The following is a 72089-nucleotide window of genomic DNA, read 5'->3' as shown; positions in this document are numbered from 1 at the left end:
TTTGCCTAATGATTAGGATGGCATGATCTAAATGAATCAAATGCTCCTAACTAGACATGTGTGAATGGTGTTTGCATGATGTAAAATTTTATTTTTTTCCGAGAATGATCCCGCTTAGGTTGTCATTACTCGAAGTTTATTAAGGCTTTGTGACTAACGTGCTACGACGCCCTTTTGCTTTGACTGGCTTTTCTGAAGAAACATTTAGCCAGGTTGCCCCTACTGTGAACCTTGAAGTTAATCTGGGTGCTAAATGTACATCATTCCCACTGTACCAAGGTGAAATATGTGGCTTTTCTCAATCTTCTCTATCACTATTCGAGGATACATGACCTGAATCGTTCTAGCTCCCACCATTCTCAGTGTGTACTCATGTGCAATGAAGGATCTCTTCTCCGAGGTAACCTCTTCCTATTGCCTGATAATCATTGCTTGCTTATTTATTTAGCTTTGTCATTACATAACATCTTGTCATTTTTTCAATCAATGCATTTGACGACAAAATCCAAAGAGAGCCCAAACTTGGACCCTTCCTTCTCAAATTTCCAACCTTTAAAATTGGCGTGTTCTAAACAATAGTCCTGTTTCAGGTTCCTATATTATTTAGAACTTTTCAGAGTAATATGCAAAACTTCCTTTGTGAACGTTTTATTAGTCCATTAATCATTATTCCAATGCAACATGTTTGCAAAAAGGTCATAACAATGGATAAGAATAAAGTCGGTTCTGATCATAACTCAATAAAACATCAAAGATGGCGAAGAAAGGCAACAAAGAAGTGGATTGAGAATGTGTGTTTTCACAAAAAGAAAGGAAGAAAGAAAGAAAATAAAAGAATGTATTTTCAAGAATACACATAAGAACTAGGTGCCCCAGTTATCGAGCTTGAGTTCTCTGTACAAACTTTCGAAGACCCTTCTGAGTTTGACAAGTGTTCAGGAGATCTGCAATACTCTGTCAATGTTCAAGACGTTGCATATCCTTTCTTGTGGTTCAAGTAAAGCAAGATCGTCATATCCCCCGATCAAAATTTGATCCGCTCAATCCTGATGTTCCAATCCTGCCCAATACTGAGTCGCCCTTTTCGGGTTTCGACTTAAACCTTCTTTGGTCTCAAAGTGCCCTTTACGGGTTTTCACCTTAGCCTCTCCAAAGTTTTTTTTATTTTTTTGTTTTTTTGTTTTTTTTTTGTTTTTTTTTTTTAGGAAGCAAAGCGCCTTCACGGGTTTTCACTTAGTTCCCTTTTTCAAGTGAAGTACTTCTTGACGGAGTCTGCATTTACAGGATTTGGTAAACTTTTGCCATCCATCTCGCATAGGATCAAAGCTCCACCAGAAAAGGCCTTCTTTACAACATAAGGGCCTTCCCAATTTGACATCCATTTTCCTCTAAAATCTATTTGCATAGGAAGAATCTTTTTTAGTACCAAGTCTCCTTCACGAAATTCTCGGGGCGAACCTTTTTATTATAGGCTCGCATCATTCGTTTCTGGTACATTTGCCATGGTGAATAGCTCTTAGCCTCTTTTCCTCTATTAGGTTCAACTGATCGTACCGAGATTGGATCCAATCGGCTTTATCCAACTGTAGCTCAGATAACACCCGTAGAGAAGGGATTTCAACTTCAATGGGTAATACTGCCTCCATTCCATAAACCAGAGAAAAAGGCGTTGTCCCAGTAGAAGTTCTAACAGATGTTCGATAGGCAAGGAGAGCAATGATAATTTCTCATGCCAATCCCTGTAGGTCTCAGTCATTTTCCCCACAATTCTTTTAATGTTTTTATTGGCCGCCTCCACTGCACCATTCATTTTTGAACGATACGGCGATGAGTTATGATGCTTAATTTTAAATTTGCAACAAACTTCAGCTATTGTGCTATTATTCAAGTTCATCGCATTGTAGGATATGATCCTCTCAGGCATTCCATATCGACAAATGATCTCCTTCTTCAAGAATTTGCTGACTACTGCTTTCGTGACATTTGCATATGAAGCAGCCTCCACCCACTTGGTAAAGTAATCAATTACTACGAAGATGAAGCGATGCCCATTAGAAGCCTTTGGTGATATTGGCCCAATAACATCCATACCCCACATGGAAAACGGCCAAGGAGAGGTCATGACGTGAAGAGGTGAAGGAGGTGCGTGTATTTTGTCTCCGTAAATTTGGCATTTGTGGCACTTCCTGGCATGATCAATACAATTCCTTCCATGGTGGGCCAATAGTACCCAAATCTCATGATCTGTCTGGCCATCGTGAAACCACTGGCGTGCGTCCCACAAATACCCTCATGGACTTCTTCCAAATTTCTTGGCTTCACAGCGTCACACATCTCAACAGTACTTGATCCTTCCTTCTTTTATATAACACTTCTCCATCTAAGACATATTCAATGGCTATCTTTCTCAGAGTTCTTTTGTCATTCTCTGTCCTTGATCAGGGTATTCCGATTCTTCACATATTGTAGGATACTCTGATACAAGGACAATCATCTTTTCCCTCCTCCTCAATATTGCAGCAATTAGCCGGGGTCTCAGAGATACTCATCTGAACAGGCCTCATTGCCTCAAGTCTATTCACCTGAATCATCGAAGCTAGAGTAGCTAAGCATCAGCCATTTGGTTTTCCTCCCGTGGGAGGTAATAGAAGGTGATATCGTCAAACTCCTCAGCCAATTCAAGAACTAGTTTTCTATAACCGATTAGCTTAGGATCTCTAGTCTCCCACTCCCCTTTGAGTTGGTATATCACCAACGCTGAATCCCCGTATACTCTCAGTACTTTGATGTTTCGTTCAATGGCTGCACGAATGCCATAATACATGCTTCATATTCGCCATGTTATTTGTACAATCGAAGTCCAACTTGCTAGCAACAGGATAATGATCTCCACTTGGGGATACCAAAACTGCCCCAACTCCATTACCGTAGCGTTTGAAGCTCCATCAAAATTTAACTTCCATACGCGATCCATTGAGGATTTTCTTCAGTATTCGCCACATACATCAAGTCCTCGTTGGAAAATCGAAATTCAAAGATTCATAGTCCTCCAAGGCTCTACTAGCTAGGAAATCGGCTATTGCACTTCCCTTTATGGCCTTCTGACTGACATATACTATATCAAATTCTGAGAGCAAGATCTGCCATCTAGCCATTCTCCCGTTCAAAGCAGTCGATTCCATCATATACTTTAAAGGATCTAACTTTGAAATCAGCCAAGTCGTGTGATACAACATATACTGCCTCAGTCTTCGGGTTGCCCAGATTAGAGCACAACACAACTTCTCAATTGATGAGTACCTAATTTCGCAATCGGTAAATTTCTTACTGAGGTAGTATATTGCCCTTTCTTTCTTTCCTGTCTCATCATGTTGGCCCAATACGCATCCCATGGAATTCTCCAACACTGTTAGATACAATATCAATGGCCTATCTGGACTTGGAGGTGATAAGACTGGGTATTAGCCAAGTACTGCTTTATCTTATCGAAAGCCCTCTGACACTCTTCATCCCATTCACCCAGATTATGTTTCTTTAAGAGCCGGAATACTGGATCACATTTCTCTGTCAGTTGTGAGATGAACCGAGCAATGTAATTCAGCCTCCCTAGGAAACCTCGAACCTCCTTCTGAGTGCGCGGGGGAGGTAAATCTCGTATTGCCTTTACTTTGTCTGGGTCAACCTCGATCCCCTTTTTGCTAACTATGAAGCCTAATAACTTCCCTGATCTGGCTCTAACGTGCATTTGGCCGGGTTAAGCTTGAGCTGAAATTTCTTTAATCTCAAAAATAACCTTTTCAAGACTCGAACATGCTCTTCTTCCGTTCTAGACTTCGCGATCATATCGTCAACATAGACTTCGATCTCCTTGTGCATCATGTCGTGAAACAAAGTCACCATAGCTCTTTGATATGTTACTCCCGCATTCTTCAATCCGAAGGGCATTACCTTGTAACAGAATGTTCCCCATAAGGTAATAAATGTAGTTTTCCTCATGTCTCCAGGATGCATCTTTATTTGATTGTATCCAGAGAAACCATCCATGAAAGAAACAATGAATAGCCCGCCGTGTTATCTACCAAAGTATCAATGTGAGGCAATGGAAAGTTGTCCTTTGGGCTAGCCTTGTTCAAATCCCTATAATCCACACACATTCGTACCTTTCCATCTTTTTTGGGAACAGGGACAATGTTGGCTACCCAATCCGAATACTTGACCTCTTGTAAGAATCCAGCGTCGAATTGTCTTTTGACTTCTTCTCTTATTTTCAACACAATGTCAGGTCTCATTCTCCTGAGCTTCTGTTGAACGGGTTTACAATCCTCCTTTATGGGCAGACGATGCACCACAATGTTAGTACTTAGCCCAGGCATATCTTGGTACGACCACGCGAAAACATCTTTGAACTCTCTGAGCAAATTAATGAGGTCTTGCCTTGTCTTTGCGGTGATTTCAGTTCCAATTTTCACCTCCTTTCTATCCTCTAGGCTCACTATTTCTAATGATTCCCTATGAGGTAGGATATGCTTATCCTCTTGTTCCACCATTCTTAACAAGTCCGGAGATGCATCATAATCTTCGTCATTTTCAAAGTCGCAGGATCCCTCTAAACACACTTCTTGCTCAAAATAGGCTCCGCATTTGAGGCAGCGTCACTCATGTCATTGATATCTGAAGACCTATGAGGGCACATCAAAGAATATACCAAGAATATATAAATTTATGAATATGTTTGTGCAAAAGAATTACAAATGAAAGAATTATTTGTAAGACAATCAACCAAATGAAAATATAAAAGGAAAAAAAAGTGACTGATCGAGATGAACGTAGACACGTATTTCATTAAAATAATGATACTTAGGCCCAATGCCTATTTCACAAAAGATTTCATATCGTTTCTAGGCCAACAAACAACAGGAATGTTTTGAGCATTACTCTGAATAAGCCCTAAAGACTACAGGGATTTCTTCAGCAGTCCAATTGTTTAGCTCGCTTCCAGGCTCATAAGGGCAGATCTCCAACAAGGCCCTCCTTTCCGTTGCTTCTATGGCGTTGGTATAAACGTTTTCCAACATTCCTCCCATGCCGCTACCGGACACTCCACATTCAGAATGAATAAATCCTCCCGACACAAAAGATGTAGATATGTGGGGAAAGGTTAAAGGCTCACACTTAGCTTCATGTCCATTCAAACGCGCCCTTCTTCTCTCTTGTCTCTTCTCTACTTCTTTCTTCTTCTGCTTCATGTCTGGCTGGTACCCTAAACCAAATCTATCAAACTTTTCCTTCGGCATTGGTGCCTCAATCCTTCCCTGAAGATATTTTCCCAATCCTTTCCCGGGTAAGGCTCCTCTTCCTACCATCAACCGCAATCCCATCTCAGTGGTCCTGGATATTTTCGGTACTGGAATTCTATTTCCCTCCGCAATAAACATCGCGTTCACAAATTCTAACGACCGAAAAGAACATTCTAGTGCCTCATCGTTGATGTCCACATAAGGTGCGTCGCTGGTCATCATTGCGATAATATCCTCCTCTGCATCTATTGTTACCAACCGATCCTCCGATACCAACTTCACCTTCTGATGTAACGATGAAGGTACTGCCCCTGCTGAGTGTATCCACGGTCTCCCCAATAGACAGTTGTAGGAGGGTTTAATATCCATTACCAAGAAATCCACCTCATAAGTGACTGGGCCAATCCTTAATGGTACCTCAATTCTCCCCATAACCTCCTTTTTTGTTCCATCAAATGCCCTTACTATGCTCTGGCATGCTTTCATGTGCGAACTGTCTATTGGTAATCGACTAAGAGTGGACAAAGGCAATACATTTAGTGCAGATCCATTATCAACCAAGGCCCCCGAGAGTGTGTACCCTTTGCATCGGACAGTAACATGCAGGGCTTTAGTAGAACCTCTTCCTCCGGATGGTATTTCATCATCATTGAAGAAGATAAAATTGTCAGCACCAATATTGTTGATCAACCGATCCAGCTTGTTTACTGAAATATCGTCAGCCACATATGTTTCGTTTAGCACCTTTAAAAGTGCATTCCGATGTACTTCTGAGTTTAAGAGTAAAGCTAGTACAGAAATGCGGGCTGGCTGTTTGTGCAGTTGCTCCACAACACTGTATTCACTGTGTTTCAAAAACTTCAAAAACTCATTTGCCTCCTCTTCTTTTATTGGTTCATTTACCAATGGCTCAACTTCTACTGCTTTCCCTTTCCTCTGTTCTTTCTTCCAATTCTCTTCCCTGGACGACTCTGCTTGAGCGTCATATCTTTTTCCATTGCGCATGTAAGAACCTATTTCCTGATTCCTTTCTGCTTCTTTTCCCAAAATGGTCACATTACACCCGTAATTCCACGGCACCATTTTGTTATCCTTATAAGAGAAACTTGATGGTTTTTGGATTACAATTTTCGGTGTTACCTGAGCCCTAACCTCATTACCCTTAGGGCGTGAGATAATGACCACAGGATGATTTATTTTTGGAGCCTTTGTTCCCAACTCTGTCGCGCATATGCTCCTCATTTCTTTCGCATCTTCATAAAACCTCATCTCCTTGTTATCCATCATGCTTTGAACCAAAGCCTTGAATCCTTCACATTCTTGGATTTCATGCCCTGTTTTATGGTGAAATTCACAATAATTTCCCATCTCATGCCCTTCCTCAAAATCTGAAGTAACCAACCCTCTTTTCGCCATTTCTTTCCAGACCCGTTTCAATGGAGTTTTTACTTCAGCAATGTCAGTCTTGACTTCTTCTCCCGTACCTTCGCTAACCATATTCACCCCCTCATCTGCGTGATTAGGTAACGGATTCTTTGCGTTAGGTGAGTCGTCAAGTTTGACAACACCTAAATTGATAAGTCCTTCTACTACCTTCTTGAAGGCAGTACAATTTTCTATCGAGTGCCCAGAAATTCCCGCATGATAATCACATTGCGCGTTCGTATCATACCATTTTGGATACGGGGGTTGTAGAGGACTCAAGTAACGAGGAGCAACAACATGTGCATCGAATAAAGTCTGATACAACTCCTTGTATGACATCGAGATTGGCGTGAATTGGGGCTTTTCAGTAGTTTGCCTAGCTCCCGACTCTTGCCTTGATGATCCCTGTTGATTAGCAACCACTTTCTTTGGTTGATTCACGGTAATTGACCTACCATAAGTATTCACATTATTTACTTCATTTTCTCTTTTCCTCGGGGGTGCCCTCCTATTATTTTCTCCTCCATCTATTTTTCCACTTTTAATGGCATGCTCAATCATTTCACCATTCATGATCATATCCGAGAAATTTTTTGAAGCGCTTCCCAACATGTGAGTGATGAACGGGGCTTTCAAAGTATTAATAAAAAGCGTCGTCATCTCTTTTTCCAAAAGCGGTGGTTACACCTGAACCGCCACCTCTTGCCACCTCTGCGCATATTGTCTGAAGCTTTCGTTCGATTTCTTCTCTAAATTTTGCAGAGTTATCCTGTCAGGCATCATTTCTGAGACATGATTGTATTGTCTCAGGAAAGCCTGTGCTAAATCCCTCCAAGTAGCAATTTTAGCTCGGCTCAACTGATTGTACCACTTTGCCGCCGCTCCCGTAAGACTTTCCTGAAAGCAATGTATTAATAATTGATCATTATTAATATGCCCCGTCATTCTTCTACAAAACATAGTAATATGGGATCCTGGGCAACTAGTCCCGTTGTATTTCTCGAATTCCGGCATCTTAAATTTGTAAGGGAGCACCAAGTCCGGAACCAAGCTCAGATCCTTTGCATCTATTCCATAGCTTTCGATGCTTTCTATTGCCCTAAACTTCTCTTCTATCCATTTCCATTTCTCCTCAAATTGTTTTGGAAATTCCTCCTTCGCCTTGTCCTTTTCAACCATCTCGTCAAGATCTGGGACAGCAATATTATTCGGGCTATCACCGGGATTAAGGCCCGCTCCGGGTTGAAAATTCATTGGGATTGAAGCATCGCCTTGGAACTGCTGGGGCCTAACTGACACAGAGGGTCTCCGCGGATGCAGCTCAGTCTGTACTTGCGCATGCAGAGGCGTGAAACCTGGAGGATAAAGTGGTTCACCATTGTTTTCTTCTTCACTAACAATCACAAGACCTTTACCCTTATCTACTCCCTTCAATAATTGCGTCATCTTAGCCACCAGATCATTTTGGGACTCCTCCATCTTTTGCACCATGTCACGCTGAATCTTTTCTATTTGCTCTTTCATTTGCGCCTGCAACTGGTCTTGCATTCTCTTTGAAGTCGCTCTAGCTTCTCCAACCTTTGGTCCATAATTTTTGCCTTAGCTCGGGTGCCGTAACTTTGTTGGTTTTCCAGGTTAACTGAAATGATTTTATTCGATTAGGTTTTTTTAATGCATATGATGTGATGCAATGCATGAAAAGAATGCAAAGAAAAAGAGGCACTGATTCTAATTCAACTTCATTAGAAAACTTTACTAGATAAAGAGTTTCTTTACATAAAATAGACTACATATATGGCTTTGCCCTCACACTCAAAGCCTTAACCTTTCTAAGAAGCCAAGCTAATTCTCGGCCTTTGTCCGACTCTGACTCATACTTCAAACTTAATAGATCAGCCTGAACCGCTAGAGTCTGCAGATGATCAGCTACTTCGCGCACTTGAGTCACCGCCTCTCCCATAATATAATCTCTTTCTCCAATCTGCTCTTGAGACCGACGGAATTGTCTTTGCCACTGCTCATTACTTTCTTCCAGAAGCTCTATCCGGATTTCACTATTTTGCAATGCATTCTCTAGCCCTCCTATTTGTCCTTTTAATTCTTCAATTTTGTCTAAGCTCGCCCTTAATTCAACCGTAGCATTATGATTACAGTACTGGTGAAGCGATCTTTCTAGTTCAGTTATCCGGACCTTCAACTCCGTCTTCTCGTCTTGGCAAACTAGTAGACTCTCTCCCAAGGCGACTTCTCGAGCCCGAGTATCCTGAAATTTCTTTTCCCATTGATTAGCTTTCATCTTTTCCTCCTGAATTTCTTGTCGCCATTGTTCTGGCGTTTTACCCAAGCCAGCAGCTCTTACCGACCTACGCAACTTTTTGTAATCTGTCTTCAGGCTGTCCAAATCTTCTTCTGCTTTGTTCTTTCCTTTTTTTCAATTTATCGGCCTCTAATCTTTGAATGTCCACATCCAGTCCTAACTGCATTTTTTCTTCCTCTAGTTGTTCTATCTTCTTCCCCAATTCTAAACTCCTTTTTTCAAATTCTTGTTTGATGATTTCTATCTCAGAAGGCAAAACTTGTAAGTGTTCCTCTAAAGATCGAGCAGTTTCTGAATTTGACGCCGGGATGTTGTCGTTGATTCGTTGATCACGCCACCGACTATACTCGGGGGTAATTTTCGGACCCACGGCTAAGATCTTCATTCGACGAGTTTGGTTCCAGGCACTAGATATTTCTCGAACCTTCTTCTTGTAATTGTCCTCCCTATAGGAAAAATCATAATAAGCCAACCCCTGCGTTGCTGGTATGAATTGTCGTGATCTGTACTGTCTTGATACGAGTAGAGGAGCATATCCGATAGCTCCCCATATCCCGAGCAGCGGAACCCAGTCAAAATCTCCACATCGGTACAATATCTCATCAGGAATTAACCAATGAGCCCTCCATTCAATATCTTCATCCTGGAGATTCTGGAGTATCTCTATCCATTTTCCTTCTGAAATATCATCCCGTCTTGGCGTGGCCACCAATTCTCCTAGAGGGGAGTAGCTATCAGAGAATACTCGATAAGAGACCTTTTCGACTTTCCAGAAGTGGCTATGGAACCATGCCAATAAGAGCTGCGCGCATCCAATAAACCTTCACTCCCCTGCTTTTCGACACGCATTCAAGGATCTAAAAGTTTCAGCTAGTATTGCCGGAACCGGTGTAACCCCTTTACTAAGCCGATCAAACAAATCAGATACAGCCTCGTCTATGTGTCCTAAAGCTTTGGGGAAAACCACTAGTCCATAGATACCTAAAGCGAAGACATCGACCCTTTTCTTTAAGTCAGGATGTACAAGCACCAAGTCTCGCAAACTTTTCCAAGGAACACATTTACTGTCGCCCTTCTGTTGGATCCGGGCAGCGACCCACTGCTCGCTCATCCCAGTGATGTTCATTAATTTCTTTAACAACGGAGGGACACAGGCAGCTTTGGAATAAGCCTTGTCGACTTGAATCTTTGGGCACCGAAGCAAGGTCGTATACTCCTCCACAGTAGGCGTCAAATCTACTTTCCCAAAAGTGAAACAACTGTAGGCAGGATTCCAAAACTGAGCGAGGGCTCGGAATAAATACTTGTCCACTTTGACACTAAGCAGATAAGGTAAGTCACCGTAGTTACAATAGAACAGCTGCTTGGCCTTGACATCCCATTGATCCCAGACTTCTTTCATTTCTCGAAGGTCATTCTGGATTACACTGATACGGGTAAAATCCCATAATTCTGACACGTACCCTTCGGTAAGACTATCGTCTTTCTCTCGTTGTGTCGTTTCAGCCCATATTCGCACAGCCGCATTATCCTCTACTTTATCAACAAACCCCTTTTCCATGATAAGCTTTCTACCAAGAAACTGAACGTAAATCGACACCTCTTTTAGAATGAAGATGCCATGCAATCACAAACAAAGTAAATTAGCATTAAACACAGAATAAGATTTAAAATAAGCGACAATAAATACAACATTCATTTAGGTAAGCACTAAAATTTGGAGTAGCTCTATCTAGGTCAGTTCCTATGGCTCATTACATGTGGTTTGGTTCTAAAGTAGGGTACCTGAACCAGCAGATTCCTCGATCCTCACCCATTATAGGCTCATACGGACCGAGTTCGATTCAGGGGGATACATTTCCCTATGGCCATGCGGAGATGAAAATCTCACGAAGACATAGGTACGGATATATCCCGAAAGCGATTCACTATCCCATGCGGAGGTGAAAACCTCAAGAAGGCGTAGCTTCTCACTCCCACTTAAAAAGGTGTGACCAACGGTCATGCAATGCAATGCGGAAAGATACCAAAATTTAAACAAACAGAGCAATTATAAACCCCACTGATGATGATTATGATAAAGACAGATAAAATGCGATGAAAGGATCGTAATTTTAAACCGAATTTTCAATTTTTGACAAAAGACAAAAAGTAATCACCACGTGGCTTGACCCTCTTATCGGTCTCCCCAGTGGAGTCGCCAAGCTGTTGACACCTTTTTTTTTATGGAAAACGGGGTCGACCTGGTTTTTGAAAATGAAAAAGGGAGTCGCCACCAATCCTTTTTGAGGTGTGATTGAGTCACCTGGGAAAAGGGTTGTTTTTAATAAATAATTTGATTTTATTAAAACAACGGTTTTGGTCTACGAAATTTAGAAAATGGGTTCGGGAGTCGGTTACGTACGAGGAAGGATTAGCACCCTCGTAACGCCCAGAAATTGGTACCTAGTTGATTATCTAATGTCTTGATGTCGAAAATTGGGAACTTGAAAGAACTAAAAATACGATCCTTGTATTAAAATGAAAATTTTTGGAAAAAGGAATATATTTCACGTTAATCGAGAAAGAGAATCATATCCAGTAAGTTAGTATACGATATCTCAAATTCTCGATACGCGAATGAAAAATGCTTATTTAAAAGATATTTTAGCCATCTCGGATTTAAAATGAGATCACGACCAGTAAGTTAGGACGTGATTTTTTAATCCCGAGGTCGTCTAAAATTTGAGTTTAGAAAGATTCGTACATTTAGATTTATCGAGAGAATCGAAACCCAGTAAGTTAGGGCACGATTTTCTCGAATCCAAACACGAAATGCCATTTTAAAAAATAAATTTTGTTCTATCGAGTAAAAATAAAGCACAAAATTATAGTGAAAGCAAATTACATTATTTATGCATGGCAAAAATCATAATGAACATGAAAATATAAAAACGGTGCAAGCTATAGCAATCAACATGAACAATCAAACTTTCAACATACAAAATAACAAAATAAAAAAACGAATAAAGTTAAATCATTCATTCAAAATAATAACAAAATAAAGTTAAATCATTCATTCAAAATAATAACAAAATGAAATAAATAAATAGCAAATACAATTAAGTGTGAAAAGATATATATAGGCATGAACTAAAATATGTGTATACATGAATTAACAAAATATATAAAGTATATTTTATATAATATAAATAAATATACGTATATATAAAAATATGTACATATAGGTGTATAAAACTATGGAATACGAAGATAAAAGAATACATATAAAAAGTAAGTGTATATATATTGGAAAATAAAAGAAAAAGTATACATGTACAAACTAAAGTTTAAAACTAATGAAAATATACATATGTATACGAATAAATACGTTAATTTATATACATACTAAAAGTATATTGAAAATGTGTCTGTATATGCGGATTAAAAAATATATATAAAAAGGGTGTATTTTAGACTATAAAGATTATATATAAATATATATGTATTTATGAAAATGAAAATATGTATATAGATATATATATATATAGGTACATAAGTTGTAAAATATATAAATATATATATGTACCGGAAGTTTAAATAAAATCAATATAAATAAATAGGTAATAATAATAGTAATAATAATAATAGGACTAATTCAAAACGGGAACGAAACCTCAGGGCTGAAATCAAAAATAAAACAGAATAAAGGATCAAAATGTAATATGCGCGAAAAAGGGGGGACCAAAATGGTAAATACCCCGAAGCCCCAAAACGCAGTACAGCAGAGGGTCAAAATTGAAACAGAAATAAAAGCTTGTGGTTAAATTAAAAAACAGAAAAGAACGAAACAAGGGTCAAATTGCAACGCGTTGCAAAGTCTGAGGGACTGCGCGTGCAATTATACCATTTAAAGAAAACACGCGGATCCTTCCCCCGGGTCGGGTCACCGCGCGGGTCAAGAGGGCCTCAAAACGGCGCCGTTTTATGACTTGTATAAATATAAAACAAATGCCCAAAAATATCATTTTCATCTGTTTTCTAAAAAAAACAGATAGCTTTCTCTCTCAAGCCCCCAAGGCCGGCCAAGATCCGGCCGCTTCCGATCATCGGGCCACCCTCCGTCGACCACCGTGCACGGTGGTCGGAGGCACAAAATCGGATCTTTTTGGTCCCCCTCGAAGCCGATTGCCTCTAGACCACAGATCCATGGTGAAATGTCGAGAAAGACGAGCCCAAGACCCGAAAACGAGGAGAGACCGTTCGTCTCCTCCTCCACCGGCGACGACGAAGACGGGCTCCGACGCTGGCCTTCGAAAACAAATAGGTCCTTTTCTTTCCCCTTTTCTTTTGTTTTTTAAAGAGTAGTGTAACAAACAAAAATAAATAAAGAAAAAAAAAGATAGGAAACGCCAGAACAGAAAAGAAAGGAAATCTACCTTCTCAATTTTTTCTTCTTTTTATTAAGTTGTTTTTTGTTCAATCTCCAGAAAAAAGACCCCTGTTACATTTTCTTTGTCTCTTTATATAGCCGATTACAATACATTTTTATCTATTTCTATTATTTTGCACTGTTTTTGCCTCTGCTTTGCGTGCTGTCCTTGCAGGTAATTGATGGGAGTAGCTGGTGGCGTCGGTGGCAGAAACTAGAGCGGCGGTAGACATTAGGAGCCCCCAGGGACGTGCGGCGCCTTAGCTAGGGTTTCAGAAAAGCTGAAACCCTATGTTGACTTTTGTTGGGCCTTGCTGTAATGGGCTTGTTTGGATTTGGGCTTGTAATGGGGCTGTTTGGGTAGATTTGATCCTTGGGTCTCTACTTGTTGGGCCCGGGCATAAATTAGGCTGTACAGCTAGTTACAACCAAAACATGTCATCAATTTTGCCTAACTTAGCCTATACATGGTATACATGCCATTATACCAAAATAAGTTTGCTATTTGTACCAAAATGAGCTGAATGATAGTGTGATGATGCTCCGACCGATTTCCAACCTTTATGAGCTCCCGAGCACTATAAAACAGAAGAAAATAAATAGAGTAAGCATATAATGCTTAGTAAGTTCGTATAACAGGAAATTTACTTACCAATCATATTCATTTAAAAGAAGCACTCATAGTACATCCAAACTAATAAAATCAATAGCCTAAACACATACAAATCTTCATCAAGCATGTTAGTCATGAATTCCAAGTACTTTCATGTAACAAAGATGAGCTCATCATATAAAAATTTTATATACATATGTTTTCCTCATCATATATTCATATAACTTTTACATTTAGAATAATTCATCTCAAATTAATATTATCTCATATCGAAACTTTACCCGTTGAATTTATTTGAAATTTCAATGGATACACCGGTAGTACACTTGAAGTGTACGAAACTGTAATCCGTCAATTCATATTTGGGAGTGCTCAATAGAGCACATAATCGGGAAGCACACTCGAGCCATATAACGGGAAACTCATGTGAGCCATGTAACATGAAGCTTATCCAGGCCATATAACAGGAAGCTCATACGAGCCTTTAACGGGTAGCTCCAAAGAGCCATCACTCGGGAAGCTCTGGATAGCCATATATCGGGAAGTTCAAGCGAGCCCTATCGAGAAGCTCACAAAGAGCCAATAAACAGGAAGTTTCAAATAACTACATATATCGGGACGCTCATAAGAGCTAAGGTCTGTCCACAACACATGTAGGATCACAACTTAACAGGATGCTCTGAAAAGCTATAACGGGAAGCTCGCAAGAACCATATAATGGGAAGCTCGAAAGGGTTAATAACGGGATGCTCTTTTGAGTTATGGTGTGTCTGCAACATATGCTAGATCACAACCAATCAGGAAACTGGTATCCATCAAATTTCATTTATTCAAACAGGACTTAACGTTTCTCGAACATGTCAGATATATAATTATTTTCACATACATAACAAGTTCATAATTCACATATACAACATTCAATTCAAACATGAAAATATACACAATTTAGTTACACGAACTTACCTCGATACTTGTTCGTATTCAAGAATATACTAATCCGATACTTTTTATTTTCCTCGATCCAATTCTGTATTTGGTCTTTTCAGATCTATATAAATGAATTTAATCATAAATTTATTACATTCCACATTCAAATCAACCTAATCCACATCTTAGGCAAAAGTACCACTTTGCCCCTATACTTTTAATTAATTCCAATTTCGTCCCTAGGCACGAAAAATGAAATTCATGCAATTCAATCCTTATTCCAAGCCTAGCTGAATTTTTCATATAACATTTACAGCTCATGTATTTCACAAAAATCAGAAATTTTCCATGAATTTTACATCTTTACAATTTAATCCCTAAATCATAATTTCCTCAAAATTCACTTTACAAAAGTTGTTTATCTATCAACAACCTTTCATTTCTACCATAAATTTCAAATTTTCAGCATATTCATCCGTGGAAAAATTTTGATGCTTTGATAACTTTGCAAATTAATCCCCAAAATAGATAGATTAGGTTATTACGATCTCGAAAATATAAAAATTACTAAAAACGGGACTTGAATACTCACCTAATTTGGCCCAATAAGTTTTCTCTTTCTTCAAGCTCTCAAACTAGGGTTTCCATGGCTTTTTAATTGGGAAAGATGATATAAAATGATGATATTAGATATTTATTTTATTTATCATCTTTTATTTATTTCAAGTTCCAATTTAGTCCTTTTCTTTTTCTAATTTTCCATGGATGAATCATCAAAAAAACATCTAGTAACTTCTCTTAATGGTCTAATTGCCATATAAGGACCTCAAATTTTGAATTCTATAGCTATTTGCTACCTATAGCTACTAGAATTCAACTTTTGCATTTTATGCAATTTGGTCCTTTCCTCCTAATTAAATTTAAAATCGGTAAAATTCTCTTATCAAAATTTTCATACGTCTTTCTTATCATAATGCAAATTATGCAATATTATTAAAATAAATTTTCTTTCTGACTCGGATTTGTGGTCCCGAAACCACTATTCCGATTTCACTGAAAACGGGCTGTTACAATATTTGTTGGGCTATTCCCTCCTTAACATTTAAAAAATATTCCTTATCATCATCTGTTGGTCTCTAATCGAGTTCTTTATCATCTGAATCTGAATATGTATTATTAAGATTATCTACATATCTTTCTTCTAACTCTTCAAAATATGAATACTCCTAATTCCACCTATGAATGAAGTTATGAAGTATAATTGATACTAGTACTATCTAACTTTTTTTATACTAAACCAAGGTGATGCTATTAGTATGAGAAATATTTTTTAGAGCAACAAATGCGCTCTTAAACACGTTTTGAAGCTTTGAATGTACCGAATTAAAGAGGTCACAAGTTGCCTTTGTTGTTTGTGTCTATCTCTATTCTCTCAAATGGTATCAAACCCACGATATAGTGCAAGAAAACATTTTCTACTTGCATAACAAGCATCTAGAACATAATCTTGGGTTCACAACGCAAACAATTGATAGCTTTGATTATAAAAACTTATATAAACTTAATGTGGAGAAAGACTTATACTAGGTTATAACCTTTTTATAATATCTAAATTAGCTAAAAGATAATATAAAATTTATAATATATAACATTTACAAAAATGTTTTATGAAGCGTCTAATAACCTTCATAACACTCCTTGTAAATAATACAATTTTTACCATAATTTTATAAAGTTATTTTTTATAAATAAGTTATGGAAAAAATTATAAAACTTTTTTTTATAAATAAGTATATTAATTTTTATAATATATACCATGGACACGTAAATAAGTTATGTTCTTACTTTTTGGCCATAACTTTTTATAAATAAGTAAATTATAACAATTTTATAACACGTAAACTAATTTTTATAATATACTTTTTGACATAATTTTAGAATTTTTAGGATTTAAATAATATTCTTTTATAACTTTATAAAATATACATAATTTTTATAATATAATTTTGTAGGATTTATAATATAATCTTAAAAAAATTTAGCTATAACCATCTCAAGCATTTATACATGTTCATGCTAACAATATAATTTTTATAACTTAAACTTGTATAAAATTAATGATTTTTTAAAGTTTAATCATGTATAAGTGTTTGGAAAGCTATAGGGTAATTGGATTTAAGTGTAATTATCCACTAATTACTCCAATTCTCACCCTCCCCCTGAAAATTGAAAAGTGTAAATGGGGAGCTCCATTTACACCTAATTCAATGGGATCCACCAATTACAACAGTTACCCAAACATGCCATCCATGTGTAATTACAAGCAATTGCACTCAAATTCAATTATTATGTAGCTTTTCATACACGGCCTTAAAGAGATTGTATTTGATAAATCAATGGTGAATTTCTAATTTATGGTTAAGATTAAAAATCTCACATGCATTTTCTTAGTCGATCTTAAAGTTGATTGTATTAGTAGATTGAGTCTCATATTAGTTGACATCGTTGCTATTCCGCCCCAAAACTTGCTCAAGCCACTGGTTTAGCGGCCCTCTACACCCTTCACGGTGTTAACCACCCTCACTTTAGCAACTTTCCCACACCCTATATGGTGTGAACCGGTACTAGTCAAGCACCTTTTGTAAAAACTACTACTACTAATTTGTCGTGAGAGTCAAATAGAAGTTATAGACTGAAAATGCTAAACAGAAAAGAAAAAGCTACCAGCAAATGAATTTTTTTCTTCAAACATTTGGATCTAATTCAAAATTTGAAATCATATAAAACACATGATAATACCTATTATTAAAATAGAAGTAAATTTATAGATTATAAAATGTTATTGTCACATTATTTTTTTGAGCCAACATTTTGTTATATTTTAAGCAACATGGGAAGTGGGTTGCATGAAAGAAAAAGTAGTAAAATCATGTGTGGTGTTCTTTGCAAGTCCCATGATTTCTGGATCCATTTCTTCCATATTTTAGGTCAGATTTGGACCCTACTTAGTGAACGTGGGATACTTCACATCTCTATATTATATATTAAGTATTCAATTAAGTTGGTATAATATGTTAATCAGTTGAGTAATAATTGAAATATATTTATTTTAGAAAGTAAATTATATTATTTCGAGGATATTTTTATTATTTTATATTTTTTATATAAAAAAATATAGACATAATAATATTTAAAGCCAAGTCTTTTCCATTTTCAATCGGTTCAATTAAAATTTTATTTATTATTTATATCCATTTTTATAAATGTATTTTTTGCATAGTTCTATTTTTCACCTATGTGGTGAGTATATTATAGTTTAATATATTTGGCTTAATTCAAAAATTACTTCTTAAACTATACTCGTTTTCCCTAATAAATACTTAAAACTTATTTTTGGTCAATTTGAGTACCTAAACTATTTTTTCACAAATTAATATCTCCGTTGTCAGCCGTTAGTCAATTTTGGTTAACGATGGTGTGATTCAATCACCAACTGACACGTGGCAAAGAAAACCACAAAAGCAATACATCGTAAAATAACTTCAAAAAATAAAAAGAAAATTAAATTATGTTTCCAATTTTCTAATTTTATATTAATATTAATTTAAATTATTTTACCATTTTTTAGAAATAATAAGGTGATTTGTTTATGTGATTTCTTTGCCACGTGTTAATTGATGATTGAGTCACGTCATCATTGATCATGGTTGACTATCATGGATACTTATCTGAGAAAACGAGTATAATTTAAGAGGTATTTTTGAATTAGGGTAATATATTTGATAGTAATATTTGAAAATAAAAGAAATCATTTAAATCAAGTAGGCAAACCCAGATTTAGAATGTGGAGATGTGAAAAGAGAGAGGGATGGGGAACCTCTCCCTCCATAAACCAACTCTTTTCTGAGTTTTGTCATCTCTCAATTATTTCCAATTTCATCCATTACCATCCAAAGTTTTGTTTATTTTATATAATTTGCAGGTTAGAACAGACGCATGTCATGTTCACGTGTCGTATCTTTACAACCCCAAAACCATTCCCTTTACCAAAAACAGGTTTATCTTGATTAATGGAATTTATGCCTTTTATATTTGGAATTATCCCCTCCCATTCTCATTTTCCTTTTTCATATATATCCAGGGGTTCCAATCTTTATGTTTTCATACACACATCAATTACATATAGCATTGTTACGAGTTAACATTTTAATTTGACAAATCGCGTGAGTTAGATAATTTCTTTATTTTAAATCTGTTTAAATTAGACTATGGAAATTCTTTATGACAACGAAGAATATAACGGAGGTGAAGTTGAAAGGAAAGAGTAATGAGAGAATTGAAATGCCATAAGAAAATAATGCATTTACCTGATAATTCTAGTTATAGTTGAGCTTCTACAATTTCAACGGTACAATTTGAATTACATTGATAGTCAATATTAGAGTCTATCTATAATTGAAAGTCCTAAAGGACTTAAACCCTATTTAATCCACAAATTGAACCAATTCAAATGAATCAAATGAGCTCTATTTAGTAAGTTAACATCTATGATTCATTCTATGCTTAATGGTTACGGGCTTTAATCTGCCAGCCGTGACACTAGGTTGTCATTGAATTAATCAACATGCAATTGCCTTTTGCTTTTTCTCATGGTCCTTCCCTACCAAAGAGTTGCAATCTTACAAGTAAGCAAATCAGGATAGAATGTAATTTTGTCTACATTTCCACAACTCCACTTGTATTTTCTTTCTCAAACCCATGGCCGGTGCTATGTTAATCCCAACCTTCATTTTTTTTTTTTTTTGCTCCAAATGTTTGGATATGGTTATTAGGATACCACAACTTTAAAAACCTTTCATATACATGAAAAAATATAGAAAATCAAGTCTCCCTCAGTGTGGTTGATTTGGAGATATTTGAGGGTAAAATTAGCTTTCAATGGGCAATGTCATTCATAGGTTGGTTGTGGCTCAATTAGAATTCTCTCACTGAAATTGCAACAACAATCAAAGGCCTCCTTTTTTTTTTTTTTTGTAGTTAACATTTATCTTTCATCCTAGGTTATACATGCTTCTTAACTTAGCACATTACAGAAAGAGAGAAAACTTGCAATAAATGATGAAATATCCAATTCAAATGACTCAAGCACACCCTTCACCACTACACCATGAGATCCTATGTGAGATTCGTATCACCCCTAAGGAGAAATTATCCTTAAGGACATGTTCGAATCGATTCATTCAATTTTTTCAACAATGGTAACCAAAGTTATTAGTTGAGTCCAAAGGCATTCAAGTTCAACACGCTTGATATGAAAATGAGATTATGATCTTTTAAATATATAGAGTACATCTTGCCAAAGTTACTAGTTGAGTCCAAAGGCATTCAAGTTCAACACACTTGATATGAAAATGAGATTATGATCTTTTAAATATATAGAGTACATCCGCAATGGATATATACACAGATCTGACACTTATCCCAAGTTCAGATAAGTGGCTTCTAGCAAGCTGTATAGCTTTTCAGCAAAAATCTTACTTTGAAGAAAGTTGCACATTTTATAACTGTGCTGCAAATACACTCTTTGTTTTTGTTGCAACTTTAAATTACAGAGTAAAAATATCCATCACTACTAATCTACTCATGTCATAATCCAGGGAGATCCAAAACTAGATTACACGAAAAGACTCGGATATCCTCTTTAAATCCTGGTAATGCCTCTTCCATTGAAGACCTGTCGAAAACAGCAAAAATAATTAAAACTTGAAGTAATATAGGTAAATGCATGTTGAACAAGCCTTCAAAGATTACAGATTTGGAAAAAAACAGTACTAAGGAGTAAGATACAAGTACATACCACTTCCGGTTACGCTGAATAGGTAAAGGCGATTACCGGCTGCAGTTGCGGTAATCAATACATGGGGTGGCTCCAATTCATATTGGTAATACATTCTGCCATCGTGCTCCACTGTGTTCATGCTTAGAACCTTGCCTTCTATGTTTTCACCGATCACTTCTGGTCCAAATGCACTGATCACCTTCTCCGGAGGTCCGATCTTTTGAATCGTCGCATCGTCACCAAGATCTATATACAATCACAAGACAGACAAGTTTCATATGTTTTTAAGTAGGAATGGAAGTGAAAAGAGAGAAGCACTCTTTAAGTGTTTGGGAAATCTTACTGTCAGCAAATCTAAGAACAGGTGCAACAATGACAAACAATCGTCCTTCTTTCGAGCTAGCAAACCTCAAGTCAATCTCTGTACCGCCTAAATCTGCTATAGATACAGGAACCTGTTGCAGGGATATATATAATGAAAGTAAGTCTCAGAGTCAAGAGATTGAAATGGGGGAATGTGTTAATGGAATTGAATTGAGTACCTCTTCAAAATCTTGAGGCACTGAAAAGGAATAAGGGATGATAGGACTCCATCCAACACCATGCCCTCCTGACTTGTCATCTGGCCTTCGATAAGTCCTCCAACCTGTCTGAGCACATTGTTTGCTGGTGAAGATGATGTTTCACTATAACCACAAATACAGAATATGCCCTGCTTCTATCTCCCTACTAGCCTAGGTCTTTAACATCCATCTATTCACTTTTTTTTTGGTTCAGTGTAAGCAAAGTCTACTTACCTTTTTCACAAATTTACGATGCCTCATCTTTTATTAGTTTCTATTTGGCTATGTTACTTAAGTACATAGCATGTGCTTGAAATGGGTGTGTGGTTGGAATCATATCCGACACCCATCTCTGGAAATATGTCAAATATATGGTGTTGATACGTGAAGGAATTTATGGTGATTCAAGACGGTTCAACCGGAGGGGCAAAGAGTCAGTAGGACAGATGGAGGCACTGATTTTGAGATCGGAGGTTGTTGAGTATTTACAGGAAAGTGCTTGGTATAGAGTTTGTTTGCCTCTCTCATTGGGCCCTTAGTTTATATATGCAAGCTTCTCTTATTACTACGATTAAGGCTTAGATATGCTAATAGTCCATATCATCAGGTGTAGGTAAAAGGGCAATTTTAGAAATTTTTTAGAAGGGATAAAATTGAATTATAAATTTTTGAGAGCTCAAAATATAATTTATTATATATTAATTTATGATTTCACTATTTTTTAAAGAGACTTATTATATTTTTTTTTATCTTTGGGAATTTTTCTAATTACTGGGACGCCAAGGCCCTACGTGCACCTTCCTGTGTAGGTAGAGTGACGCTACAACATGTGCAAAATTTCTTGAATTGGATCAAATTGTCCATATTTGAAGCCTACCTGAGGTGAAAATGATTCTATTAGGATTTTGTCAGACCAAGTGTTTCAAGTTTTATGCCAAATGTCTTAAGAAGAGGTCGAACATGCACCTAGTGAAGAGAGTTTCCTACGAAATTTCTGGGTGATGAGGTCTAACTATTGTCTCAGGTGAAGGATAAAACATAGAATGCCCTCCTGGAGATAAGGTGAGCTCACTTACCTAAGAATATTGTACAAGTACATAACTTCAAATACCACTAAATCAAATATGGAACACTATCGATAGAATTATGAGACAAAACCGTCCAGATTTGTTAAGGGAACATGTCAACCTATGATAAACAATATTTCGCAGATTTCCCACCAAGCAATATAGGGGTTCTTCAAGAAAGCCCATTTTTAAGCTCATTCATCGAGGAACTGAGAAATCTCTAATAGATTGATTTATAGAGGAACCCACAGAGATTGAAGAAAAGATATTAAAATGATTTTTTCTCATCATCCTCACAAATATAGGAAGTAGTTGCAAGAAATAGTAATTCTCCTTTTAATTTCTTCACAAATTTAGATGCTGGGACTGGGGAATGTAATGATATCATATGCATGATGTATTGAAACTGTTTTACTAACCTTGTTCATCGGGCTCAGACAAGCCAGGTATCCTTCCTGCTAGAAGACCTTGTTTGACGACTGCCATTCCCTCACCTGGAAATCCTAATACAGACGATGACGCTACTGATATCCCAGTGATCAAAAGGGATCGTCTACTCGAAATCCCCAATGAATTGTCCTTTTCCTTATCAACCAACCCATTTCCTCTTGAAGTGGGAACAGCTTTTGGCCTTGAAATCCCATTTTCTGATGAAGAAGAGTGAGCGAAACTGCAAGAAAGAGATAGTTGCAGCCATGAAAAGCTACGACAGCCGGAAAACAATGTGGTGCCCATATTTTTTTATAGAGCTGAGCTTCAACCAGTAAAGAGAAAATGGAAGTCCTTTCTTCCTACACTCGGAATCTAGAAATCAATAAGAAGAAGGTTGTAGAGAAGTTGTGATTTGAAGTGTAGAAGAAGTCAAATTGGTATATTTGTGAAGGAGGTGGCATCTCAGTTCATTTTTGGGATTCTTCCCGATAATATATCATTATTTTTAGCCTTACACCTGGATTATCTTATTTACTTTTTCTCTCTATAATTTTTCCCGCACACAAATTTTCTTTTTTATATTTTAACTTTTAATTATCTGTATCTTTGGTGGTTAATTACACATCACTATTTATTTTATGAAAATTTTTGGTACAGTAAAATTAGCGGTGAATTGAAGGCAATTTATCAAAAAAAAAACATTTTTTTTAAAAAATTTATCGAAATGGACTCAGTATTTTATTATTTACCGGAATAGGCCCTTTTTCCCGAAATCGCGTTCACGTCAGCGCGATGTCAGGGGACGTTTCAGGAAATCGCGGCCACGTCAGCGCGCTTTGCTGACGTGGCAACAAATCACGTCCTCTGGAGCGCGATTTGTGTCCACGTCAGCAAAGCGCGCTGACGTAGCCGCGATCTGACCCGCGCGTGAACAGTGCAACGGTCAAATTTTTGACCGTTGCCCCCTCCCAACGGTAAAAAAAAACTATAAATACCCCCACCCTTTTGTTTTTTCACAAACTAATCCTCTCTCAAATTTCCTCTCAATTTCCTCTCAATTTGCTATCAAATTCCTTCAAATTTTCTCTCAAATCCATATTTAATTTCAATTTGCTCTCAAGTTCTTCTTAAATTTCTCTTAAATCCCTATTTTTAAATAATTTTAAAAAAATTGTTTTTTTTAAATTTTTTTATACCGTAAAATTTTGTACGATTTCAGCAATGGCCGGAGAATTGACTTGTCTTGATAATCATCACATATCGGTGGAACAAATGAAAATGGTAAGCGTTAAATATAATTTTTAAATATTATTTAAGAATTTTTTATTTATGCATTTTTAGATAATTATTAATTTATTATTTGTTATAAAAGTTTGTAGATCGGGTATTGAAATGCAATATCTGGAATATGCATGCTCCTCCATCACCGTTGGTAGAGAACTACCTGCGGGAAGCGGGTTTTTGGCACGTGGCGACGGTAGGCCGGGGATGCAAGGTGGACCCGAAACTAATCAGTGCGTTGATCGAAAGGTAGAGACCCGAGACGCACACATTCCATCTTCCATGTGGAGAGTACGCTGTCACTTTGGAAGACGTCAGCCTGCAATTGGGATTACCGGTGGACGGGTACCCAGTCACGGGGTCTGCCCAATCAAGCGATTGGTCAGCGGTGTGCTACAAGCTTCTGGGCGTTATTCTAGAGAAAATGGACGAAGATAAGATCAAGATGGGCTGGTTGCGAGACACATTCCCGGATCCGGATGAAGATTCAATTTAAATAGAAAGAATCCGATATGCTCGGGCATACATTCTTCAATTAATTGGAGGTTATTTGATGCCGGACTTGTTACGGAGCCGCGTACATCTAAGATGGCTGCTGAAACTCGTTGATTTTAGAGCAGCCGGTGAATTGAGTTGGGGGTCTGTCGTCTTGGCCACATTATATCAGGAGATGTGCGGGGCGACACGACCGAGGAGAGTAAAAATCGGAGGCTGTCTGTCACTACTGCAGTCATGGGCACGGTTTCGCTTTCCATTTCTTCGTCCTCGAGTGGACCACCCATATACATTCCCACTCATAACAAGGTAAATTTTATATTAGAGTTTACAATTATTATGTAGATATTTAAAAATAAAAGTATGCTAAAAGTTTATTTAATTAGGTGGAACCATCCAGCAAGTCATGCTCAATTACCTACGGAACTTGAAGATATACGACTTCTATTAGACCAACAGTCGGAAGCACATGTAAGTATTAAATAAAATTGATATTTCCATCATTTGCTAGTCGATTGGTAATTAGTATTTAGTATTATGTATATAACTAATATTTCTATAATGTTCATATAGTTTCAATGGACACCATACGAGGATCCGGCAATTCGGGCAGTAATTCCGGATGAGTTCTTACAAAATCCACTAGCTTGACACATGAAAGTCGTGTTGATCAACTACGCAACTGTGGAGCTGCACCAGTCAGATAGAGTGCTACGACAGTTTGGATGTAGACAATCGATTATCGTGGATCCTGAGATGTTTGACGATCAACACAAAGTCAACCTTCGGTAATTGAATACGGATTGGCTGAGATACTGGTCTGAATACATGGAAATGTGGAAAGATCGGTATGAATATATGCCTACTCGGGAACCAATTATCGTTCTGAAGTTAGCGTGTGTTCCGAAATACATGCCATGGTTTAGGATCCATGGCAAGCCGTATTTACTGACGCCAGAGGAGAGGTAGTGGCAAATACGTGTCCAAAGGGAAAGGCGCGAGCCTCTAAATTCAAGACGACAATACGACGAAGGCAGCCCCTCAACGAGGCCCAGTCATTCACTTGGCTCATCATCAGCAGCCATGCAATCACCAGGCCCAACGAGAGCACCAACACAGTCACCCGACGCAGCAGTTCAACCGATGATACCCATGCAACCGCCTTTTCAGATGATGCTAGGTGCATTTCCTAACCCTTATATGTATCCTTTTCCGAGTCCTATGGCAGGTTGGAGTCAAATGCCCGGTTCAGCTTTATTTATTGTTATGCCGAGTGGACCACCGATGTCTAGGCCAGCGGAGCACAAGGGATCGCAAGAGGGGCTGTCGGGGAGCTCTCCTTTTTACCAATCCCCACCAACGTATGGGTTTCAAACACCGTCACTGTTCGTGATACAAACACCACCACATACACTATTCTTTGAAGGTGGATCATCGTCCCAAGTCCGACAACCAGATGTCGCACCAAAAGAACCAGAATCCCCGACGGAAGAACAACAACCACCACCGGAATCTAGACAAAAGAGGAATCTAGCGTATAACCGTCGACGGTCGCCATGTGGCACTGAATCCCCCGGGCATAGACATTGATTGCCGTATTTAAATTTATTTGTAAAAATATTTTGAATATTTTGATATTATTTTATGTAATAAAATAGAATTTGTTTTGAGTTATTTCGATATTATTTGATATAATAAAATAGAAATTTTTTTGAGTTATTTTGAAATTATTTGATGTAATAACATGAGCTTAATTAATTTGTACAAATATTTTGAATATTTTGATATTATTTGAGAATTCTACTAACCATTAATATAATTATCAGTTAATATTTTTACATTCACATAATGTTAGATTTGAAAAAATGTTTTGACTGTTACTAACAATTAATACAATTATCAATAAATAATTAAAAAAATATAATTTATTTACAATTACATTCAACTATTTCGATTAGGGCATGATCGGCTTGTATGGCCTGGATTCCTACACCATCCGCACAACTTCTGTTGACTGGTTGTTTCTCAAATATCCATATTGTTACGTATTCTAGTCGAGCAAGGTCGACCCTTTGGTTTACGACGTAATTCTCTATCCGGTAACAGCTTAAAAAGAGCAAGAGATACGGGTGGCCACTTACGTTCATCTGGGACCGGTGGGAAAACGTGTCTCCGGACGTTGTACATGTTTTCTAATTTGTACATTTCATCCACATAGCTCATCGGATCCAGACGGAAATTCTGACAAGCTGCAATAACATGAGCGCATGGATAACGAAGTGCATCAAACATCCCACAGTCACAAGTCATATTTCGCAAGTGTACGTGATATTGCTCGCCAACAACACCTTGGTGCGGTCTGTCAAACTCTGCCACGCGAAACCATAAATTGTCTCGATCGTGACATACTGTGTGCATGGTGTTTGCCCTCGCCTTGGCCTTGTTAATTTCTTGAACTACCTTACTGCACCATACATGGCTTCCCTTCATCTGGCCTGCATAACTTGCTGCTCGCTTTAGAAATAGCGCTGCCAAATGAAAATATGTCTCTGCACAACCAATGTTATCGGTAGATGGCGCGTTCCTTTAAGAATAGAATTTATGCATTCAGCCAGGTTCGACGTCATATGGCCATATCGTAGGCCACCGTTGTATGCTTGTGCCCACTGTTCGAAACGTATGTTACAAAGGTAGTCCGCCCCTTCTCCGTTAATTGAACGTAAAATTGTCAACATCTCGTGAAAACGGTCTTTATTTATTTTATACCCTGCTAATATAAGATCATAGCGAATAATTTATACCACTTCTACTAATAAAACTAATTCAAATTGACAAACAAAATAACACAGATATAGACTAAATACCCATGTTGGTCATTTACCGTCATTTGCTCTTAGATGGATATTACCTGTAGTAGTTCAAAGCTACGTGTCTTAGGCAATATCTATGGTGTGTACGCTGCCATAAGCTTCCTTGTGGATCAAATACAGCTAGTATACCGGCGCCCCGATCTGAAATAACACTGATATCAGGTTAGAGGCATACATGCCCCCTTAACCTAGAGAAAGAAATCTCAGTCATCAGACGACTCCCCCGGTGTTATTGCAAATGTAATTGGAAGAATTATCTCATTGTCATCCTGTGCCACTACAAGCAATAGTCGATGAGTATACCTACCGAACATAAAGGTACCGTCAATTTCTACCAACGGCTTGCAGTATGGAAATGCGTCTCGGCATTGCTTAAAGGTCCAAAATAGGCGTTTGAACACTTGGCATCCACGTAGCAATCGGCCGTTGTAGTACGCATGTTCCTTTTCAAAGTCTGTGATGGCACCTGGGACGTATCTCTCTAGCACCTGACACCACTGCCATATTTCATTATATGAGGCGTCCCACCCACTATGCATCTTCTCCAACGCCTTTTGCTTAGCTATCCAAAGCCTTACGATAAGAGGGCGTGTACCCCATTTGGCTATGAATATTGGCAATTAACACCAGCACTGAAGTCTTGGGATCTGCTTTAACCGTGGGCAGTATCAAACTAGCTAACATAGCTGAATCCATCTTGGGATGATCTTGTGAAACACCTATAAACCGAGTACATTAAAAAATGCAACATTGCATAATAAAAGTATTATTTAGAAACCGTCAATATTGTATCTGCAGCACATGTATGTGGACCTTTGTACTTTTTAATCTCCCACAACCCTGTCCTTTTCCTTAACGAGGCGTAGATTTTCTATGAACATATACCGTCTTGGACCGCACACTTCGCCTCAAACTTATCAGATTTGGATTTAACGACGTGGTAGTTAACGTCGTTTTTGATGCTATGTTGTTTCAAAGCACCAATAAAACTATCCTTGTTGGTAAACTGATTACCAACTTCAAATTCACCGGAATCTACCCCCGAACTTGTACGATCACGCAACCGGTGTGGTAGATTTGGAAACTCTAAAGCATCATCTGCAGATAAATCGACATTATGCATGTGGGCTGGAGGTGAGTATGCTCTGTTAAAAACCAGTCGCACCATATTCTCCAACAAAAAAACAACACCATTCTCGGTGTGGCAAACCTCACCATCGTAGTAAATAACAGCACTAATACGTTCACTCATATTTGAAACTCTAACCTTCTTAGCCCCTCTAAATTGTTTATGCTGTGACTTATGCATTCTGAGAACATTTTTTTGCCTCATTTATAGCCTCAGCCAAAACATGTTACTATAGCAAAAGCGCGTCCACGTGGGCGCGATTTCACAAATTCTTCTCATAAAGCATCCTAGTAGAAGCGATTTTATACTATTTGTTCAGAAACATCAACTCGAAATTATTTCTTCCAGGACCAACTGTAGCAAAAGCGCGTCCACGAGGGCGCGATTTCAGAAATGCTTCTTAAATAGCATCCTGCTTGAAGCGTTTTTATACTATTTGCTCAGAAACGTAAACTCAAAATAATTTTTTCATGACCTACTGTAGCAAAAGCGAGTCCACGTGGGTGCGATTTAACAAATTCTTCTCATAAAGCATCCTAGTAGAAGCGATTTTATACTATTTGCTCAAAAACGTCAACTCGAAATTATTTCTTTCAGGACCAACTGTAGCAAAAACGCGTCCAGGAGGGCACGATTTCACAAATTCTTTGTGTCCACGTAATTTAATTTTAATTAATTAATTAATTTCTCTCTGAAGCCCTAAAAATCTGAAAAACCCTAAAAAACCTAACGTAGGAAACACCGCGAAATCGTGTCCACGTCAGCACACTTTGTTGACGTGGACGCGATTTGCTGACATATCCTCTGACATCGCGTTAACGTGGGCACGATTTAGGGAAAAAGGGCCAATTTCGGTAAATAATAAAATACTGGGCACATTTCGGTAAATTTTAAAAAAATTTGGCTTTTTTTGGTATTTTGGCCGTGAATTAATTCTAACCATTATTTTTTTATTTTTTTCTAAATGTAAGGTATAAAAGGTCCTCAATTTTTTAAAAAATTTTAATTATTTTTTTTATTTTTACTCAATTGGGTACTTAAACTTTCAAAATGCATCAAAAATGTCTTCAAACTTTTTCAAAAAAAAAGTAATTAAGCCCTTTTTTTTTCTTTCAGTTAGGTAATTGAACTTTTAAAATGTATAAAAAAAGGCCCTCAAAATTTTTCAAAAAAAAAATTAAGCCCCTACATTTTTTTCACAATTGCGTACTTGAACTGTTAAATTTATCAAAAAGGCCATTTGATCGTTAATTTTAATAGTTTCTAATTTTTTTCAGTTGAATCCACTCCGTACCACAACCACGACATGACATGTGGCAATAAAAGTTATAAAAACTATTAAATTTAATGTAAAATATAAAAATATTTAAAATTAGAATATTAGTAAAAAATATTTTAAAATTTTAATTTTTTTTAAAAATCATAAAAAATTATAAATGTATCAAAAAGATTTTTTAACCATTAACTCAACCGTTGACTGTTAAGTTAACGACCCCTAATTTTTTTCAGTTAAAGTCATCAAGTGTCGCAACACAGCGTAACATGTGGCAAAAATGATAAAAAATAAAAATCAATAAGTTATAGAAAAATTATAAAATGCTTCTTTTAGTACTATAATTTTTATAATTTGTTTTATGAAATTTATATTTCTTTACAATTTTTATAACTTTTTTATAATTTTATAATTTTTTTCTACATTTCTATACATTTTATATATATTTTTTAATTTTTAATAAATTTTAAATATTTTTTTATAAATTTAATAAATTTTATCATTTTTATCATGATATAAGGTGACTTTAAATGAAAAATTAGTGATGTTAAAATTCTTAGTTACTTTTTTTAAAGACCGCTTGTTTGTTTTTTAGAGCTATTTCCAGTCTAACTAATTCAACACAAAGTGCCATCTTATATAAATCTAATAAACTTATAACCGGATGATCAAACTATAGGTTATTTATGCATCTTTAATCTAAACTGCTAATTCAATGAATTTACAAAGATGACTAGCAAAAAAGGTAACTTCGAAAGGCAAATCACATACCCAAAATCTACAAAAAGAAAAATAACATTCAGATAAAAAATTTTAAACCACCAAACTTCTCATCATTAAGAAAAAGACAATCTACCATTTTTTTTCAAAAAAATGTATGAAGCCTTATTTTTTAAATGTAAAATTCACATTGCTTTTTTTTCGTAACAAATTCTAGTAAATCTAGAAAGAGATTGAATTAAATTGTAACAATCAGCTAAATCATCATTATCAACTTTCATCACCGTATAATGTACAAAATAATTTCGTGACATTTTTACAACATCTAGAATTGCAATACTTTGTTTTAAAGTTGCCAACAATAAGGTGAAAAATGAAGTGCTCTACAACCTATAGAAGAAATAGTGAATCCCAACAGCCTTTCAGGATTGTGACAGCACTGTGCCAACCAGAACCAGGCAGCCAGTTTTCAAGGCAGAGGCATAGGAGGTTTCCACTTTGCAAATTCAACAAGATTCCTATTCACTACGGATCCATTACGCAGCCAAAATGTTTCAGCTGATTGGTGAAATTGCCTCACTTTCCTCTGAAGCTCCCACATTAGCGCTCGTATTGTAGAACATGGCTCCGAGTCTGGAGCATAAACCCACAAACATCTTACTTGCCTGCCACGACCTATTATCTGCTCTATGACCTCATCTGAAACACAAATGCGAAGTTCGGCCGTTTCATGATACTAAAGAGCTCAATAAGTAGAGTAAGAAGCAAAAAATAGAATATCTGACCTGGTATCGAAGCCAGGTAATCCAGAAGCTCAGGCCCTATTGATGTGGATGGCCATTTGATTGATATCTCTGTGTAGTCAATTACATTTTGAAAAGGTAATTCTACTTGATCTGATAAGATGACTGGAACACATTCCTGTTCATGAAAAAATAAAAGCAAATTACTATACTTCCATCAGCCTCACAATGCTTGTGTGCACATGTTTGAGAACGAGAGAGAGACCACAAAAAACGACTCATAAAAACGGAGGGTCCAAGATGACTCTCCACGTGGTGCGAGGCAAAATTTGGAATTGCCCAGGTGCTGAAAATATTCCACTCTTCCCAATTTGTTAGGACCACTGAACTGTAACTCTGGACATTCCAACTGCATATATTTTCCACGAGATAAATGAGAAAATTCTAGTAAAAATCAATCCATTTAGTATTTAAAAGAAAGCCTGCTAACAGAGTTATGAGATTTCATACTTCACATCAATCATCCAGATGCAGATAGAATTAAGAAGCTTCACCTTAACTCACATTCACACACACTTAACCACAGTAAGCACCTACACACTTTTCCTGTAATGCAATAGTTATAAAAAAAACGGCCTACCTAACCTAACTTCTGTTTTATTTCATCCATTTTTCACATTTTTCTTAGATATACCTTTACTTTAAAGAAAGGGATAGTATCAAACTCTATACTTCCCAATATTCAAGGATTCAACCATAAGGAAGTCGTGCATATTGACCAATAGAAAAATTGCATGCAATAAAAGGGGGAAAAAACTCATAATATACATATTATGCTTTATTCCACTCAGGCTAGTGCTTTTTTTTTTAAAACTTAAACTGACAAAGAAGGGAAACATACCTTATCTGGATATTGCTTTGCAAGCTCAATCAGCTTAAGACGACCAACCTTTTTTTGCGCCCGGCCTAAATAGTTTGCCAAATACTTTCTCTTAGATAGAGGCAACGGCTGGAAAACAGTAGCCCCTGTTTTCGTCATCCCATCATCAACATTTCCAGGAATGATGATATCTTTCCATGTATTAAAAGCACTAGAGTCTTTCTTATCTGTACGGTCTCCCTGCACAACACACAAATCAGTATTCTTTTGTTAAGAAAGTCAACATAAAACACAAGAGAACTTCAATTCTGAAGGCTTCAATTGGTAAGAAAAATTGAAATGTGAAAAATTAGGAATAACTTAAATTGAGACAAAATGACTTTTAACATATACCATTTGTAAGATAGAAAACCAAATTTACAAAAAATATGGGGAAAAATATATAATCCTTTACTCAAAACCTCTTTCCTTCCCTTCTGCAGTGTTTACAATTTGGAAAGAAAAAGAAAAGTACTAACTTACTGTGCGTAAAGAAAAACAGTTTTTCCATGTTTCCATTTTTCTCTCGTAGAAAGCATAGCTAATAATCATTCTACAACACATTTAATAATTCTGCATCTCCTAAAAGATTTAGGAACAATGAAACTAGTTTTCGTCCACCAAAAACATAAGTAGCAGTCATTTATAATTTCTGGTCGACAAGTGAGGCTGGCAATTTCAATAGAAAGAAATGGATACATATATATATATAGGCAGTTAAGCCTGGACCAAAATAATTCTTCCACCAAGAAAGGTGAATGTTTCCTCCCATGCACCTAACTTTAACACCTATTTTCAAGATAAGAGTCCTCAGTTCTAGAACCTAAGGATTTTCCACTGATAGCAATTCAAAGAATTTGAGATTCATTTCTGCTATTTTGCCCTGTGGCATAAAGACCTTAAAAGAAATCATCTAGCCGGTTACCATGGTTAGATTTGACAAAGCCAAAGCTGCCAGGTGCATATAAACAAATATATATATACTGTCTTTACAGAAAATCTAATATCTAAACCAACACAGGAGCTCAAACCACAAGAAAACAGATTTTGATAATTTTCCATAAGTTGGTTATATGACCCTACAATCAGTCGAATTCTTTCAATTTTGTTCAGCTTCTTTAATTGGGGACATACTAGTGATATGACACTTTTATGCCCCATGAATGTAATAGAGACAATACACTCAACCACTGAGTATAACCGATCGCGACCCAAATTCAGAGGCATATTAATAGGCACCAAATTGAACCATTACCCAATACAACCGATCACAACCTAGAAAAATAAAATGCATATGGTAAACACAAATCATAAGATCTATTGGATAGAAAAGACCAATACCTCAGGAGTGAGAATTATAGATCGATTTATATAGGTTGCCCAAGATCTAAACAAGTGAGCTCCAGCACCACTGTGATTGACATATAAAAAACAAACAACCTTGGAATCAAAGTTAATCATATTCAAACCTAACGAAGCAAAACATTAACAGATATACCTTGGGAAAACAAATATATGGTCACGCCCTCCTGACCTCCTGAAATACGGCATTTGGCTTAAAACCTGAAATAAAACAATTGTTATTTATTGCTAAAAATGAATAAGAATCATCTAATGTATATATTCAACAAGTAAAATGAAGGTTTTACCTTGACATAAGTTTGATTGATTTCTTTGTCATTAAGGCCACCCAACATCCGAACACATTTAACATAAGCTGGTACAAAGAATAAATCAGCTTCCTCTTTCTTTCTGGTTCGAAATCGAGATTCAAGCAATAACCTGTGGATTTTAACCTACAATTTTTTTTACTAACAATTAAATTTTAAAATTAAAGAAATTATTCCTAAAAACAAAGATCATTAAAGTAAATAAAATCTCAAAAGAAGAACATTACCTGAGAACCCCACTGGCCTTTGAGACAGGCATTGGAGGAAATGGAGCCGTCTCTACCGTACAAAAGGTCTTTTAAGCCGTCGATCTCGTTCTCGTCGTAGACATAGATCTTGAGAGAGAGGTGGGAGCCGTACCCTCGGTCGGGCCACAATAGGTGGCCGGCGTCATTGGTTTTGGCGACGTGAAGATTGAGGTGGCGATCGAGGTAGCAGGGAGACGGAGGGAAGGATTGGTCGAAGAGACGAGTGAAGAAGAAAGTGGCGGTTACGAGGATGAGAGCGGCGATCTGGTGAGTGCGAGTGCATAAAGGAGCGGTGTGGGAATGCGCTGAGAAGATTCGAGGCTTGGGACTCATTTGCTTTGTTTACAGTTTTTTCTGTCGATTATCTGGATTCAGAAACAGTGGAATCCCACAGACTCAAACTGTCGAGTGGAGCATCAAATGGATTTTCCTGAGCTAGAGCTTAAACCCTTTCCAGCCTTCTAGACTGGACGATACTAGCTTCAGCGACTGAAACGATGTCGTTTCTTTCGTAGGTAAATAAAGATACAATTGTTTTCTTTGCTTAAATGAAAAAAAAAAAAGAATTACTTGATCCAACCTGGGCCGTACTCTAGTTCAAAAGATTAGAATTATGCTTTTAATAATGGGTAAATTACACCAATAGTAACTTATTTTTGGTAGCTGACAAAACAGTCACTTTGGTTTTATTTCAGTTACTCAACTTTAGAAAAATAAAAAAACAGTCACTAACATTATCAAAAAGTGACAAACTAGTCACTTATTAACATTTTTCGTTAGTATTTTAACGGGATCGCTGATGTGGCAAGTTAATTAGCTAATGTGGCCAGTTAACTTGCTATGTTGGTGAAGTAGCTGAAGGGTTGGGGCAAATTTAGGGAAAAAACTGAAGGGCTGGGTTGATTTAGGGCAAAACAACATAAATTGATTGTGATTAAGGGGGGAGGAAAAGAAAATCTGAAGAGCTTGATTCTCAATAATGAAGCACTGAAGCACACAGCTCAGTCGTCTACATTCCCCTTCTAAATACCTACTCTTCATCTCAAGATCCTTGACATACATCTTCTTCTCCTCCTTTTATCTCATAGCTGCATCTTTGTTTCTCAACTGCCTGAAAAAAAAATCATTCAGATTCATCAATTGCAGTAATACCATTTATTATCTTCAGTTTTGGGTACTCGCAAAATACTTGGGTTTGTATGAAAATTGGGAAGATCAATCAAGCTTTAAAAGTAAAACTAGATTAAGCTTGAATTCCTCAAGTAAGCCATTACACCTCTACCTCAAAATAGACATGCAACTAAAAAAATTGAAACAAAATGAAGTTTCAAATAACAATAGACAAAGATGATAAATTGGGAATATCAATTTATACCTTTTTTGTTTCTTAGCAATGGGATCGTCTTTATTGATGTTGATGTGGGTCTGGCTCTGTTTGTGCAAATCACCACCGTCAACACCAACCACATTGCCGCCGCTACAAGGAGGTGAATCAACCAATAAATCGGCCAAGAAATCATCATCGGGGACAAATTGAGTCTCAACCCTGTGATTAAAATTATCATCCCCCATCAAAACCTTCTCGATCTCCTCGATCTGCAAAGACACCGCCGATTGTTAATCTGGATTCTAGTCGAACAAGGTTGAGGAGGAGGTTCTGTTACCTGTTTCGGTTCATTATCTAAGATATCTCCCAAATCGGGTAAGTCAACCTCGAGCAAAAGGGTATCCCAATTGATTTCCTCCATGAAAACCTAAAGATTTATGAAAGGGGAAATTGAAGTCTAATAGGATTTACAGAGGATGGAGCATATTTTGCATCTATTTTATCTCCAGACATCTTTATTTTTTCTCTTCTCTTATTCTTCTTCTTCTTCTTCTTCTTCTTCTTCTTCTTCTTCTTCTTCTTCTATTGCATAAACCCTAATTTGCTATTGATATGGCTATTTAAATTGGTGCTAACCGGCCAGTTGGACGATTAATGACACCAAGCAATCTGTCATTTGTCATGTCACTTTGTTGTTACGTCTATAACGGAAAACGACAAAAAGGATTGTTTTGTCATTTGTCTAAAGTTGAGTGACTGAAATGAAACCAATGTGATTGTTTTGTCAGCTACCCCAAAGTTGAGTGAGTGTTGGTGTAATTTACCCTTTAATAATTTATTTTCTTTGTTTAGTGGAACACGATTAAATTTATTCTGACTTGGTTGATGATGTAGCGAATGACAAGTAATTAAGAAATATTAAAAAAAGAAAACAAAGAAAATATAAAATTACAATAAAATTACTATAAAATTACAAAGTTTATTTTAGAAACAAATTTTCAAAAATAAAAATAAAAATATAAAACTATAAAATTTATAAAAACATGTCAATTAACTCAAAAATAACGGAAAACGACAAAAAGGATTGTTTTGTCATTTGTCTAAAGTTGAGTGACTGAAATGAAACCAATGTGATTGTTTTGTCAGCTACCCCAAAGTTGAGTGAGTGTTGGTGTAATTTACCCTTTAATAATTTATTTTCTTTGTTTAGTGGAACACGATTAAATTTATTCTGACTTGGTTGATGATGTAGCGAATGACAAGTAATTAAGAAATATTAAAAAAAGAAAACAAAGAAAATATAAAATTACTATAAAATTACAAAGTTTATTTTAGAAACAAATTTTCAAAAATAAAAATAAAAATATAAAACTATAAAATTTATAAAAACATGTCAATTAACTCAAAAATTGTAACTTGTTCAAAACTTACCAAGAATTATATTTTTTTATATTTTATTCAAAAAAGATATTTTATTTTTGGATCTAAGTTACAGTATAAAAATTCTAAAAACATTAGAAAAATTGTTAAAATTTTCTTAAAAAAGTACTTAGGAATTTTTTTTAAAAGATCAACCTTTTTTATATAACTATTTTTTGAAATTATAAAAATAAAATTATTTAAAAAATACACACCGCAAATGTAATCTTGACGTGAAATAAAATAAAAAAAATCTTAAAAATCTATAATACGTCATTAGTCGTCATGTCTTCAATATGCCACATCATCAACCAAATCATTAACTGTGCCAGTTGTCGCATTTGAAAAGCTCTAATCGATTTCTAGGTTTCAATTAAAGGCTCAATTGGTATTGTTTCCATTAAGAGCTTAATTTATTATTCATTTATTTTAAGAGGGTTTTCTTACCATTTTAGGTTTTTTTTTGTTTGTTTTAAGAAAATGTTTATTATGATGAAACCATTGGGGAAAAAGAATGTAAAATATGTCTATAATATATATAAGAATATGTTTGGAGAAATTTTTGAATTGATAAGAATATCCTTTATTTTCTATCATATTATTGATTTCATATTTAAAAATAATCACAATATTTAATTTATAATTATTAGTTAAAAAAGTTGAAATATAATAGAAGTTGTTATAAATATTCATTTAAAAATAATTATAATTTAATCAAAGTTGTACTAATTACACATTTAAAAAGAATTACAATTTAAATTACAATTATTAGTTAAAAAAGTTATGGTAATTTTAAAATAAATTTATTTTTTAAAATAGAACTCTAAGTATAAAATACAGGGAAAAGGTTGTGATAATTATAATTATTAGTTTAAAAAATTTTCACATAAACAAACATTGATATTAAATAGAGTTATTACTTGAATAGAATTTTAAGCATCTTATTTATCACTTAATTAATATTAGATTTAATTATGTTAATTAGTTATTATTTTGAATAATGTTACTTTTTATTAATTACATAAAGAAAAACCATATTGCATGTTGAATATGTTAAAATTGCTTTAGTTATCATTTGAAATTTTTCTATATTATAATATTTAAATTGATAAGCTAATATATTTTAAGTATATTTAATAATTCAAATAAGAAGTATTATTTTATGTTAATTACTACAATTAAAAAATAATATTTAAATATTAATTAAATATTGGATGTGTAAAATTCAAGCAACGCATATGACATTAAAAGGTAGTATTTATACAAAAAATGTAAAAAGCAAACAGGACTTTAGTTAAAATAATTTTTTTTTACTCTAATCCAAAAGAATATGTTGATTGAAAACTATCATTAAGACCAACTATAAGATATTTTTCTTCTAGTTGTATACGATATCAACTTGTTGGTACAAGGAATCAATAAAAATGAGATAAAGAAGAGAAAGTGGTGGTGACTAGAAGACCGATTCACCTGTGATAAGCGAAGAGTTAGAGTATGAAACTAAGAAGGTGAGAAAGAAGAAGGCTAGTGAAATTAGGGTTTTTTTTACGGGGAAGAAGAACGATACCGAGCTTTTTGTACTTTAGGGTATATATAGGGGAAAGTCCTTGTAAAAGCCCATTTTCAATGGCGTCGAAAATAATAGATTTGAGACCACGATTCCAAACAATCAATCAGTATTTTATTATTTATTTAGTATTCCAACCAGAACTGTAGTATGAACGATAAACGAGCTTTGTATGTGCAATTCATATAGTATTTGATAAGTCGAGTATGTGATGGATGTTCTGGCAATGAAACCAAGCTATAGGAATAATTCTGGAATGCATAGGATAAATCTAAAGGAAATATGTTAAGTCTTAAATGGAGTCAATGCATGAAGGTCTGTCAAGTGAGTCTGAGTCTGTTCACTACGATTGAGTCGTCTAAAGGAGTTTGTCAGGACTTTAAACACAATCATCCGAAAAAAAGTCCATGGCACCATATAATGTAAGACCATAACTGATGGGTTATGGCGTCATCTGGAAAGTTCTAAAGGAAAGTTATTACCTAATGGGTCTTCTGCGTGACCCAAGGCGATGAGTGGCAAACATCACGTAATATGAGTTTAGGCGAATCCATATTGTGAAAATGTGTGAAAATGGAAGCCTTTATGGTAATCTATGAAAATGGAGGCATTTTTGGCGATCTAAGGAAAAGAACGCCTTCGTGGCACATTTTAGAGGAAGGCCGTTGTAGCTATCATTTAAAGGGAACACCCTTGTGGTAGACTCTAACAAAGAAGAATGGTAAGTATAGTGAAACTCCGAGAGAATGGTATGAACGGCTAATTTTGAAGGAATGATAAGTATGGCAAACTTTGAAGGAATGGTTCTGTTAAATACCTTGGCATGGTCCATGTGAATTTAAGACATGAGCAGAGAAATTGGTACGCACCAAAATGAGTTGCAAATTCAAGGTATGAGTCAAATGGACTTGAAGATCAAGTCGAATAACAGTATTTAGTTTGTACGGAACTTAGAATGAGAATGGCTAAGGAACCTCAAAAAGGGCCCAACAAATAATATAAGTAATACATTAATGGATGAAGGGAAAACATAACTTAAAGGTAAGGTATGATGTCTACGATATAAAGGATAGAATTCTAGAATTGTACTTGCTAGAGACAAGCCGTCAAACGAAGAACAATGAGAGGATCAATGAAGTTATCAGATGCGTTGCATAAGTGCGAAATAGGTAAATGGAGTTTAAACTCATTAAGTTATCATGAACTTACCTCTGTGTTTTATATTATAGGTAAGTTGTTTGGGTATACGCCAAGGCTGCGCCAGAGGTGGCTAAAAAGGCTATTATGCATACAGAACGGGTTGGCAGCACAATTATAGTCAGTATTATCACTAAGGACTAATATGCTTATAACAGATAAAACAATATATTTAAGTTGTATTAATCACTTGTGAGTTCTCTCCATTTGAAAAGTTTTGTACAATGGTTGTAATTATTTACAATACGCGCAGTTGTAGATTATTAGGAATAGTATTCTTAAACAAGATGTAAAAGCCCAACTTTTGTATGTATTGTTTTATGCAAGTCTATAGTAGAGATGTACCACTTGAGATTCGTATTTGGTGAATTGGATTGGGTTAAGGGCGTTGCATATGTAAAATTATGTGTTCATGTTGATTAAAGGTTATAAAATGATATCGAGAAAATGATATATGTATGATTGGTATAAGAGATTTGAAACTATGAATATTGCATGTAATGGTACTATGAAATTATGAAATCGTCTAATTAAACAATGCTAGACATAGTAAGGGTATAGTTAGCATGCCATATGATTCGTATAAGTTGTTGGTGGAAGCATTCTAGCACTTTAGTGTAATTTATTCTGTGGAGTGTTAGCGAGATCAGTGCATTGATGCTTGATCATCACTTTAATACTTATTGTGGAGTGCTAAGGGATTAATTCGTGTACCCGCTCTTGTGTTTGCATCCAGTTAATAAGGGCTAAAAGTAAACAACGATATGTTATTTTAATTTTGATACTAAAATGTTATTCTGACACTAGTAATCAAATGTCATATTGATTCTAAAAATAAATATGAAATGATTATGATAATAAGATTGGTAAGAAACTTAAAAGTTAACACTGAAATGTGATTCTTAGCTATGAAGTATGAATCTAGTTATATGCGTATCTATTAAGGAATTGCAATATAAAAATTAAGATATACCGAAATATGAATATTATTAAAGTAAAAATACTTTAAGGTAACATGGTTCTCTATATAATTGGGGAAATACATTTTTATAGAACTAGATCTAATACTTAATACTGAATGTTGTTCATATGTTTTGTGGTTTAATGCATTAATGTTGATTTCATTTTATGTTAGTACCATTGAGTATTTAATATTTAGAGTACAGATTTATTTATTTTTGTACAGGAATTTAGCATAATTTTGATAGATTAAAAGTTTCGCGAAGCATCCAAGACTCAACAGTTCTGCTCAGATCAAGTTTGTGTTCTTTTATTTATAAATGGTTAAAGGCATGTACTTAAGTTGAGTCATATGGTTAAATGTCATTTTTGGGCCTTTTGATATGTTTTGGTACTTGTTGGACATTTGAATGTCCTAAAGTTGAATTAACTATTTAATTTTGATGTTTATAAACATAATTATGCTTGATTAATAAATGGTATAATTACACTAAGTGATGATGCATTGGATGCTATGTCTCGAGACATGACTCACAATGTCTCGAGACACTTAGTTGAATTTTGATAATTGAGTTTGGATTCGAGTTTTGACTCCGTACTTGACCCTGAACAATCTTGACATGTGTTATATAAGTTTGTTTTGACATCAATAATGTATGATTACATGCGAGATTGAAAATGTTTTGAATTATATTATGATTAATTGTTTAAATTATTTCGTAATTACTTTGAGATAGCCTGAGTTGCTCAAGCAACGTAATGTAATATTGCGCATTCGAAGCCGACGACGAGATCGGATGTAGGGTGTCACAAAGAGAATGTAAAAGGGAAAATAAAATAAAATTTAAATTTGTTTGATAGGAAAGAAAACTGAGGAAAAAAATAAGAGAGATAATCATTTTCCAGTCTAATGTATAAAAACCAATAATTTCAAATTAAAATAAGAAGAAGAGAAAAAATGAAAAAATATATATACTAAATTAAAATTATGTAAATTTTGTTATGAATATCTTATTAAGTGGATGTCCATCATGATCAATATAAAATTTTAATGTACTTTAAATTCTAGTAGTTAGTAGAATTAGATCTTTATTTCTTTTATACTTTTTATGCCTATAAATAGAGACTCTGATGAAGCATTGTGATCACCTTTTTTATCAATAAAATATATTCTCTATTGCTTTCATATTTTATTTGTTCTTTATTCTCTCCATCTCTCTTTATTTTATAACACGTTATCAGTACGATGATTCTCTATTTTTTCAAAATCTTTCGAAGCCGTCCCACAAATTAATCTTCAAGATGTTGAAAGATTCAATCTCAAAATGGATGCTCGTGATAATAGTTAAGGTGATGATGATGAAGTTAAAGATCTTTAGGTATATTTTACTATTTTTTATTTATTATATCATATTTATTATAATTGGAGAATAATCATGACAACATGAATGGATAGATTTTAATTTAAAATCCACGTGTATTTACGATGGTAATTATGAAATAAAAAATCAATAGAGGCGTTTAGAAGTTTGTCTTACTAAATTTGTTGTATTCCCCGAAGTGAATGTAAATATAAAAAAAAAAATCAAAGATATACTCATGGACCACTAAAAGTGGGAACATAGTAATAAATAAAAGAACAATAAGAGTTCTCAAGATAACTCTTCAAAGGGTAAATATAACTTATGTTATCAATATGATATGAAATATTATTGGCCACGTATGTGGCGTATGCTCAAATATTTTGTTTTTGTTAATATTCTTTGAGGAATGATATAAGAATGTAGTAATGAATTCTATCATTATAAATAGAAAATATTTATCTTATTTGGTACTGAAACAAACAAATATTATTTCAATATTTGATAGTATAAAATTAGTTGAAAGCTCCAGAAGAGCTAATATATTAATATCTAAAAAACACAAAATTTGCTATTCCCTGAAGCGAATACTGCATATAATTATTTGGAAATTATATTTATTAACTTGGTGGCATTATAGACTTCATATTAATTTAGACATTTCCAGTAGTAAATGTCACAATAGTGCTTATATGTGGATAAAAATTAAAAGGAATGATAATAAAATTATCAAATTGTTACAATTTAGTACAATTGAAACACATGTTAAATTAAACCAGAAGTTTACTGATACAAATGTGTTTGCTACTTGGCGTGACCAGTTAGACCATCATGGATTGTATATGATGCAAAAATTAATTGAGAATTCATATGGACATCCATTAAAGAACCAGAAGATTCTTTAATTTAAAGAATTCTCATTTGTTACTTGTTCTCAATAAAAATTGGTTCTTAGAAACTCACTAGCTAAAGTTGAGATTTAATGTATTGCATTTCTGAAACGAATATGGGCACATTCATCCACCATGTGGATGAATTTGATATTATATGATTTTAGTAGATGCATCTACAAAATAATCACATATGTATTATCAATTTGCAACCTGCTGTTTGCAAAATTGATTGTTTAAATAATTAATTTTAGATAATACAATTAAGACAATTCATCTTGCTAATGCTGATGAGTTTATATCTTAGTCTTTTATTGATTGAGTTTGAAAAACTTTTGTAAAAGTTTATTATTTATGCGCATAATGGTTTAGAGAAATTATTGATTGAACACCTTTAATTAATGTCTAAACCATTACTTATGAGAACTAAACTCCCTATTTTAACATGAGAATATGTTGATTTACGTGTTGTACGCATCAAACCAATAAATTATAAATACTCCTCATTACAATTGAATTTTGGTCAAGAGCCAAATATTTCTCATCTTACAATTTTTGGATGTGCGTATATGTTCCAATTGCTCCACCACAACGCACAAAGATGAGTGAATCCTCAAAGAAAGTTAGAAATATATATTAATTACAAGTTTATTTATATTATTAAATGTTTTGAATGTATTCGAGATTCAATTATGACATGATTTGTGTTTACAATTTTGATTCGATAGTTTTCCGGACATTAGGGGGAGAGAAATAATAACTTATGATAAGTTAAGGGGAGAGTAATTTGAACCAGAAATTCAATAAGGATAACTCATTACAAGTTAACTGTTAGATGTATTTACAAACTTAATGAGAATAACCAAGTGTTATATATCATCTAATATTTTAATTTGAAATCAAAGTCCCAGTAGGACAATCAGTTAGAATATATAATAGATTGATTGGTTCCAAAGATGAAAATTCTTCTAGATGGTCATATAGTGGAGGCTGATGCTCTAGAAGAAACCCAAGACATAACTAATAAGTAAAACTCTAGAAGACATCCAGGTACCTGAAACTAAAGATTACAATAGTGAAAATAAGAGATCTCGATAAGTTATGTCAATTCGAGAAAATAAGGAACCGAATAATAAAAGCGATCGACAATGATTTTGCATGCGATATTATTACTGAAATAATGAAATAAAAGGAGGATCTTGAATAAATCTATTGAGAAATATAGATATGGAATAAATTGATCAAAATAGAAAGGCGCAACTCAAGTACAATTAAAAGTCCAAATATCTAAAGGTATATAAAGCCAATGAGGGTGCAATTAAAGTAGTTTTGCAAAAGCGGAATAAAAATATGAATTTTTTCGCTAAGTCTTGGTATTGATTATGAAAAAATATAATATTCTTTTGTGGTGGATGCAATAACCTTTAGATATATTATTACACTGATAATTCATAAAAAATTTAACTTGCGTCTAATGGTTATTGTTACAACCTTTTATGAATCATTATATAGTAAAGTTTATATTAAAATCCTTAAAGGATTTAGAATGCTAGAAGCATATTGAAATTCTTGAGAAATTATTCATTTATATGAATTGAAATAATTGAACATATGTGATAAATTTGACTTAGTCAATAGTAGTTGAAATATGATTATAAAATGATCCAAAATACCTATTTGTATTTTTATAAAAGAATCATGATTAAAGTTTGTTATGATTATTGTTGGATCACCTGAAGAGATCAAAATATATTTCCCCCAAATTTCCCTCACTCATGACTTTTAAAAGAATGGTAATATAAATGCTTAGCTATACATTCAAATAGTCATTTGAAAAACTAGTATTCAAGATTGAAAATGTAAAACATGAGAAAGTATGTGATGTTTTCATAAGGGGGAGTAAATACGTGCTGTACTCTTTTTCCCTTAACCTAACACCATGTTTGGTTGGGTGTATTGGCTATCCTAATCGGTGGGCCCAACTTAATCCCCCTTTAATCCGTTGTTTGGTTGGTTGTATTGCCATTACGTCCCAAATCTGTTCATTCCCTAATACACCCGATCCCGTAATAGGTATTCCCCCCATCCAGCGCCGATTAGAGAATCCTTACCCATTTCTTATTTTCGTTTCCTTTTTCTGCCTTCATAGATTTCTGTTTCTTCTTCCATCGGTATTGCAGATCTGTCATCATTTCTTCTGCTTTCATAATAAATCCTCAACATTGTCTTCATCGGAGGCCGATTTCAGGTATGAATCTTTACTTCAACATTGTGTTCGGCTTTCTCTGTTTTAATTTTTCTCTCCTTTAGATTTTTCAACATTGTCTTCAACATTGTCCCCTTATTTGTCTCTCCTTTAGATTTTTCTCTCTTTTTTTACTTAATTCAGATATTTAATTTTCTTTCTCATGATACCATTGTTGACGTAGCTTTAATTTTAGTATTTCTTGTAGTTTTTCTATCTTAGAAATTGAAACAGAGAGTTTAGGATTTTGAGAGGTTTGGATTCTGGTGAAAGAGTTGATGTCAGGTTCTCTTATGATACCATTGTTGACCCTTTTACTCGTTTTCTCTTCTTATTTTTTTGAATATTTAACCTAAATTTTCTGAAAACATGCTAATTCATTTTTATGTTGTTGATGATGGTATTTTGATGCAGAAGAAAACCCATGAAAGCATTAACAACAGATTGGCTCTCGTTATGAAAAGTGGGAAATACACTTTGGGTTACAAAACTATTCTCAAATCTCTTAGAAGCTCCAAAGGTATTCCATTGTTTCTTTAAAATTGAACTTATTCCTCTCCCATATTGAAATGTCGAGCAATCTGGTTGTTGTTTTGAACATCTCTGTCACTTGTAGTTTGTTTTGTTATATTAAAGTGAATGAATTCCATTTTGGAAGATAGTGTTTAAACAGATTCTGTTTGAAAATCGATTTTTCCCATTGTGTTGCTAATATAATGGTGATTGAGCATTGGAAGACATGTATACTTATTTCGTTGCGTGTTGTAGGTAAGTTGATTATTATTGCCAACAACTGCCCTCCTCTTAGGAAGTCAGTGATCGAGTATTATGCCATGTTGTGCAAAGTTGGAGTTCACCACTACAATGGAAGTACGTTCCTTAACCTATCATTATAATTATTTAGAACCAATGTTTACTTTTCATGTCACATTGAATCGAAATCCATTTTACGATCCCTTCCCTTGCCCTTTCAATTCTTTAGTTTTAGTTATTTGTGAAAAGCTAGATAGAATTGCTTTTTCTAGTGCTGCTGATGGAAATGGTAGAAGAAACGTCTAATCTGTATGTCACTCAGAAGCCATTTGATGAATTTATTGATATGGACGATATTTTTTTAATTGGTAATACTGTATCTTGATGGAAGCTAACTATTATTCTAGTTTTCACATGTAAATTGTGATGGTGGTTTGTTTTAATGGTTGACGATTCCCTTAAAAATGTGTGTTCTGTTTTTGCAGACAACGTAGATTTGGGAATTGCTTGTGGCAAATATTTCAGAGTGTGCTGCCTCAGCATTATTGACCCTGGTAAATATAAGGGCATTGATGATAACATGTTCAATTTACATATTTCACATGCTGCCAATATGTGATGAAAGTGTATGAATCTTAATGAACCGTTGCTGATTCTGCTGAAGCGTTTTTCTGTCAAATTCGGTGAAATGAGTTTTCTAATTATGATCAATAATCTTTTTTTGAGGTCCGTTTTCAAGTGTTTCATTAAATATATTCAGCAGTAGTACTGTTTAATTTGTTTTTAATTGTAGGTCACTTGATTATCTCATGAAGCATGCTGTTAATTTGCAAAGTAGAAAGTGTATTGATCTCAATGAACCATGCTCTTCCCTAATTACCCAGAACCCCTTCCCAATCCCACCGAGGACTCTGCCAATTTCACCGACCAACCTAAGCTCATAAGTGCTGCTCTTGTTAAGGCTGCTAAACAGGTCAGAATTTCTGGGAATCAATCAGTACTCTAATTACAGTTAGATCCCATGTGGGGATGACGTTAGTGATTAGACTTTGTTCAATAATGTTGTTCATTTTAAATTAGTTGTTGGAATTTTCTATTTTCATTTTCATTTTACCCCTGTTGTCTAGGCTGAAAATGATGCTGTAGGCCAAGAACTTCAGAAACAACTGGAGGCTGCTGGTACCTTTCCCCCATCCTTTTTACATTCTTTTTTATGTAGACTTGGCTTAGGTGTGATTTGCTTTTCCAAGTCCTTGAAAGGTTATATTCCCCGAATCCAGATATGCATTGAGTAGTAGTGTTGTAGCAAACATAAGCATCTTCCATCTTCTTATAGATAAATAAGAGAGTAAGTTAGGCTGCTCAATTTCAACATATGTTTGAGCAGTGGCTAAGTTTGCTTTGATTCTGACATTTGTGTTGTATGCAAGACATAGGATGTTTGCTTTATCTCTCATTCTTTTAAACTTTCAGTTCATTTTGATCTACTAGTATATGTGTTGTTTGGCCAAATTCAGCTATTAGACTTTGTACTTTGCTTAAGTTGTGGATTTAGTACATGTACTTTTTCGAATTCTAAAATTGTAGTCTTAACAGCAATTAAATCTGTTTGGTTAAATTCTACTATTAGCCCTTTATTATGCTTAAAAGTTGTAGATTTAGTCCATGTTATCCGACAGTATTGGAACCCACCCATTGTTTGAAAAGTCAAAAAGGGTGGGCACCGAAAGTAGAAAGTAAAATTGGTTGGCAAGTTGGGTTAAAAGTTGACATGGGATAATTGCAATTTTGGTCCCTAATTGTATAGGGACATTGCAAGTTGATCCTTGAACCTCAACTATAAATAGGCCTAACCATTTCTTACTTTCTTCATCCCACACTTGCCATTCTCTACTTAAGGCAATTGTTCTCTCTCCCTATTTGTAAACTTTCACTTGTATTTTTGGAGTGAAATATATTTGGTAGTGCCCGAGGACGTAGGCAAAATTTGCTGAACCTCGTTAAAATTCTAGTGTTCTTTATTTTTTGTTCTGCATATTTTGCAAGTGTCATTGTAGTGATTTATTGTGCTATTAAATTACGATAGAGGGATATTCTGGCTAGGAAAGATCTGGTATGTAAGCGATCCTCGTGATCCACCTCTCTTTCCTGGGAATTGAACTTAGTGTGATTTTTCAGTACAATAATTTTACTCTTTCACACGCTTCCGCACAACAGACAGGAACATTTTTAGTCATTTCATTTTTCAAGTTTCAAAATTTCAGTCTTAAAGCAAATGACAGTCATTAAATCTATTAAGTGGTTTTCTTTATTTCGAATAATATGTTAAAATAGCAAGCTGACATGGCATTTATAATGCAATAATCTATTTGCCGCTTCAAAATTTTAAAATAGCAAATCAAAGTACAGGGACTAATAGCAGATTTTAACCTATGTTGTTTTTTTACCTAGAGAAATTAAGCTCCCCAGTTTAAAGTTCTAACTATCTGTATGTTATTTCCTTACCAGTGTAGGAACTGAAACAAGTTCAGGAGTTATTCAGTCAAGCAACAGATAATTGTCTCAACTTGAAGAAACCAGATTGACTTCATTTCCTTGAACAATCCCTCCTTCCATGTTTAATTTTATTGTCTTTATATTCGTTTAATCCTAGGATTCTAAAGGTTTATTTATGTACTTAAAAAGTTAGTACAAAATGTTCCATCTGGGCTTTTGATTCTCTACACTAGAATTCAATCAAATTACTCTTTTATGTTTGTAAAAAAACCATGTTTGTTGTTCCAATAGCAGTGTCAGTGTGCATCTAACAATTCAAATCACATTCATTTGCAAAGAATAGAATCTGAATCAGTCACACATACAACAACAATCACAACAATCGCAATTTTAGTCTTAACATTTTAGCCGTCGGAAATTACTTTGAATTTTTGTTATAAGAATATTGATTATTAAGAATATTGATTATTAAGAATTTTATTAAATTATGTATTTTAATTGAAATATATTTAATAATAATTATGTTAAATTATATTTTATAGTATCATATATTATGATTTTAGTAAATTTATATAAGAATATTGATTATTAAGAATTTTATTAAATTATATATTTTAATTAAAATATATTTAATAATAATTATGTTAAATTATATTTTATAGTATCATATATTATGATTTTAGTAAATTTATATAAGAATATTGATTATTAAGAATTTTATTAAATTATATATTTTAATTAAAATATATTTAATAATAATTATGTTAAAATATGATTAAATTATTTATTATTGATATTAATAATCTTATTAAAATTTAATAACAATAACAATAATCATTTACCTAAACAAATTTCTACTAAGGGTATTCTAATCATTTTAGTTTTTTCCCTTATACTATTACACCTCCATTACATTCAACCAAACACAAGAATACTATTACGCTTCTATTCCATTACATTCAACCAAACAATTGAATTGCTATTACGCCTCTATTTCATTACGCCTCTATTCCAATACAACGAACCAAACGTGCTGTAAGTTTTGTCCCATTGGATTTTCCTAGTAAAGTTTTTAATAAGGCAGCATATTATATCTCACAGAGTTTTTTAAGGTTTTAACGAGACACATTATCTACTAATGGACATTCAAGGGGGAGTGTTATAAATATCTTATTAAGTGGATGCCCATCAATTAGATATCTATTTCTTTTATACTTCTTATGCCTATAAATAAAGATTCTGATGAAACATCATAATCACCCTTTTTGATCAATAAAATACATTGTCTATTATTTTCATATTTTATTTGTTCTTTATTCTCTATCTCTCTTTATTTTATAACAAATTTCAAATATTTTATTTTTCAACTTTACTAACCAATTTTCTTCACACCTACCCATTTTTTTTTGGTTTGATTTTTCATCTTTCCTATTTCGGCCTACACTATCAAGCAAAGCAGTTTTTGGATTCCTTATTTTCCACTGACATCTAACAGACAATTCAAGTAAGAGTGGCCCAATTAAAATCCACCTGGCCCATTTTACAGGCGTCGGAAAAAGGAAAAAAAATAACGCCTTGTCTCCTTCCCCTTTCTGTAAAAAAAAAAGTAATATCTGTCACCTTTCTGATTAATTAAAAATAAAATTACAAGCTTACCCCTCCATTTCTAGGGTTCCATTTCTCCATTTCTTCAGAAATTCAGAACTTGATATCATCAACGAAGGGAAACCTCAGAGCTCTGGTTAAGTTACTGCGATGGCGAGACGAAGAGACGAGGAAGATGATGATGTTGATGATGAAGAGTACGAAGATGAGGAGGACCAGTTAGTGGACGATGAGGATTACGAGGAGGACGAAGACGTAGGGAGAGGTCGAGGTGGTTCAAGCAGGAAGCGGCGCAGATCTGATTTCATCGATGACGTGGCGGAGGAGGATGATGAGGAAGATGAATATGAAGATGACGACGATGAGGTTTATGGGGGCGGTAGCAAAAAGCATAGCAAGGCTCCGCGTGTTGGCTCTCAGTTTTTTGATCTTGAAGCACAGGTGGATAGCGATGAGGAAGAGGAAGAAGAGGAGGGCGAAGACGGTAATTTCCTCTTCTTTCTTTTCTTTTTATTCATACTGGGATCGAAATTGCTAGTGAAGTGAAAAAGAAATGATGATTAGTGTGCTCTAATCCGAGTTTATCTTGGAAGAAACCGAATCTAATTCTTGTTTAGAAATGAGTTTCAACTTTCTATGCTTAAGCTAGTTCACTATGGTATTTTTGGAGATTGCAATTACATGCCCTTTTAATAAAAGTCTCTTTATCTTGATTCTGGTTCTAGAATCCGCTTAGGATTTTAAAATTTAGGATTTGTAAAGGGTTCTTTTGGTTAAGTGAGGAAATGTGGTGGTGATGGAAGCAATAGTGGGGTGAGAAAGGTGAGAGCTACGGTGGTTATCATAATTGTAGAAAGAAAATCACAGAGAATGTTGAAGTGAATTTGACCAAAAGATCAAAATCCAAAAGTCCCCCTTAATGAAACCTTGGATTCCCTATATTCAGAAGAACATTTATGAAGCAAATGGTGTATTTTATAGAACGTGGGAGATATGTTAGTTAATTCATAAGAATGTGCTATGAATGATAGGTAACGAGAGTTATGAAGATAGTGGATAAAATGGTAGTTCCATGGAAGTTACATTCATATAACTCATTTGGCAATGAGATTGCTACTTGCAAACTTAAGTGCAAGTGCATGGTTTAATCAGCGAGGAGAGGGAGAAAAAACTTGTACTCTAGAGAAAGGTTAACAAGTAGACTTCTTAATAGTGTCTGTATCTGAACCTCCGAGACATCCCAAAAGTGGGGAGATGCAAGAATCCTGCCGAAATTCTTAGGCCTAGCCCCACAAGTTACCCAATATGAAAGCTGTTCCCAAGGCTAACATGTTTAAGAAGTGTTGGGATAGTATTTCCTAGCATTACTATTGAAAGAAATGTTAATAACCGAAAATGGGTATCTACAGCATTGAATATAGTTTCTTTCCGTTTTATTTTTGCTAAACGATGCTGAAGTTTGCATTCTAGTTATGTATGTGGCATTTATATTCTGTGTGTAGTAACTTTTGACAAATTCAGAATCATTTTTTGGAGATATTAATCTAACATTTGCAGTTGTAAAATATGTCGCTGAAAATTTTTATTGTTGACATATAAAAATGTAGCATTTTTTTATTTTGATCTGAAAGTCATGAACGGCTTATATTTTAAATTGATTTGTTTGAACCTTATTTTTCTCTCTGAATTTTTATCGAATCCATTTTGTGTCTCATTCTTCACATTTCTTGAAAGGCCTGTTTACCGAGTAAATTTTTTAAATAACAGTATTCCATTACTTGGTTGTATGTCATTTTGATAACTATGCAATCATGGAATGGAACCACAGGAGTAATATCAGTAGTTCCTTTTGTTGTAATTATTTGATTCTTAACTAGCTCCTATTTTTCCAACAATTCTTCTTCTGAACTTTTTTCTCCTGAAAGATTCCGATTAATTTCATTGAATTCATAGTCATTTGTATGATTATTATTTGCCAGGCATGGCAGGAAAAAAACTTTGCTGGGTGTATACTTTTACTTTCTCTATTTCTTTGCTGTTCTGTTTCATTTTTAACTGTGCTGGAATACTGAGCATCTGATGCTTTTGAAGTTTGCTACTTTGGTAATTATCAAAATCTGAACGAGCTGTTAGTTTTCCAACTTTTGTTTTTCCGAAGTTTTCTGCGAAGAGCTCCATTATATTTTGTAAGTTGTACCTCTGATGGGATATGTAGCACCCATTCGTCTGCAAATTCTAAGAATTTTTCCTTGTTTTGGAATTTAAATCATTCTATTGAATTTTATTGGTCTGCATTCTTTTTTCTCCCCTATTTGTATGGTAGTCAGGCTGGAAAAAAAAATCATTTCTCTGTAATTCTTGGTTCGCTCGTGTGGCAGTTCTATTGCTGTAAGCTGTACATCTCTTGGGATGCTTAGCACTCATTCTCTGCAAATTCTAAGAATTTTTCTTTGTTTTGGAATTTAAATTAATTGGTTTACTTTCTTGTTCCTCCCCTATGAAGCCTCTTGGGCTTTAGAAAATTGTGCTTGAGAATCTTTTTGGTTACCATATATGACAATTTCACCTAAAATCAATTGGTTATTAGGAGGTCATGCAGTAGCAGCTTGAAATGATGAATGGAAACTATGTATGTGTATCTCATGGTTGATATCGATTGTTCTTTACCTTCTTTAATGTCTTTCCATAGTTATATTGCTTTCAATTATCCCGCACTCTGCCCTGATCCAAAAAGATAAGTGCGGCTTAGTTTAGCTGGAGAGGCATTTCATTATCAACATAATTAAATGATTGATAAACCTTTATGGGATCGTTTCATGGCAACCTATTTCCCTCATTATGGTTTTAAATGGTCTGATGGCATATCTGAGTTTGGTGACTGTTCAATCTTCTATTTGTGCTGGCCCCTTTATCCTCAATTTTCTGTATGTTGCTGGTATATTGACAACTGGAAATGCAGACTTCATAGTTGAGACTGGAGCTGATCTTCCTGATGAAGATGTTGGTAGAAGGATGCACCGTCGCCCATTACCAATGCGGGAGGATGAACAAGAAGATGTTGAAGCTCTTGAGAGAAGCATTCAGGCTAGGTATGCTAGATCAAGTCACACAGAATATGATGAGGAGACAACTGATGTGGAACAGCAAGCACTTTTGCCATCAGTAAGAGATCCAAAGCTGTGGATGGTGAAATGTGCGGTATGCTAATGATTTTCTCTGCAATATAAGTTTTGGAATTCTTTCAATGGACAGTAGTGGTTAATGACTATTGGGACATTTTTTCATGGAAATTAAGGTAATCTTTATGTATGCTAGATTGGTCGTGAACGAGAGACCGCTGTTTGCCTCATGCAGAAGTTCATTGATAAAGGAGTTGAATTGCAGATCAGGTCTGTTATTGCTCTTGATCACCTCAAAAATTATATTTATATTGAAGCAGACAAGGAAGCCCATGTACGAGAGGTATGTGATTATTTCTTCTTCGGCTTTATTTTTCATGAGTGGCATAGCTAGATGTCTAAACATGTTTTTGTTGACTAACTTTGATCTTCTTCAGGCTGTCAAAGGTCTACGTAATATATTTCCAGCAAAGATTATGCTTGTTCCAATAAGAGAAATGACTGATGTTTTATCAGTTGAAAGTAAAGCAATTGATCTTTCAAGAGATACCTGGGTCAGAATGAAGATTGGGACATATAAGGGTGATCTTGCTCAAGTATGAGTTTTATCCATGTCACTTCCATGAGTTCTTAAACTTTATAGTCTGACATCCTAATTTCCATTTCCCAGGTAGTTGATGTGGATAACGTGAGGCAGAGAGTCACTGTGAAATTGATCCCTAGGATTGACTTACAGGCTCTTGCAAATAAATTGGTATGGAATGGACTACATTTATGTTAGGTGCCTATCTCATGGATTGTGCATGTTAAACCTTACAATAGAATTTTGTTTTAATCTTCTTATGCAGCCATTGAGCTTTATCCGTCTATATATGAAATTGCAGATTTAGGAAAATATTAAACTGATAATGTTCAGTTGCCTGGTTCTGCTATCCTTGATCCACTCTACTATTTTATTCAGGAAGGCAGAGAGGTTGCAAAGAAGAAAGCCTTTGTCCTTCCTCCTCGTTTATTGAATGTTGATGAGGCTAGGTAGGTGCAAATGATTCCAACCTTTGGTGAAAAATCTGCTACACTTGTGCTTTCTTCATAATAACCTATATTAATTGTTTTCCTAGGGAACTTCATATTCGTGTAGAACGCAGGCGAGATCCGGTTACTGGTGATTACTTTGAGAATATTGATGGCATGCTTTTCAAAGATGGATTCTTGTATAAAACAGTGTCCATGAAATCAATTAGTGCTCAAAACATAAAACCGACTTTTGATGAACTTGAAAAGTTCCGGGCACCTAGCACGAATGGAGTTGAAATGGTTGGTTTGTCAACTTTGTTCGCAAACAGGAAGAAAGGCCACTTCATGAAGGGTGACGCCGTGATTGTTGTCAAGGGGGATTTGAAAAATTTAAAGGGATGGGTTGAAAAGGTTGAGGAAGAGAATGTCCATATCAGACCAGAAATGAAAGGCCTTCCAGTAAGAATTCAGTCATTATTTGTGTTCTTTGAATTAAGATTTTGGTTACTGGTGTGCATGCAAGTTCATTCTTAGCCATTAATGATGTTTTGCAGAAAACTCTTGCTGTTAACGAAAAAGAGCTGTGTAAGTACTTTGAGCCTGGGAATCATGTGAAGGTTGTGTCTGGGACAAAGGAAGGTGCAACTGGCATGGTTGTTAAGGTGGAGCAGCATGTGCTCATCATTTTATCGGATACGACCAAGGAACATGTGAGTGAAGTACCATTCGAGTCTGGTTCTGATCTAAGGATTATCTTATTAGAAAAACAATTGGCATTTGTTTTATCAGATTCGTGTTTTTGCTGATGATGTTGTTGAGAGCTCTGAAGTGACTACTGGTATTACAAAAATTGGAGAGTATGAGCTTCATGATCTTGTGCTACTAGAGTAAGTAGTTCCTTGTTGAAGAATTTCTATTTAGTGTTAATTTGGGAGCCTAATTTATTCATTCTGTTGGTGCAGTAACAATAGCTTTGGTGTAATTATACGTGTAGAAAGCGAAGCGTTTCAGGTGCATCAACCTCTCCTGAATGGCATGATATTGAGTGGTCCTCTTTTGAATATGCTCTTAGTGTTGTACTTTTTTCTTTTAGGTTCTTAAGGGTGTCCCAGAAAGACCAGAGGTTTCTCTTGTCAAATTGAGGGAAATCAAATGTAAGGTTGATAAGAAATTTAATGTGCAAGAAAGATATAGGAATACTGTTGCTGTGAAAGATGTAGTTAGGATTCTTGAAGGCCCTTGTAAAGTAAGATTTTTTGAATTTGGTTTGTTTTATCAGTTATTTTACTTGTTTACAGTTTACATACTGTCCTCCCTTATCATATTAGGGGAAACAAGGTCCTGTAGAGCACATATATAAAGGAGTCCTGTTCGTGTATGATCGGCATCACCTTGAACATGCTGGCTTTATATGTGCTAAAGCTGATTCTTGTTGTATAGTGGGAGGATCACGTTCCAATGGTGACAGAAATGTAAGCTTTTTTTGTTGTTCTTTTCAATGTTATTTCATGTATAACTTGAATCATTCTCATTCTAGCATATTTGATTCAATCTTTTAGGGTGGTTCTCTCTCAAGATTTGGTGGCTTCAAGGCTCCATCCCGTGTACCACCTTCACCGAGGAGATTTTCTAGGGGAGGTCCTCCATTTGATTGTATGTTGCCGGTGGTCTTAGCATCCTTGTTTATACAAACTTTTATGGTTACTGAATTTCATTGAATTGTTATTTTCTTGGGTCAAGCAATTAAATTTCATTAGAAGGCTGAAGCTTTTAACTTCTGCCTCTTTAAAACAGCTGGAGGAAGGCACAGAGGCGGAAGAGGGGGGCATGATGCTTTGGTTGGTACTTCTGTGAAAATTCGCCAGGGTCCTTATAAGGGTTACCGTGGACGTGTTGTAGATATTAAAGGTCAATCAGTTCGAGTTGAGCTGGAGTCTCAAATGAAGGTTGTTACAGGCAAGTCCAGGGTAATATTTGAAATGTTTTCTCCTTTTTAGTATCTTTATTGCTTATAAAACTTGTTTTATGTCTACAGTTGATCGCAATTCCATATCTGATAACGTGGTTATTTCAACACCCCACCGGTAAATTTGGTTTCTTCAAAATTCCTAAGTTTATTGGAGAAAACCCATGTTGCTATATCTCTCTGACATTATGTTTCTTTTGTTCCACCAGTGAGTCATCCCGGTATGGTATGGGAAGTGAAACTCCTATGCACCCTTCACGAACTCCATTACATCCATACATGACTCCTATGAGAGATCCTGGAGGTACTTTTTATTGCGATCAGCGTTTTCCTATGCTTTTAGTGTTGATGCTTCCATTTTACATGATTCTATTATTTAGCAATAATAAAATAATAATAATATAGTTACTTCTATGTTCTCTGCAGCAACACCTATCCATGATGGCATGAGAACACCTATGCGTGACAGGGCCTGGAATCCTTATGCACCTATGAGTCCACCCAGGTTCCTTTGAAGATTCCATTCATTTGGAGAATCGCATATTAATTAATAATTGTTTATGTTCATGCTGTATTTTGTCTCATTGTTTTATAATGATGATTGCAAAATAGGGATAATTGGGAAGAAGGAAACCCTGCCTCTTGGGGAACCAGTCCTCAGTATCAGGTAAGGATTCTTGCACAATTAAGGGCTATCGATGATATGACTATTCTTTTTCTTTAATTGTAATAATGTTTCTTTCAGCCAGGAAGTCCTCCTTCAAGGGCATATGAAGCACCTACTCCTGGTTCAGGTTGGGCTAGTTCTCCTGGCGGTAGTTACAGTGAGGCTGGAATACCGAGAGATAGCAGTTCAGCTTATGGTAGTATTTTATCCTATTTTTGCTATTCGAATCTTTTAGTGTCTTTTAGTTTTACTCATTTTCAATGTTTTCTGTAGCCAACGCTCCAAGTCCTTATATGCCATCAACTCCTAGTGGGCAGCCTATGACACGAAGCTCAGGATCCTATATTCCGGGTACACCTGGAGGGCAGCCGATGACACCAGGAACTGGTCTTAATATGATGTCTCCAGTAATAGGTGCTATTTCTGTTTCCTTGTCTTCGTTTTTTCCCCAGGGAATTGGACAATCTTCATCCAAATTTTCTAGTAGATAATTTATGGGATATAAATTTACTCGTGTACTTAATTCATACCTTTTATGTTGAAGACATTTTGGTGCCAGTTGCTGATGAGAGCTTATCCTGGAAAATTTTTAATTTTTTTGTTGTGAACTTTGAGATCCAATTTTGATAGTTATTAATAAATTAGGTCTGAGTACTTATGTAGGATTTGTTGAGGGCTTTGAAGTTTAAATTCTTAAGAAAATAACAGAAAAATGCGAACTCTAGGTATACCTCCAACCAATTTAACATCTGGCTGCTTGCAGGTGCTGACAATGAAGGACCTTGGTTCATGCCAGATATTTTGGTCAACGTGCGCAAATCTGGAGATGAGTCTCTTGGAGTCATCCAAGAAGTGCTTTCGGTACGTCTTCCATCCATTTGTTGACAATGTTCTTGTTGAAACCTCATACATAGGATATGTTATCCAATACAATTTCATTTCTTTTAAAGTACCACACATTTGTACCTGATATTCATCTGAGTTCAGATAACATAGATTATACTCTCTCAAATAATATTACAAAGAAGAATTTTATATTGAGGATTGACGGGTTCATATACCACAGGATGGGTCCTGTAAGGTGGCTCTGGGTCCAAATGGCAGCGGTGATACAGTAATTGCGATGCCTAGTGAGATGGAGGTAGTGCCACCGAGGAAATCGGACAAGATCAAAATCATGGGCGGCTCACTTCGCGGTGTAACTGGTAAGTTAATTGGCGTTGATGGTACGGATGGCATTGTTAGGATAGATGACAGTCTTGACGTGAAGATATTAGACTTGGTTATACTAGCAAAATTACACTGATCAACCTCTTAAACTACTTATAAAATTAAAAATTCAAGTTAACAATGTATATTATGATTATTTTAATTCTTTTACTTAGGGGAAGTTATCATTTATTTCATTTTTATTTTAATTCAATATTATTCCTTAATTTTCTACTTTTTTCTTCTTATTTTGTTAAGTTTTTCAATTTATTTTAGTCCTTTGTGTTTTTATCAACAAAGAATAAATTCGATCCCAATTCTTGATAACATTTTCATGTGATCATTACATACCTATTTTTCTAACATAAATTATATATTAGTTTGAACCAGTGTTGTTTGAACCCGATTGGGCCGATTGGGAGATTTGTTTTGAAAGTGACTTTGAATTGATTAGATTGAGAATCTATACAAACCGGTTAAATTAATTAAGATTTGACTGAATAGACAGTTGAATCGGTTGAATCAGTTATCAAATCTGGATTTTTGAATTTTTTTAATATTTTAAAATTTTTAATCGGACTAATTAGAATTTGAGTACTGTTTAAAAAATATTGATTTGAATACTTTTAGCCACAAATTATTAAATAATACCGATAACGAATTGTTTCTTTTATGTATTCAATCTAAACATAATCTATCTTATATAATATAATTTATTATGTATGTCACTAAAAAACATAGCAAAAAAAAATGTGGTAGTAAATCTAAAGCTAGCTAAAAGTTTATACTCATTATAAACAATTTATTTATAGTATATTTAAGCCATTAATTTAGTTATAAAATAATTAAAAATTTATTGTGTTTAAGAAGTCGAAAAGACTATTTTGTTATTATTATTATATATGTTTGAATAAAACTATAAAAGTCAATTTAGAAAAACATTCATATTGAGATAGTATCATGGACGTTCTTATACTAGAATTAAGATTACATTTTGTCAACTCTACTTGATAAATTAATTATTGTATTTTGAATTAAAGAGAAAATTAATTATTTTGTTAAATATTTCATCCATTTCAATTATTAAAAATTGGTAACTATACGGCGGTATGAGATATACGTGGTATATCATAATTAACTATTTGATTATTTTTTTAGTCATAAATTTATTTTATACAAAAGAAGGTTAACTTACCCTTTAACCTAATATATAAAAGCTAATTAATTTATTTTTAAATAAAAAATGAAATATATTCAGTGTTTTCAAAAATAATACCTTTTACCCCACTTAAACTAAAGTTTATTTTATACATAAGTTTTTTTAGGTGTGCCTAGTTTAGATAATACTTTTGGTAACGATTAGGATAATAGGATTTATACAAATCAATATGACATTATAAAAGACATGCGGATTGCGGAGTAAGTACAAAGGAGAAAATAAAATATGTATCTCTTGCCTTTTTATGTAATTGAAAGTAAAAAAGTGAGGGTGATAAAGATAAGACAGGAAGCAACAATGTAGGAAAGTGGGGTCAAGGAAGAGCCCAAGGTGAGAGTTGAGAAGGATTGATGGAGTGGAAACGGTGCAGGTGCAGGTGCAGGGGTAGGCACGCGGTGGCAGGGTGTTCAGATGGGCCACTGCCATGGGGTCCACCGCACGCCTCCTATCCTATCCTATGCCATCACTTTCATCTCTCTAAACCCATCTTCCATGTAGACAGACCATTTCAAAATTTTGCCCTGTTTTCCCAGACACTGTGCCCTCACCATCCCATCATCATCTCTTTCATGCATCCGTCTTCTCTTCCACTTTTTTCCTTTCCTTGCTTTCTTCTTTCTTACTAGGGATTCACGTTAAATTCTTTTTAATCTAAAGGCTTAATTTAAAAATTACCCCTTAAACTATACCTGTTTTCTCAAATAACTACTCTTTTTTTCAATTTGGGTACCCACGTTGCTCAACTGCTAGTCTGCTATTACCCAATCACCAAACGACACGTGGGAAAAAGCCACATAAGCAAACAACCTTATTATTTCTATTAAAATAATTCTAAAAAAATAAAAAAAAATATTTCCCCCACCCCTCTCCCTCTCCCTCTCCTCCCCGCCACCGCTCTCCCCTCCCTCCCCCTCTCCTCCATCGTTCCTTCTCCCCCCACCGTCGAAGAAGCTGAAAATCTGAACTCAGGGGCCCAATCAAAACTCATTTTCCGTCGATCTCTTGGGGGGAATATTCCAACCTGAAACACATTATTACCAACTTTCATTTGAATTTTAACCATACAACGGTTTGAAATGAGAGGTAGATGTAGCGTAAAATCCACATCATTTCAAACACCATTATAGACTTGTTTTTAGTGGAGGCAATTTTGGAGAGATGTGGAGGTGGTGGAGAGGGCAGAGGTCTCGGACTCCATTACGGTTGGGTCCTGTATATATTCAATTTAAAAATGAAGCAGACAATGGCACATCATTATATTTCTCAATCATTGTAACTCCAAAGATTAAAAAACAAATCTCAAAGTTAAGGACCCAAGCCTAACTTGTCCAGGGAAAAATGAAGCATATAATTAGTTTAGTTAGGGGCATTGGTCATGATATAAAGTAGGGTTGCATGCCGAAATCATCACTAAATCTTCCAACTTCAAACTTAAGTCTCCTAATGCCATTCCATCACCATATCAATTTTACATCATTCCATAATTTTTCATATCTGTATTTTTTTTGATACAATACTTAAAATTATTCATAACCCATAAATAAGAGGATAATGTACTTCAGCGAACTCACGTCCTCTTGTATTGACAATAATGCCCATACCAATTAAACTAAGATTCAATCAACATAAATAGATAACTTAAATTGTTGTTGTTGTTATTTTTTTTTTGTTAAATTGTAGTATATAAATTGCTACACAATTGATTATGTTCCTAATTCTTTCCATATAAATTATAGAACTATTGGTTTCTAGGTTAGTAATTTGCCAATAATGCTTAGCAATGTATTTTAATTGGACTAACTTTTCAATAACAAATTAAAGTAAATGGATTAATTTACCAATTTGAGTAATTTATAGATAAATTAACCAGATCCATTTTTATTTTATGGTAATAAAAAAAAAGTTCACAAAAAAATTTAAAATTTAAACTCTAAGTATTACTATTAAGTATTAACCCCAAAAAAGGAAAAAGAAAAACATCTTTAACAAGAAAAGAGACACCAAACTTGATGGGATTCATAAGAAAAGAGAAAAGGGTTTTACATTACTGAAAAGCGAAAAAGCTTTACAAGCTTTGAAAAGGTTAGGCAATGCTTCTCTCTTTTTCTTTTCTACTTTATTCATCACCTCAACACTGTTCACAAATTTACGATTTGTTTGCATTATTATAATATCAGATCTCACCGAAAAATAATAATAAATTTCAGTTTCTTTTTTCTTTTTTGAAAATTTTAAATTGCAGAGAATTTACATAAGTTTTTAGATATTTTAACAATTTTATAAAACTTTCAAAAGAATCAATTTACCATTGTATTGCGATTATAATTTTAGAATTTAAAAAAATATTAATTTTGAGAGGTTTTTAAAATAATTTTATGATTTAAAAAAGTGTACAACTTTTCTAGGTTATTATAATTTGAGATATTTTTATAATTATACAACTTTAAGTAGCAAATTAATAATTTCCCTATTGTATAGGAGGGTAAATGCATACGATAAAATTCAAAATTTTTGTACATTTTTTCATTAAGATTGAATTCTGAAAAAATATTTTTTTACACTTCAAGCCCCTAACATCTTAATAAATAAAACCATCCAAAACAAATTAAAAATAAAGCTAAGACAAACAAAAAAATTTCACTCCAACAAAGAGCAATTTCAAACTTGTTTTTTTCTAAAATTAAAGATGTTAATCACTTATCAATTTAACACTTTGTCTAAAATCAATGTTATAACCTGTCGGCAACAATCCGTACGGCATCATTTTCGTTTTTCCATGCAAAAAGCCCTAATTTTACAAGCTCCCACTTGCTATAAAACACAATCATCGTGTATAATGAATTTAATCAAACAACAGAAGCAAAAACAAAGGGAAGGGAAGCTTCATGTCCCAATAAAAGTTTCCCCTTATTTATCCTGGTTGGTTGGGTATCATATAATTTTTCTACTATATGGTTATTGCCACTACTAAACAATGATAGAGATATAATATCTTCATTAGAAAAAAAAAAAACCAAAGATGTTGAGAAAAGTGATAATTGTTAGGGTTTAAGTCATTCTTGTGGTGGGAGTCACCATTGGCATTGCGTTTATAGTTCACCAGAGTCTCAATGATAATGAAACATTATCTCCACAAATGAAGACAATGTCTAACTTTTGTTCCTTTACTCATTATCAAGAATCTTGTCAGAAGACTCTTATCTCTGTCAATAGCACTGGTCCTAAAAAGATCGTTACGAAGGCTATCTTGGCAGTTGGGGAAGTATGAAGAAGTTCATGAACTATTCTAACTCCCTAATGGTTCAAGTCAAGAACAACCTCACAAAGACTAGACCCAAGATGAATTAATTCTGAATCCGTTTGTAAATTAATTCACTTGTGACATTCATGGTGTGATTTACCTAAATCCTGAGTTAGTCACTGACCATGCGTATGTAACTCATGTGCTTTGATATAAGTGGAGGCTTATGCTCTAAAAATGATCCAGCCGATAGCCAATATGTTGGGTATATGACTTGTATATGACATGATTTACTAGCAATAGTGGAATTTATAGCTCAATTAAAGAGTTAACAATATCCTCTCATTGACATTGTGTGGATTGATAAACATGGAACGTGACCATGGGTTGCTTGTTCTCGAACGAGCAATTAATCACAGTCATTTATTGACAGTGATCATATTAATCATTAAGAAGATATAATGGTGACAATGAGATAAAATATGATTCTATTGAGTGAATGGATTTAACTCAAAGGAATCAAAGATATCATATGAGCGTAACACACACATGACGAGGTCATTGGACAAAGCAATTGAATGAATTGCTTTCATAAAGAGTATATGTAACACCCCGAACCCGAGACCGTCACCGGAGTCGAACACGAGGTGTTCACAGACTTTAAACCACTTATAAAAAAAATTTCCCAGACACTGCCAATCTGCGTACTAGTCGCTTTAAAAATAATATCTTGAGTTCAGAAACTCGGAATCCAGTTCCGTAAATTTTCCCGAAACTAGACTCATATGTCCATCTACATATTTTTTTCTAGAATTTTTGGTTGGGCCAATTAGTACAGTTTATTAGTCAAAGTCTCCCATGTTACAGGGATCGACTACACTGACCTTTGTGCATTACGACTTGGATATCTCCCTGTACAGGGCTTCAATACTGATGTCGTTTATTTCTATAGAAACTAGACTCAAAGAGGAATCTATACATATATGGCATGACTCCTAATTATCTCTGGTTAATTTATAATGAATTTCCAAAGTCGAAACAGGGAATCCAGAAACCGTTCTGGCCCTGTCTTACGAGAACCTGAATGTCTCTTAACATACTGTCCATATGATCGTTTTGTTACTTTCCTATGAAAATAGATTCATCAAGGTTCGTTTACATAATTTATTCACTATTTAATTCCATTCCTACTATTTTTAGTGATTTTCCAAATCTACATCACTGCTGCTGTCAGCATCTGCCTTTAAGGTAGACTTTACCTATTTCATAGTTTCCATGATTCAACTAGCCCTTTTAGCATAAATAGCACAATTTATGATAGTGATTAACCATTCCCATGGCCAATCCTTGTTAAGCATATCCACACCTCTCAATAACCATATCCATACCAAATGATTATAACATTATACTCAAACATATATAAGCCATTTTCGCATGGCTATCCAAAATTATACAAGTCCAAAGGGTCCATGACCCACAACAAAAGGGTAGTCCTATACGTGCCATTTCGAAGTTCAACCAAAATTGTACCAAAAGGGGGGGGCTTTGATAGTGTGGGCGACTTCGACTTCAAAATCCCGAGTCCAATAGCTGGAGAACCAAAATCTATAAAACAGAGAATCAAGGAGACGGAGTAAGCAATTTATGCTTAGTAAGTTTTGAGCAAGGGATTCCAGCACAACAAAAGTATAGCATTCATGTAGCTAAACGGATAATTTCATATGCACAATTTTTCAATATCATACTTACTTCACATTACCAACCCTTTTATTCATACACAAAGATCAACTTAGCCAAAGGCCGGTAGCTCATTTATCAACTGAGCGAATACTTATTTGTAAGGGCTCAACTAATTCAAAGCACATACGAAACATACCTCAATGTTGGGATGTTTCAAGCGTATTAACTGAAATTTTTACAGCAAGATCATTCATTCCCAAATCACGTACCTTCGGAATTTAACCGGATATAGCTACTCGTTCAAATGCCTTCGGGGCATAGCCCGGTTATAGTAACTCGCACAAATGCCTTCGGGACTTAACCCGGATTTAGTAACTCGCACAAATGCCTTCGGGACTTAACCCGGATTTAGTAACTCGCACAAATGCCTTCGGATCTTAGTCCGGATTTAGTAACTCGTACAAATGCCTTCGGGCTTAGCCCGGAATTAGTATCTCGCACAAATGCCTTCGGATCTTAGTCCGGATATGGTCACTTAGCACAAAGCCTTCGGGACTTAGCCCGGACATCATTCAAATAACCATGCACATTTAACAATAAATCATGGCACATTCGTATTTCGTTTTCGTTAGCAAAACTCAAACACAAGACACTTATCATTCTTGCAATTTCGGCTCAATAGCCACACACAAAGAGCATGATTTTGATTTGCTTAAAACATGATCTAATCAAATCATAATTTAAGCTCTTTTACTCAAGAACTTACCTCGGATGTTGTCGAACGATTCCGATAGCTATTCGACCACTTTTTCCTTCCCTTTATCGGATTTAGTTCCCCTTTGCTCTTGAACTTAATTAAACAAATAAATTGATTTAATCATTTGAGCATCGAAAAGAGGAACACAAGGCACTTAGCCCATATTTATACATTAGACATTAAAGTCACATATGTACGGAATCATGAATCAAACTCAACATTTTAGCTAATTTTCCCCCTTGGCCGAATTTTCTAAGCCAAGACAAAAGCATCAATATGCTTGCCTCTAACCGAATACATGCAACACCAATCTCCTTCCTATGGCCGAATATGCATGTCTATGTTGGGGCCGATTGCAACACTTAATACATTCTACAAGTATGGTCACTTGTATTGACTAAACACCATTTTGTTTCAAGTTCAAAACTTGGCTAATACACACATATATACACTAGTAAAGCATCCTCTCCCTTTCCATCAATTTAACACATGCATTACTCATTAATATACAAAAATTATATTCGGCCTTAGCACACAACTTGCTAGCCGATTCTTCTCCATCTAGCAACTAATGCACATATGTGCTCACTCAAAAATGCTAAAAAGAAGATTCAAGAATCATCAATCCACCATCACATGCATCATTAACAAGCTTCATATTTAGCATGCAATGGCATTAACACAAAATCCACCTAGGCCGAATATCATCCCCATGACATAGCAAAGATTTGAACCATGGGCTAATTAGAACTCAAGCTAGCAACTAAAAACATGCATGAATCTCATGGCACAACCTCAAACATACCTTGATCTAGATACAAGTATGGCCAAACCTCCTCCTAATCCTCTTCCAAACCAAACATGAAGCAAGAACTCCTTCCTCCTTCCTTAGAATTTTCGACCAAAAGAAGATGAAAAAGGATGAACAAAATTTTCTTTTCTTTTCTTTAACTCACGGCAATGGGGGGGGGCATGGATGAGACCATTCTTTTTTTTCATCACTCCTCCCTTTCATTATTTAATTACCATGCTCATTATTTTATTGTTTCCACCCATGATGCACCAACACAACATGTCTATGACATGTCTTGCCCATCACACTTGGTCTACCATACTTGTCATGGCTGGCCACTACTAATAGAGGGGGGGAAATTGACATGCAAGTCCCCCCTTTTTCAACATGCACTAATAGGTCCTTATGCTTTGACCTATCACATTTCAAAATTTTCTCACATAAGTCCTATTTACTAAAACTCACATGCAATCGACTAAATCGAAGCTTGAAATTTTCACACATTCATAATTACATATTCTAGACAATAAATATCACATTTGAACATTTCGGTGACTCGGTTTAGCGGTCCCGAAACCACTTCCCGACTAGGGTCAATTTTGGGCTGTCATAGTATACAATAGTGAGTTTTCAATCATGATACTTCTTGTGGACTGACTCCATGATTAAGTAATTGCGAATTATCGAAACGATACTTCTGGACATAATTGCAATTACTAGAGCCTATTGTATGTGTCCAATTGGTCCCTTTGCTAGCTTAATAAAAGCTCAATCGGATTGCATTTGAAAATGTTGCATTTTAATCCTTTTTTGTTCTTGGGTCAACTTTAGAACTCATGTAAGCTCGTATAAGACTCAGGGAAAAGTTTTAAATTGTATTAAATTATTGAAGTGATTAAAGTTATTGAGTTTTAATTGTTAATTATTTATAACTATTATGTTTTCTACTGTAGCATTTCGTAACTCGATCCCAACGATGAGGATGGGTGAGAGGTGTTATAGAGATAACTTGAAATGAATTGCATATAGAATTGATAAATTGTGGAATGAATGGTAAAAAAAAAGAAAGAGAAACAAATCGCATGTATCACTATTCGCAGTGAATACATTTCTTCAAAAAGTACAAAAGATGACTTGGAAATTAATTTAATTTCTTTAAATTATTATTTAGTTGATTGTAATTAAATAGTTGAAGTTCAAAGTGAGAATTAAATTAATTAGTCATCATAAGTTTGTTGAATAACACAATTAAATTAATTTCCTCATGGATTCTAATACGGTAAAGTTGCCATGACTTTAACGAAATTAGAATTGGATTGAGAAAATAATTTAATTAAAAAATTAATTTAGTTTAATTAATATTTTGGTAATAGAAAATAGTTATTGGATTGGATAAATCATAAGTATTGAATAAAAATTCATATAACACATATAATTGTACCCAATACACAAGATAGGCCTAGAAGCCCGATCCTATGTGTGTGGGGCAACAAATCCTAGTCCTAATAAGGGTGTGTCACTGCACATCTGTATTCTAGTCGTAGAATACAGTATTTTCTATTAAAATATTATTATTTAATTAGAAATTATTCGAACATAACTCTTTACTGTTTCTCTCTAAATAAGAACTATGAGTTAACATATTAGCTAACCTTTCTAGCACCGATATTCTATAAAAAGTGAAAATTTATTTTAAAGAATAAATTCTATTTTTCAAGAAAATACTCATAGTTTATGATTTTTAGAAAAAAATAATTTTTCCACTGAAAGTTAAGTAAAGTTTTCATTCTATGTATTTGATTCGATTTGTTTAAGAACACGCTTAAAGCAATTCAGGGTTCGAGGACAACAGAGAAGATCGATTGGTTGATAGCTAGGAAACAACCTAGACTGCCTTCGTATAAAGCACATGTATTCGGTTAAAAGTTTATTATTATAAATATCACAATACTTGATTTTAAGAAAAGATGTAAACTTCCGTTGTGCTTTATAAACACTGTTTTCTAATCCGATTTTTCCAACAGACACATCTTTCTTCATCATAGATTTTCTCATTGTAAGCTTCTATTTAGATGTTTTCTAAGATCACCTAACTCTTATTTGCCACTTTACTGTGATTAGAATAAAAAATGTTCATTTATATATTACAGTCCATAAGCAAATGTATTAATTAGTATTATCTATATCTTTTTTTTAATATGTTATCAACATCCTATACATACTTATTGTGGCATATTTATAATGTGAGTGGAAAAAAATTATATAATAAATTTATAAAATAAAAATAAAATGCACATACAACTTTAGTAAAAATAAAATTTAATTTGTTTTGAGTTTAAATATCAAGATTCTCATGATGAGTATGTACCTTCTAGATTTATTAAAATATAAAAAAGACATAAATACCCTCAAAATAATATTTGTTTTTTTTTATAAAAAAAATGGGCTTGCCGATTGAGTTTTAACTGGGTTGGCATTGACATTATTATCAATGCAGGAGGACGTAAGTTTGGCGTGCTAAAATACATTATTCTCTTATTTAAGGATTAGAGATGAATTATGAATAGTTTAGACTTTGTATATATAAAAAAAGGGGTTGATGTATGAATTCTTTTATAAAATACTAGGCCCTCATAAAACCATAATCATATACCGTATTTATCTTAAATCTACATAATTTGGAAGACTAATTTATTTAAAAGAACTCTTATAGTACACATTATGTAAGTAAGCCCTTAGTATTTTTAATTAAATAAGTCAATTTTGTTTAAGTTTTATTCATGAAATTCTTGATGAGAAATATGGTTAGATGAATATTTTCTTATTTCCGAATCCCTCTAAAAGCATTTCTTCATCACCTTCAATGCTTTTATCACTGTTGTATAATGTTTGTTTCGCTTTTCTACTTAGAATTGGATATTGAGATCCAATAATAATAGTTTTATTCATTATTGTTTCAATTTTGAACTGGTGAAATGGATTAAAAAGATTAAAGATTAGATATTGGTATGAAAACACCATATAATTAACAATGTTTTGAAGAAAAATATATGAATGAAAACAATGCAATATCATGCATAAAGTAAATGAATATTGGTAGTTTAATATCTCAACCATTTTTTTGTAACTTAGGTATTAGGATTTCTCCAAAACAGTTTTATCTTAATTAAAACTAATGGCTTTCATAAACAAAAATAGAATAATAGAATTTACTTAGTTGCACAAAGATATAAAAGTTTAAAGGCTTTTTATAAATATATTAGCCAATTTGAAAATTGAATCATGTTTTTTTTTAGAAGTTAAAACTATAAAAAAAAACTAAATATTTTATTTAGAAATTTCAGATTTGATTTTTAGATGAATGGGGTGAAATTAAAAGCTAATTGGTATTTTATTTTGTATTCAATATATATATATAAAACCAAAATCAATATATAAAAATAAAATCGAATTTTATTGTGCTTAACATGAGAACTTGGAGGTGAACGAAGAGTGTGTTGTCCTGTTGAGGTGTCCCTAAGTCAGGTTAATGTACTTGGTGAAGGCTTATGTGTAATAAAAGTAAGTTCTTGTTGTCGGAAGGGGAGTTACCTCCCAAAGCTTATAATTAGTCCTCAATTTCGTAGGTCAATGGTCCTATGGTGTTTGGCGAGAGGTGTCGAGGTTGCCTTTTAACCAGGTGGCTCCGTTTGTTATTCTCTAGATGAGATGGTTTCTAGGTTTTCCTAGTATTAATCTTATGGATATTCCCTTAAAGAGAGGGGGAGGTCACAAAATAGCTTTCATCGAGATGGCTCTTTTTGGTGAATGCTGAAGAGTTTTTTTTATGAATGTAATAGTAAATCCTCAAAAATCATAATGTGTTTATATGGTGCGCCTATTGCTTGCTTACACACAAGTAATTTGAGTGCTGAAATTCACATATTTTGCATTAATGAGCGAGATATGTGATTTAGTTTTAGCGAGGGTTGAGGCAATGCAATATTTGTTAACTCTCCACACATAAAATATCATCTGTATGATAAATTATTGTATCTTTTGAAGCCTACTTAACACCACTATGATTGCTGTTAAAATCTATAAAAGGCTTAGGATTTTGAAATTGGATTTGTTTCTTTAGTTAAAGAGTTTGCTAGATTTTTGCTAGCATTTTATGCATTTTTGAAGATAGTGGGAACACCTTCCAATTTTTATTTTAGTTGTTTTTGTGTTTGAGGCTTTGCTATTTCCTATTATAGTAGTTTTTGTTGGTTTTTGTTTTTCTTTTAGAGTGTGAAAATAATAATCCCTAATGATGGCATTAGTAAAGGTGGGAGGAGAGGAATGGAATTGCAAAGTGAGCTTTGTGATAGAAAGATAGCTGGATGAATTGGGACTAGTGTGGCCAGTTACCCTAAGGGGTTTTTATCCGATTTGAACACTTAATTTTCTTGTATTATTTACATCAACCCTCAAATCCTTGGTTAACACAGTATTAAAGCATTTAAAGAGTTTTTATTGGTTTCTAGAAGTTTTATTTACATAATTTATAGATGTTTAATTAAGATTATTTATTTATTTATTTTAAACCTTTATAACGTGGCTTATTTCTCTTAGGCAACCCCTTTTAATAATTGAATAAATTTTAAAGTTTTTCTTTTTATTGCATGAAGTATATTGCGAGAATAAGAGTGATTCTTTTCTTATTATTTTTGAAATACCTATTTACTTTTAGGTCTTATTATTTGGATTAAATAATACTCTTTAACTCATTTGCAAGATTAATGAATCAGATACTTGGACCTTTATTAAGTAAATTTGTAGTCGTTTATTTTTGTGATATATTGATTTATAGTAAAACTTTGGATAACCATGTTCTCCATGTTAAATCAATATTAAATGTGTTAGACATGAATGACTTTTTGCTAATTTAGAGAGGTGCATCTTTTTCATGGATAAGCTTTTCTTTTTGTGATTTATAATAAGCTTTGCAAGATTTCAAGACAATGACGAAAAGGTTAAAGCCATTAAAAAATGTCTTATCTTTAAATCCATTTATGAGATAAGTTCTTTCCTTGGTTTAGTCTTTTTCTATAGTAAATTTGCTTGTAATTTTTCTACCATTGCTTCTCCTTTGACAAAACTTATTAAACAAAATGTTTCATTTAATTGGATTGATTAACAAGAGTTGGCTTTTAATGAACTTAAATACAAACTTTGTAATGCTAGAATATTCATTTAATTTTGAAATAACTTTTGAAATTGAGTGTGATGGTTTTTTTTTTAGATATTGGCACAATCCTCATGCAAGATAATAAGCCTATTGCTTATTTTAGTGATAAACTCGACGAAACATACTTGAACTATTCAACATATGATAAAGAATTATATGCCCTGATAAGGGATTTGAGGTTTGGCAACATTAACTTTTGCCTAAAGAATTTGTGATTCACATTGATCATGAATCATTTAAGAACATAAGAGGGCAAGATAAGTTAAACAAGCGACATATGATGTGGGTCAGATTTATTTAATCTTTTCCTTTAGTTATTTGATATAAGAGAGATAAGAAAAATATTGTGACGGGAGCTTTATAAATGTATACTTTACTTTATACTTTGCCTGCTTTTGTTAGGTTTTGGGTATATTAAGGATTTTATATGCCACCAAATCTAATTTTGCAAGCATTTATGAATCACATGAACATGATGCATTTCAAAAATTCTTTAAGCATGCTAGAAAGGAGTCGTGGGAGTTATTAAGGTATCTGAAGTGTGGGAAAAATAAGTCATGGCTGATTTTGGGAGATTTTAATGAAATTCTGTTCTCTTTTGAAAAAGAAAGGGGGAAAATTCGAGAGGAAAGACAAATGGTTGCTTTTCGGGAAGTGCTAAAAGATTGTGAGATGAGCGGTTTAGGCTTTTTTGGGAAATGGTACACATAGGAGAGAGGTAGGTTGGCCAGAAATAATATAAAGGAAAGACTGGACAGAGGGGTAGCTAATCCAGAATGGTGGGATCTTTTTACAGGGTATTCGGTGAACCACTTACAACATAGCTTTTTTGATCATTGTCCGGTGGTTGTGGATACAAATGGGGATGGGATATTACGATTTGGGGAAAGACAGTGTCAATTTCATTTCAATTCCAACTGGATATTGGCTAAAGGCTTTGAGGAGCGAGTTAAACATGGTTGGAACTTGAACGAGTAGGATATTTTGGTGAAGCTGAAGGAGATGGGTGTAAGGTTGAGCAATTGGGCAAAAAAGGAGAAAGGATTAAGGGAGCGTCGAACAAGAGATTTAAATTCTAGACTACTTGAATTGAGTGTTGGTAAGATTAGTAACGCAGTTTTGGCAGAGATTACAGAGGTTAAACTAGAGTTGA

The 72089-nt window shown here is 34.5% G+C and overlaps 5 protein-coding genes and 1 pseudogene across 8 annotated transcripts; 3 read left to right on the top strand and 3 right to left on the bottom strand.

The window, feature by feature from the left end:
* Window positions 1–20396: 20396 nt before the first annotated feature.
* Window positions 20397–23405, bottom strand: LOC107910422 (psbP domain-containing protein 4, chloroplastic). 3 transcript variants are annotated; one of them, XM_041088427.1, is made up of 6 exons: window positions 22879–23056; window positions 21627–22269; window positions 21372–21479; window positions 21173–21284; window positions 20848–21075; window positions 20397–20724 (listed from the first exon to the last, which is right to left on the bottom strand). In XM_041088427.1, the coding sequence occupies exons 2-6, from the start codon at window positions 21651–21653 to the stop codon at window positions 20660–20662; spliced, it is 540 nt and encodes a 179-aa protein (XP_040944361.1). In that variant the 5' UTR covers window positions 21654–22269; window positions 22879–23056; the 3' UTR covers window positions 20397–20659. The 3 variants fall into 3 exon arrangements, with proteins under 3 accessions (XP_040944361.1, XP_016693747.1, XP_016693749.1); XM_016838258.2 differs by lacking the exon at window positions 21627–22269 and having other exon boundaries at window positions 21372–21475; window positions 22879–23405; XM_016838260.2 differs by lacking the exon at window positions 21627–22269 and having other exon boundaries at window positions 22879–23387.
* Window positions 23406–30897: 7492 nt separating this feature from the next.
* LOC107910423 (probable glucuronosyltransferase GUT1) lies at window positions 30898–34760 on the bottom strand. The gene is made up of 8 exons (XM_016838261.2): window positions 34219–34760; window positions 33971–34117; window positions 33820–33884; window positions 33663–33732; window positions 32304–32522; window positions 31668–31811; window positions 31445–31580; window positions 30898–31358 (listed from the first exon to the last, which is right to left on the bottom strand). Exons 1-8 carry the CDS (start codon window positions 34570–34572, stop codon window positions 31129–31131), a joined length of 1365 nt encoding a protein of 454 aa, XP_016693750.1. The 5' UTR covers window positions 34573–34760; the 3' UTR covers window positions 30898–31128.
* A 556-nt stretch (window positions 34761–35316) lies between these two features.
* On the bottom strand, window positions 35317–36079 carry LOC107908030 (uncharacterized). Its single transcript, XM_016835309.2, has 4 exons — window positions 36038–36079; window positions 35904–35993; window positions 35615–35835; window positions 35317–35350 (listed from the first exon to the last, which is right to left on the bottom strand). Exons 1-4 carry the CDS (start codon window positions 36077–36079, stop codon window positions 35317–35319), a joined length of 387 nt encoding a protein of 128 aa, XP_016690798.2.
* Window positions 36080–45574: 9495 nt separating this feature from the next.
* LOC107908031 (60S ribosomal protein L30-like) lies at window positions 45575–46578 on the top strand. Its single transcript, XM_016835310.2, has 3 exons — window positions 45575–45725; window positions 45974–46075; window positions 46444–46578. Exons 1-3 carry the CDS (start codon window positions 45575–45577, stop codon window positions 46575–46577), a joined length of 387 nt encoding a protein of 128 aa, XP_016690799.2. The 3' UTR covers window position 46578.
* Window positions 46579–46820: 242 nt separating this feature from the next.
* LOC121214612 (mediator of RNA polymerase II transcription subunit 21-like) lies at window positions 46821–48681 on the top strand (annotated as a pseudogene).
* A 1387-nt stretch (window positions 48682–50068) lies between these two features.
* LOC107910424 (putative transcription elongation factor SPT5 homolog 1) lies at window positions 50069–58248 on the top strand. 2 transcript variants are annotated; one of them, XM_016838262.2, is made up of 22 exons: window positions 50073–50543; window positions 53019–53257; window positions 53375–53521; window positions 53616–53774; window positions 53849–53932; window positions 54140–54210; window positions 54297–54651; window positions 54747–54902; window positions 54982–55079; window positions 55155–55203; window positions 55286–55438; window positions 55521–55664; window positions 55752–55845; window positions 55987–56148; window positions 56228–56276; window positions 56368–56462; window positions 56585–56663; window positions 56771–56825; window positions 56904–57021; window positions 57099–57239; window positions 57589–57686; window positions 57892–58248. In XM_016838262.2, the coding sequence occupies exons 1-22, from the start codon at window positions 50210–50212 to the stop codon at window positions 58129–58131; spliced, it is 3120 nt and encodes a 1039-aa protein (XP_016693751.2). In that variant the 5' UTR covers window positions 50073–50209; the 3' UTR covers window positions 58132–58248. The 2 variants fall into 2 exon arrangements, 1 of the variants encoding a protein (XP_016693751.2); XR_005910192.1 differs by lacking the exon at window positions 57892–58248 and having other exon boundaries at window positions 50069–50543; window positions 56908–57021; window positions 57589–57688.
* The last annotated feature ends 13841 nt before the right edge of the window (window positions 58249–72089 follow it).

The sequence above is a fragment of the Gossypium hirsutum genome, chromosome D02 (assembly GCF_007990345.1).
Source record: "Gossypium hirsutum isolate 1008001.06 chromosome D02, Gossypium_hirsutum_v2.1, whole genome shotgun sequence".
NCBI classification, from domain to species: Eukaryota; Viridiplantae; Streptophyta; class Magnoliopsida; order Malvales; family Malvaceae; genus Gossypium; species Gossypium hirsutum.
Note: the sequence above shows the minus strand (reverse complement) of the source record. Positions and strands in the feature narration are given on the sequence as shown.

Bases quoted from the DNA above. Each gene is read 5' to 3' on its own strand.
- LOC107910422 (XM_016838258.2), bottom strand. From the start codon at position 23,194: ATGGGCACCACATTGTTTTCCGGCTGTCGTAGCTTTTCATGGCTGCAA. The intron at 21,285-21,371 runs GTACTCAATTCA...TCCCTGCAACAG, and splicing joins TGCCTCAAGATTTTGAAGAG to GTTCCTGTATCTATAGCAGA. The intron at 20,725-20,847 runs GTATGTACTTGT...TGTTTTCGACAG, and splicing joins ATTCAGCGTAACCGGAAGTG to GTCTTCAATGGAAGAGGCAT.
- LOC107910423 (XM_016838261.2), bottom strand. From the start codon at position 34,572: ATGAGTCCCAAGCCTCGAATCTTCTCAGCGCATTCCCACACCGCTCCT. The intron at 34,118-34,218 runs GTAATGTTCTTC...AAAAAATTGTAG, and splicing joins AAGGCCAGTGGGGTTCTCAG to GTTAAAATCCACAGGTTATT. The intron at 33,885-33,970 runs GTAAAACCTTCA...GTTTTATTTCAG, and splicing joins TCAATCAAACTTATGTCAAG to GTTTTAAGCCAAATGCCGTA.
- LOC107908030 (XM_016835309.2), bottom strand. From the start codon at position 36,079: ATGTCTGGAGATAAAATAGATGCAAAATATGCTCCATCCTCT. The intron at 35,836-35,903 runs GTAACAGAACCT...GTGTCTTTGCAG, and splicing joins TAGATAATGAACCGAAACAG to ATCGAGGAGATCGAGAAGGT. The intron at 35,351-35,614 runs GTATAAATTGAT...TTTTTTTTTCAG, and splicing joins ATTGCTAAGAAACAAAAAAG to GCAGTTGAGAAACAAAGATG.
- LOC107908031 (XM_016835310.2), top strand. From the start codon at position 45,575: ATGCTAATTCATTTTTATGTTGTTGATGATGGTATTTTGATGCAGAAG. The intron at 45,726-45,973 runs GTATTCCATTGT...TGCGTGTTGTAG, and splicing joins ATCTCTTAGAAGCTCCAAAG to GTAAGTTGATTATTATTGCC. The intron at 46,076-46,443 runs GTACGTTCCTTA...CTGTTTTTGCAG, and splicing joins AGTTCACCACTACAATGGAA to ACAACGTAGATTTGGGAATT.
- LOC107910424 (XM_016838262.2), top strand. From the start codon at position 50,210: ATGGCGAGACGAAGAGACGAGGAAGATGATGATGTTGATGATGAAGAG. The intron at 53,522-53,615 runs GTATGTGATTAT...GATCTTCTTCAG, and splicing joins AGGAAGCCCATGTACGAGAG to GCTGTCAAAGGTCTACGTAA. The intron at 56,277-56,367 runs GTAAATTTGGTT...TTGTTCCACCAG, and splicing joins GTTATTTCAACACCCCACCG to TGAGTCATCCCGGTATGGTA.